This window comes from Oncorhynchus tshawytscha, linkage group LG29 (genome assembly GCF_018296145.1).
Source record: "Oncorhynchus tshawytscha isolate Ot180627B linkage group LG29, Otsh_v2.0, whole genome shotgun sequence".
Taxonomy (NCBI): domain Eukaryota; kingdom Metazoa; phylum Chordata; class Actinopteri; order Salmoniformes; family Salmonidae; genus Oncorhynchus; species Oncorhynchus tshawytscha.
The window spans coordinates 2,403,995-2,476,083 of NC_056457.1; the positions used below are offsets into that span (position 1 = coordinate 2,403,995).

A 72,089-nucleotide genomic window follows, 5' to 3' on the forward strand; every position below is an offset into this window, starting at 1 on the left:
ATCAAACATGATTTAGAGCTTGTTTATGGAAAAGTGCTTATTTCTGTATTTCAATGTTGCAACTTGCTGAAAACTGTCCACAATGTTAATTTCATCTCAAATAGACAGCACAGCAAAAAATGGACATCCAGAGTGCATCAAACATGATTTAGAGCTTGTTTATGGAAAAAGTGCTTATTTCTGTATTTCAATGTTGCAACTTGCTGAAAACTGTCCACAATGTTAATTTCATCTCAAATAGACAGCACAGCAAAAATGGACATCCAGAGTGCATCAAACATGATTTAGAGCTTGTTTATGGAAAAAGTGTTATTTCTGTATTTCAATGTTGCAACTTGCTGAAAACTGTCCACAATGTTAATTTCATCTCAAATAGACAGCACAGCAAAAAATGGACATCCAGAGTGCATCAAACATGATTTAGAGCTTGTTTATGGAAAAGTGTTATTTCTGTATTTCAATGTTGCAACTTGCTGAAAACTGTCCACAATGTTAATTTCATCTCAAATAGACAGCACAGCAAAAATTGGACATCCAGAGTGCATCAAACATGATTTAGAGCTTGTTTATGGAAAAAAGTGCTTATTTCTGTATTTCAATGTTGCAACTTGCTGAAAACTGTCCACAATGTTAATTTCATCTCAAATAGACAGCACAGCAAAAATGGACATCCAGAGTGCATCAAACATGATTTAGAGCTTGTTTATGGAAAAAGTGTTATTTCTGTATTTCAATGTTGCAACTTGCTGAAAACTGTCCACAATGTTAATTTCATCTCAAATAGACAGCACAGCAAAAATGGACATCCAGAGTGCATCAAACATGATTTAGAGCTTGTTTATGGAAAAAGTGTTATTTCTGTATTTCAATGTTGCAACTTGCTGAAAACTGTCCACAATGTTAATTTCATCTCAAATAGACAGCACAGCAAAAAATGGACATCCAGAGTGCATCAAACATGATTTAGAGCTTGTTTATGGAAAAAAGTGCTTATTTCTGTATTTCAATGTTGCAACTTGCTGAAAACTGTCCACAATTAATTTCATCTCAAATAGACAGCACAGCAAAAATGGACATCCAGAGTGCATCAAACATGATTTAGAGCTTGTTTATGGAAAAAGAGTTTTTTCTGCATTTCAATGTTGCAAGTTGCTGAAAACTGTCCACAATGTTAATTTCATCTCAAATAGACATCACAGCACAAATTGGACATCCAGAGTGCATCAAACATGATTTAGAGCTTGTTTATGGAAAAACAGTTTTTTCTGCATTTCAATGTTGCAACTTGCTGAAAACTGTCCACAATGTTAATTTCATCTCAAATAAGACAGCACAGCAAAAAATGGACATCCCAGAGTGCATCAAACATGATTTAGAGCTTGTTTATGGAAAAATTTCTGTATTTCAATGTTGCAACTTGCTGAAAACTGTCCACAATGTTAAGTTAATCTCAAATAGATAGCACAGCACAAATTGGACATCCAGAGTGCATCAAACATGATTTAGAGCTTGTTTATGGGAAAAAAGCTCTGTATTTCAATGTTGCAACTTGCTGAAAACCCTCCACAATGTTAATTTCATCTCAAATAGAAAGCACAGCACAAATTGGCCATCCAGAGTGCATCAAACATGATTTAGAGCTTGTTTATGGAAAAAAGTGCTTATTTCTGTATTTCAATGTTGCAACTTGCTGAAAACTGTCCACAATGTTAATTTCATCTCAAATAGACAGCACAGCAAAAAATGGACATCCAGAGTGCATCAAACATGATTTAGAGCTTGTTTATGGAAAAAGTTATTTCTGTATTTCAATGTTGCAACTTGCTGAAAACTGTCCACAATGTTAATTTCATCTCAAATAGATAGCACAGCAAAAATTGGACATCCAGAGTGCATCAAACATGATTTAGAGCTTGTTTATGGAAAAAAGTGTTATTTCTGTATTTCAATGTTGCAACTTGCTGAAAACTGTCCACAATGTTAATTTCATCTCAAATAGATAGCACAGCACAAATTGGACATCCAGAGTGCATCAAACATGATTTAGAGCTTGTTTATGGAAAAACAGTTTTTTTTGTTCATTTCAATGTTGCAAGTTGCTGAAAACTGTCCACAATGTTAATTTCATCTCAAATAGACAGCACAGCAAAAAGTGGACATCCAGAGTGCATCAAACATGATTTAGAGCTTGTTTATGGAAAAAGTTCTGTATTTCAATGTTGCAACTTGCTGAAAACTGTCCACAATGTTAATTTCATCTCAAATAGATAGCACAGCACAAATTGGACATCCAGAGTGCATCAAACATGATTTAGAGCTTGTTTATGGAAAAACATTTTTTTCTGCATTTCAATGTTGCTCTCGCTGAAAACTGTCCACAATGTTAATTTCATCTCAAATTAGATAGCACAGCACAAATTGGACATCCAGAGTGCATCAAACATGATTTAGAGCTTGTTTATTGAAAACGTTCTGTATTTCAATGTTGTAACTTGCTGAAAACTATCCACAATGTTAATTTCATCTCAAATAGACAGCACAGCAAAAAAAATGGACATCCAGAGTGCATCAAACATGATTTAGAGCTTGTTTATGGAAAAGTGTTATTTCTGTATTTCAATGTTGCAACTTGCTGAAAACTGTCCACAATGTTAATTTCATCTCAAATAGACAGCACAGCAAAAATGGACATCCAGAGTGCATCAAACATGATTTAGAGCTTGTTTATGGAAAAGTGCTTATTTCTGTATTTCAATGTTGCAACTTGCTGAAAACTGTCCACAATGTTAATTTCATCTCAAATAGACAGCACAGCAAAAAATGGACATCCAGAGTGCATCAAACATGATTTAGAGCTTGTTTATGGAAAAAAGTTATTTCTGTATTTCAATGTTGCAACTTGCTGAAAACTGTCCACAATGTTAATTTCATCTCAAATAGACAGCACAGCAAAAAATGGACATCCAGAGTGCATCAAACATGATTTAGAGCTTGTTTATGGAAAAAAGTGTTATTTCTGTATTTCAATGTTGCAACTTGCTGAAAACTGTCCACAATGTTAATTTCATCTCAAATAGACAGCACAGCAAAAAATGGACATCCAGAGTGCATCAAACATGATTTAGAGCTTGTTTATGGAAAAAAGTGCTTATTTCTGTATTTCAATGTTGCAACTTGCTGAAAACTGTCCACAATGTTAATTTCATCTCAAATAGACAGCACAGCAAAAAATGGACATCCAGAGTGCATCAAACATGATTTAGAGCTTGTTTATGGAAAAAGTGCTTATTTCTGTATTTCAATGTTGCAACTTGCTGAAAACTGTCCACAATGTTAATTTCATCTCAAATAGACAGCACAGCAAAAAATGGACATCCAGAGTGCATCAAACATGATTTAGAGCTTGTTTATGGAAAAAAAAAATTTTTCTGTATTTCAATGTTGCAACTTGCTGAAAACTGTCCACAATGTTAATTTCATCTCAAATAGACAGCACAGCAAAAATGGACATCCAGAGTGCATCAAACATGATTTAGAGCTTGTTTATGGAAAAGTGTTATTTCTGTATTTCAATGTTGCAACTTGCTGAAAACTGTCCACAATGTTCATTTCATCTCAAATAGACAGCACAGCAAAAAATTGGACATCCAGAGTGCATCAAACATGATTTAGAGCTTGTTTATGGAAAAAAACGTTTTCTGTATTTCAATGTTGCAACTTGCTGAAAACTGTCCACAATGTTAATTTCATCTCAAATAGACAGCACAGCAAAAAATTGGACATCCAGAGTGCATCAAACATGATTTAGAGCTTGTTTATGGAAAAAAAAGTTGTTTCTGTATTTCAATGTTGCAACTTGCTGAAAACTGTCCACAATGTTAATTTCATCTCAAATAAGACAGCACAGCAAAAAATGGACATCCCAGAGTGCATCAAACATGATTTAGAGCTTGTTTATGGAAAAAGTTATGTATTTCAATGTTGCAACTTGCTGAAAACTGTCCACAATGTTAATTTCATCTCAAATAGACAGCACAGCAAAAATTTGACATCCAGAGTGCATCAAACATGATTTAGAGCTTGTTTATGGAAAAAGTTCTGTATTTCAATGTTGCAACTTGCTGAAAACTGTCCACAATGTTAATTTCATCTCAAATAGACAGCACAGCACAAATTGGACATCCAGAGTGCATCAAACATGATTTAGAGCTTGTTTATGGAAAAGTGCTTATTTCTGTATTTCCATGTTGCAACTTGCTGAAAACTGTCCACAATGTTAATTTCATCTCAAATAGACAGCACAGCAAAAAATGGACATCCCAGAGTGCATCAAACATGATTTAGAGCTTGTTTATGGAAAAAGTTATGTATTTCAATGTTGCAACTTGCTGAAAACTGTCCACAATGTTAATTTCATCTCAAATAGACAGCACAGCAAAAATGTGACATCCAGAGTGCATCAAACATGATTTAGAGCTTGTTTATGGAAAAGTGTTTTCTTCTTTTCAATGTTGCAACTTGCTGAAAACTGTCCACAATGTTAATTTCATCTCAAATAGACAGCACAGCAAAAATGGACATCCAGAGTGCATCAAACATGATTTAGAGCTTGTTTATGGAAAAGTGTTATTTCTGTATTTCAATGTTGCAACTTGCTGAAAACTGTCCACAATGTTAATTTCATCTCAAATAGACAGCACAGCAAAAAATGGACATCCAGAGTGCATCAAACATGATTTAGAGCTTGTTTATGGAAAAAAGTTTTATTTCTGTATTTCAATGTTGCAACTTGCTGAAAACTGTCCACAATGTTAATTTCATCTCAAATAGACAGCACAGCACAAATTGGACATCCAGAGTGCATCAAACATGATTTAGAGCTTGTTTATGGAAAAAAGTTTTTTTCTGTATTTCAATGTTGCAACTTGCTGAAAACTGTCCACAATGTTAATTTCATCTCAAATAGATAGCACAGCAAAAATTGGACATCCAGAGTGCATCAAACATGATTTAGAGCTTGTTTATGGAAAAACAGTTTTTTCTGCATTTCAATGTTGCAAGTTGCTGAAAACTGTCCACAATGTTAATTTCATCTCAAATAGACAGCACAGCACAAATTGGACATCCAGAGTGCATCAAACATGATTTAGAGCTTGTTTATGGAAAAAAAGTTTTTTCTGCATTTCAATGTTGCAAGTTGCTGAAAACTGTCCACAATGTTAATTTCATCTCAAATAGATAGCACAGCACAAATTGGACATCCAGAGTGCATCAAACATGATTTAGAGCTTGTTTATGGAAAATAGTTTTTTCTGTATTTCAATGTTGCAACTTGCTGAAAACTGTCCACAATGTTAATTTCATCTCAAATAGACAGCACAGCAAAAATGGACATCCAGAGTGCATCAAACATGATTTAGAGCTTGTTTATGGAAAAGTGTTATTTCTGTATTTCAATGTTGCAACTTGCTGAAAACTGTCCACAATGTTCAATTTCATCTCAAATAGACAGCACAGCAAAAATTGGACATCCAGAGTGCATCAAACATGATTTAGAGCTTGTTTATGGAAAAGTGCTTATTTCTGTATTTCCATGTTGCAACTTGCTGAAAACTGTCCACAATGTTAATTTCATCTCAAATAGACAGCACAGCAATAAATGGACATCCAGAGTGCATCAAACATTGATTTAGAGCTTATTTATGGAAAACAAGTTATTTCTGTATTTTCAATGTTGGAACTTGCTGAAAACTGTCCACAATGTTCATTTCATCTCAAATAGACAGCACAGCAACAAATGGACATCCAGAGTGCATCAAACATGATTTTAGAGCTTGTTTATGGAAAAAAAAGTTATTTCTGTATTTCAATGTTGCAACTTGCTGAAAACTGTCCACAATGTTAATTTCATCTCAAATAGACAGCACAGCAAAAATGGACATCCAGAGTGCATCAAACATGATTTAGAGCTTGTTTATGGAAAAAGTTTATTTCTGTATTTCAATGTTGCAACTTGCTGAAAACTGTCCACAATGTTAATTTCATCTCAAATAGACAGCACAGCAAAAATGGACATCCAGAGTGCATCAAACATGATTTAGAGCTTGTTTATGGAAAAAAGTTATTTCTGTATTTCAATGTTGCAAGTTGCTGAAAACTGTCCACAAATGTTAATTTCATCTCAAATAGACAGCACAGCAAAAAAATGGACATCCAGAGTGCATCAAACATGATTTAGAGCTTGTTTATGGAAAAAAAAGTTATTTCTGTATTTCAATGTTGCAACTTGCTGAAAACTGTCCACAATGTTAATTTCATCTCAAATAGACAGCACAGCAAAAAATGGACATCCAGAGTGCATCAAACATGATTTAGAGCTTGTTTATGGAAAAGTGTTATTTCTGTATTTCAATGTTGCAACTTGCTGAAAACTGTCCACAATGTTAATTTCATCTCAAATAGACAGCACAGCAAAAAATGGACATCCAGAGTGCATCAAACATGATTTAGAGCTTGTTTATGGAAAAAAAGTTATTTCTGTATTTCAATGTTGCAACTTGCTGAAAACTGTCCACAATGTTAATTTCATCTCAAATAGACAGCACAGCAAAAATGGACATCCAGAGTGCATCAAACATGATTTTAGAGCTTGTTTATGGAAAAGTGTTACTTCTGTATTTCAATGTTGCAACTTGCTGAAAACTGTCCACAATGTTCAATTTCATCTCAAATAGACAGCACAGCAAAAAATTGGACATCCAGAGTGCATCAAACATGATTTAGAGCTTGTTTATGGAAAAAAGGTTACTTCTGTATTTCAATGATGCAAGTTGCTGAAAACTGTCCACACAATGTTTATTTCATCTCAAATAGACAGCACAGCAAAAACTGGACATCCAGAGTACATCAAACATTGATTTAGAGCTTATTTATGGAAAAAAAGGGTTTTCTGTAATTTAATGTTGCAACATGTTGCAATGTTGCAACTGTCCACAATGTTCATTTCATCTCAAAAAGATAGCACAGCAACAATTGGACATCCAGAGTGCATCAAACATGATTTTAGAGCTTGTCTATGAAAAAAGAGTTACTTCTGTATTTCAATGTTGGAACTTGCTGAAAACTGTCCACAATGTTAATTTCATCTCAAATAGACAGCACAGCAAAAATGGACATCCAGAGTGCATCAAACATGATTTTAGAGCTTGTCTATGGAAAAAAAAAGTTATTTCTGTGTTTCAGTGTTGCAACTTGCTGAAAACTGTCCACAATGTTCATTTCATCTCAAATAGACAGCACAGCAAAAATTGGACATCCAGAGTGCATCAAACACGATTTAGAGCTTGTTTATGGAAAAAAAGGGTTTTCTGTAATTTAATGTTGCAACTTGCTGAAAACTGTCCACAATGTTCATTTCATCTCAAAAAGTCAGCACAGCAACAATTGGACATCCAGAGTGCATCAAACATAATTTAGAGCTTGTTTATGGAAAAAAGGTTACTTCTGTATTTCAATGTTGCAAGTTCCTGAAAACTGTCCACACAATGTTAATTGCATCTCAAATAGACAGCACAGCAACAAATGGACTTCCCGAGTGCATCAAACATGATTTTAGAGCTTGTCTATGGAAAAAAAAAAAGTTATTTCTGTGTTTCAGTGTTGCAACTTGCTGAAAACTGTCCACAATGTTCAATTTTATCTCAAATAGACAGCACAGCAAAAATTGGACATCCAGAGTGCATCAAACACGATATAGAGCTTGTTTATGGAAAAAAGGGTTTTCTGTAATTAAATGTTGCAAGTTGCTGAAAACTGTCCACAACGTTAATTTCATCTCAAAAAGACAGCACAGCAACAACTGGACATCCAGAGTGCATCAAACATGATTTTAGAGCTTGTTTATGGAAAAAAGTTACTTCTGTATTTCAATGTTGGAACTTGCTGAAAACTGTCCACAATGTTTATTTCATCTCAAATAGACAGCACAGCAAAAAAATTGACATCCAGAGTGCAACAAACATGATTTTAGAGCTCGTTTAATGGAACATCAGAAAGGTGTTCACAAGGTCAGTGACACACTCAGAGGAAAAGGCTCAAAAGTCACAATTTTCTCAGTCCCATCCTCAAGGTTCCACAAGAACAAAGCAGCCCACATCACAAAGGTCTAAGCCAATTTGCTACAGATATGGGGGAGATAATCATCAGCACAGTGAATGTCGATTCCAAAATGAAAAGTGCCACAATTGTGTAAAGGCTGGACATTTACAGAGAGTGTGTATAGCTCCAAACCGCACAGCAAGAGCGCAACATGGTGTCAGACGTAGCAGAAGAAGACGAAGGTAAAACTGAAACCGTATTGAAGCTGTTCAGCGTACACAGCTCAACAACAAAAGGATGGAATCCATCTCAGCATGGAGTTAGCAGGGAAACCAGTAAAAATGCTAAGAGAATCTACAAATCTACAAAGAAAAACTGAAAGATTAGTGCCCTCTTCAGCCAGCGTCCATCCGCCTTTCTTCATACAGTGGTGACACTACTTTCGCAAGGCATTGAATCTTATATTCTTGGCATGAGTAGCAGGAAGTTGAAATTGGCTATTTATCCAAAAGTGAAAATGCTGCCCCCTATACCTTAAGAAGTTAACTTGGCTTTCAAAGACCTTAGAAGGGCAGGGTAGAATAGATATAGGTCTCTAACATTTTGGGTCGAGAATGTCTCTCCCTTTGAAGAGGGGGATGACCGTGGCAGCTTTCCAATCTATGGAAATCTCAGACGATACGAAGAGAGTTTGAACAGGCTAGTAATAGGGGCTAGTAATCAGGACCCCATGATTGAATTTCTGCAAAGAAACCACTACTAAAGGACACCAATTAGAAGAGACTTGATTGGGCCAACAAAACACGAGCAATGGACATTAAGACCAGTGGAAATCTGTCCTCTTTGTGAGACGCAGAGCAGGTGAACGGATGATCTCTGCATGTGTCGTTCCCACCGTGAAGCTTGTGGGAGGATGGTGTGGGGGTGCTTTGCTGGTGACACTGTCTGTGATTTATTTAGAATTCAAGGCACACTTAATTAACCAGCATGGCTACCGCAGCATTCTGCAGCAATATGCCATCCCATCACACACTGGGGTACATACACACACACACATGTAATTTTAGAAGTTTTATTTTCTGTTTTAATTAAACACGTGAATTATTTTGATAAAGGAATGTTCTGGGTTGTATGACTTTTAACCCCTATCATGGGGAGGGCCATTTTGATAATGATTTTAAGGTAATTTGTAATACTGATGTTAAGGTAATTTGTGTCATTCATGATTATGATGGAGTTTATAGTTCTTTGACATATTTGTAATTTGAACCAATGAGAAGGGCATAACCTTTGACTAAGCGTAGACTTCCTTAAGTCTCTCCTATGGCCATAAGGGTACAATAATTTCCGTGGAGGGTTGCAGAGTAGTGATTTTGATCTGATTCTGTTATTTGAAACTTTGTTTTACCTTTTGACCAGTAGTAGTATTTTTTTTACAATACTCTCACGGAGAATTATGGGTTAAAAATGGGGCAAAGGTGGGATTATAACAAACTCTCACTATTTTGTCTTAAGCAATGTTTAGTAATCTTGCAAAATTGTATTTTGCCATAGGTGATTACCTAAGCTGTTGTTGTATGCAGTGTAAGAAATGCAACACAAGGCTGTGAAATTGATACAATAGAAAAGGCAGACAGAGAAGGGCTCCCCCGCCCTATGCTGGGCCCTATAAGGTGACCTTGATGGTTTGGGAGTATAAGGAGGAGGAGGGGGGGGGGGCAGGAAGTGAGCAAGATAGAGAGCAGAAGGAATTTGAGGAGAATGGCAGGGAGAGACTAGGAGTGAATCTCATAAACCAGGATTGAGAGAAGACTGAAGTGACACAGAATAGTTAGATGACGATGAGAAGATACCCCAATTCCCACTCATAACCTACCCAACCTCATAGCTGGGAACGGAACATAACCAGACACAGAAGTCTATAGGGCATGGACACAGAGGGTTGTAAGCAAGGGAATTAGAAGAGTCGCACACCCTAAAACAGGAATAGAGGGAACAGAAGAGATTTGGTACAAGATTTGCCCATACTACCTAAAGTCATTGTTTAGATATGCAGCAATATTGATACATGGGCAGAGCCATGTATCAACTGTGGGGATGGTGGAAATAATAAGAATGCACTTTGTAGCATACGGGATCACAAATTACTTTAAAAGAAAGTGTTCCAGATGTGTTATTTGTGCACAGAATTAATCACCAGGGTAGACATAAAGCAAGCTTAGAAAAACACACGAGTACAGGAAAAAATTGGATACAGTGCTTACCTATTGTGTTAATGACTATAAGAATAAGCTTTTTGGTAGACCCTTCGGAATGCCAGAATTAGGACGATTTTGGAACAAGCAGATATAGAAGTAGAGAATAGTATGGTTGAACACATTGGTCATTAACCAAACCTGTATGTCAAAGATTGTATGCCCAACAGGAGAACTACAGGCAGGAGACTGGGTCTGGGTCCAATCACTAAAGAAAAAGGACTGGAAGCAGCCACAGTGGGAGGGGCCATACCAAGTGCTCCTAGTGACAGCCTTTCGCAGTGAGAATAGCTGAAAGAGCTACCTGGGTTCATATCACACAACATTGAGGGAGGGTAAAGACATACTGACACTGTCGAACAATCAGAGTTAGGAGAAAGAACCGAATACCAATGAGGTTCAGAGGTTACCTCTCTAACGAATATTCCCTAACCCGCCCTATCCTCCCTGTGTGCGTTCATAGAAGTGAAAGTATGGGTTGGCCTCTAGCTTATGATATGTTCTCCGGGAAGGGGTGGGGCTTTACATGGGTGCTGTTCGGTCTGAGCTGTCTGATTATGGGAGCCATATTCCTAATACACCATGACCCACCCGAGAAGGCAGAAGGTGGTAACTTGACCCATAGTGTAGAAGATGAGGATTTTGTAATACCAAAGTACAAAAGGTCACTTAATCTGGGAAAAAATGGAAGTGAGAGTAGAGCAAAGGAAGGATGTCTCAGTTGAGTTCTATAGACCAAATGTGGTCTCTGACCCCTTGGCAGTCTAGAACTATGAGCCTTTATGGAAGATATCTGTGCAGGTCCCTGTGTAATTCATGGAATCAGGTCATAGCTCACACAGAGAGAGAAGGCTATGTAAATCCACACACCCAATATGGAAACAGATGGAGTATAGTAAAAGTGAGGGTTTTTGACTGTAATCCGGAGCAAGGGAAGTAGCATAAAGGTACGAATTACCATTAAAAACGTTAAAAAAAAGGATCTCGGGTTATGGTATGTTGGTTTTGACCATGTTTCAGTTGACACTATGGTACCATTCCGGATAAAAGAGGTTTAGAGCCGGTGATAGAGCTACGGCCAGTCAGAGTCCAAGCAGTTCCCCTGACAAAACAGATATTACCAGTGTAGTCATCCAGAGCCAAGGACCGGTGCGGATAGTTTAGATGAAAGATCCTGGAAGTGATTGAGGTGGAGACTGGGTTTGGGGATTCCAATTTATGGTTGGAATGGATTCAGCATAGAGCTAGATCAGTAGCTAAAGAAGAATGTTATGCCTGCGCCACACCTCAGTTGACAACCATCCCCATTCCACTCGATGGAATTAATTCACCCTGGGGAATGGTAAAAGCTGTTCATGAAGGCAGCGAAGCCAGACAATGACAGTTGCACTGAACTGCATTATCTGTATCCCCATTATACATCCAGACTTCCCCCTTTCACAGTTGTGCAGGAGGAAACTATTATTGTATGGCTCGATACAACACACGGACGGGACGTAGGGGAAGTAAGAACATGCAATAGGACAGAGAATGTTTACAACCAATGAGACAATAAGGGACTGGGTGTATGGGGTTGACTTGACTCACAGAGAGACAGGAAACACAGGGATAAGGGATAAATACACTGGGGAAAATTAGTGGCACCTGGAGAGGGTGGAAGACAATCACAGAAACAGGTGAAAGAGGTCATGGCGTGACAAATAGATGACAAATTGCAAGAACAGATCGCTCTTTAGTCAGATGTGTAATTTATCCTATTATTAATCACAAAATAATGTTTCACCAAATATTGTGTCACAAAATGTTTGGCAGAGGTTTGCAAATGTTTGCCACTCTTGGTGAATTCCAAGACCGGCAAATTTTGGACGCTATGCGCTTCAGCACTCGGCAGTCCCGTTCTGTGAGCTTGTGTGGCTTAGCAATTTGGGTCTGAGCCGTTGTTGCTAGATGTTTCCATTTCACAATAACAAATACAACAAAGTTGACCAGGGCAGCTCAAGCTGGGCAGAAATGTGATGAACTGACATGTTGGAAAGGTTGCATCCTATGACGGTGCCACATTGAAAGTCTCTGAGCTCTTCGGTATGGGCCATACCACTGCCAATGTTTGTCTATAGAGACTGCATGGCGGTGTGCTCAATTTTATACCCATCAGCAACGGTGTGGCTGAAATAGCCGAATCCACTAATTTGAAGGGGTCCACATACTTTTGTATATATAGTGTAACACTCTCTCTAGAACATTAATTCCATCTCAAGTAAAACCCTATGTGGGCTTGGTGTGAGCTATTTGTTACTGTTACTATGAATAACAATGAGACTACGCAATGGAAGCAACATGCTTCCTGATCATAAGCAAATGGAGCTCTGATGCTATCTAAGAAGTGTTCATACACAAAACTACCTTATGATGACAGAGACAGATATGACAGATCGTTATGTAACAGAAGCATTTGAACATGCTGAATGGATGCCCCCCTATGTAGTGGTTGAAGGCAGAGTTGTAATTGAAGTAGTGTGCAAACTTTATCATAGCAATTTGCAATTTTTTTTACGTTTTCAAGAGTGCGAACTAGTACAGTATCGACATGAGTTCGTGTGTATGAGCTGACTGACTGCTCTGTGATGATTTTTGGACAGATTATTATTAATCTAAAACATGATCACAGATAAAAAGAGGTACAAATTAAAACTTCCCCCCTCCTCCCACTCCCCCAATATTCACTCATAGAAAGAGAGACACCAACTGTTTTATCTAGCTCTTCATATGGTCAAGAATACATTGTCATAAAGTCGTATAAACGTGATTAAAACACGTGTTGGCTTTTCATTTCATTCAGGTTAATGATATGACATTTTATTCAACTAACATGACAGAAATAAGTAGTTTATGAGACAAAGTCTGAAGAAAATTAACAAAATGCTATATTGAAATTAATGTGTGTACAAAAGAGCACTGGTCATCTCATTGGATATACTTACACTGGACAAAAATTTGAACGCAGCATGTAAGGTATTGGTTTCATGAGCTGAAATAAAAGATTCCGTAATTTTTCGTTGGCACAATACGTTTTTTCTCTCAAATATGGTGCACAAATTTGTTTACATTTTACTGTTAGCGAGCATTTCTCCGTTGCCAAGATAATCTATCCAATCGGACAGGTGTGTCATATCAAGAAGCTAATTAATCAGCATGATCATTACACAGGTGCACCTTGTGCTGGGGACAATAAAAGGCCACTCTAAAATGTGCAGTTTTGTGACACAACACAATTCCACAGATGTCTCAAGTTTTGAGGGAGCGCGCAGTTGGCATGCTGACTGCAGGAATGTCCACCAGAGCTGTTGCCCAATAATTTGATGTTAATTTTCCTATTATAAGCCACCTTCAACATTAATTTAGAGAATTTGGCAGTACGTCCAACCGGCCTCACAACCGCAGACCACGTGTACGGCGTTGTGTGGACGAATTATTGTGTGGACGAATTGAATGCAGAGATACCGTGACGAGATCCTGTCTCGTCGTGCCATTCATCTGCAGCAAATCACCTCATGTTTCAGCATGATAACGCACGGCCCCATGTCGCAAGGATCTGTACACAATTCTGCTGAAAATGTCCAACTCCTTCCATGGCCTGCATGTTCACCAGATATGTCACCCATTCAGCATGTTTGGGATGCTTTGGATCGACGTGTACAACAGCGTATTCCAGTTCCCACCAACATCCAGCAACTTCGCACATCATTGAAGGGGTAGGACAACATTCCAAGGGCCACAATTGACAGTCTGATCATCTCTATATGTGAAGGAGATGTGTCGCTCTTTATGAGGATAATGGTGGTCACACCAGATACGGCTTGGTTTTCTGATCCACGCCCCCCTACCTTTTTTAAGGTATCTGTGACCAACAGATGCATATCTGTATTCCCAGTCATGTGAAATCATAGATAAGGGTCAAATGAATTTATTTAAATTGACTTATTTCTTTATTGTAAACTCAGTTAAAATCTTTGAAATAGTTGCAAGTATTTTTATTCACTATGAAAGAAAACTGCATACCCAACAGGTAAAGAACAATGATCACACAAATAAAGTTACAAAATAATCAGTCATGTACATGGTGTAACTTGCATAGCAATTCTCAAAATCACTTCTCATATTCCTTAGGAACAAACACAAATAAGTTCATTTTAAGAACTTCACGTTTAAAACAATATAATTGTACAAAAATATAAAAACCACACATACACGGTCAGAAATCATAGTTTTCATATTGACACAAAATAATAGAATGATGTCTCAATCACAAGACCCATTCAGATGCATTTCTTTAAGAAACAAACTTGTATAAGATGCTTATTCAGTATATCATGTATCTACAGAACATCCCACAAGATGTCACTGATTCCACTGTTATAGCCAGTGAAACACAGTGTTACTGAGTAACACATCTCTTACAATCCAATGAGCCGCTGCATTGTTGAGAGATGGCAAATTAAGGCAGCTACAGAAACCACTCTTCAGACATTTCATTACACGAGTCCAGCGCCATTGAAGTGCAGGCTATTTACTGTCTCTATCCAATTTTCTGTCCTTCTGGGTGTCTCTTTCCAAAAGCATCAGTCACACCTTCACCATTGAGTCTTCATGAGTCCCGAACTCAACTTCTTGAGAGTCTGTGACCTAACAGTTCACCAGTACCAAGGCTAGGTGAAAGGTAACAGTTATCTCTGATATCTTTACCTCTGAAGGAAATGTATTTCCTTTAGGTTAGGCTCAGGGTTAGCCATACTCTGTGGCAGGGGGACCTCTCACTAGATTATAGTATCTAGCCATTCCCCCCAAGTCGATGTACAGGGATCCCTTTCTCCTCAGGTGGGCAGACTCCTCAGGCTCAGAGTACAATGAGGATTCTGTGAAGAGAAAGAAGAATAGTTGTTGTATTAATAGGTGCCCTCATATGCAAATTTGTGAGTGTGTACTCTGTCATTTGAATATCAGAGAAACATGCACTTTAAAACATATCAGATGTTATTAGCATATCCCTAAAAGTCCCTACCCTGTGAGGAACAGTATATAAAACAGTTTATTTTAGGGAACAACAATGATAGAGAACAGTAAAATATACAGTGCCTTTGCGAAAGTATTCGGCCCCCTTGAACTTTGCGACCTTTTGCCACATTTCAGGCTTCAAACATAAAGATATAAAACTGTATTTTTTTGTGAAGAATCAACAACAAGTGGGACACAATCATGAAGTGGAACGACATTTATCGGATATTTCAAACTTTTTTAACAAATCAAAAACTGAACAATTGGGCGTGCAAAATTATTCAGTCCCCTTAAGTTAATACTTTGTAGCGCCACCTTTTGCTGCGATTATAGCTGTAAGTCGCTTGGGGTATGTCTCTATCAGTTTTGCACATCGAGAGACTGAAATATTTTCCCATTCCTCCTTGCAAACAGCTTGAGCTCAGTGAGGTTGGATGGAGAGCATTTGTGAACAGCAGTTTTCAGTTCTTTCCACAGATTCTCGATTGGATTCAGGTCTGGACTTTGACTTGGCCATTCTAACACCTGGATATGTTTATTTTTGAACCATTCCATTGTAGGTTTTGCTTTATGTTTTGGTCTTGTTGGAAGACAAATCTCCGTCCCAGTCTCAGGTCTTTTGCCAGACTCCATCAGGTTCATTCTTCCAGAATGGTCCTGTATTTGGCTCCATCCATCTTCCCATCAATTTTAACCATCTTCCCTGTCCCTGCTGAAGAAAAGCAGGCCCAAACCATGATGCTGCCACCACCAGTGGGGATGGTGTGTTCAGGGTGATGAGCTGTGTTGCTTTTACGCCAAACATAACGTTTTGCATTGTTGCCAAAAAGTTCAATTTTGGTTTCATCTGACCAGAGCACCTTCTTCCACATGTTTGGTGTCTCCCCCAGGTGGCTTGTGGCAAACTTTAAACAACACTTTTTATGGATATCTTTAATAAATGGCTTTCTTCTTGCCACTCTTCCAAAAAGGCCAGATTTGTGCAATATACGACTGATTGTTGTCCTATGGACAGAGTCTCCCACCTCAGCTGTAGATCTCTGCAGTTCATCCAGAGTGATCATGGGCCTCTTGGCTGCATCTCTGATCAGTCTTCTCCATGTATGAGCTGAAAGTTTAGAGGGACGGCCAGGTTTTGGTAGATTTGCAGTGGTTTGATACTCCTTCCATTTCAATATTATCGCTTGCACAGTGCTCCTTGGGATGTTTAAAGCTTGGGAAATCTTTTTGTATCCAAATCCGGCTTTAAACTTCTTCACAACAGTATCTCGGACTTGCCTGGTGTGTTCCTTGTTCTTCATGATGCTCTCTGCGCTTTTAACGGACCTCTGAGACCAACACAGTGCAGGTGCATTTATAAGGAGACTTGATTACACACACGTGGATTGTATTTATCATCATTAGTCATTTAGGTCAACATTGGATCATTCAGAGATCCTCACTGAACTTCTGGAGAGAGTTTGCTGCACTGAAAGTAAAGGGGCTGAATAATTTTGCACGCCCCATTTTTCAGTTTTTGATTTGTTAAAAAAGTTTGAAATATCCAATAAATGTCGTTCCACTTCATGATCGTGTCCCACTTGTTGTTGATTCTTCACAAAAAAATGCAGTTTTATATCTTTATGTTTGAAGCCTGAAATGTGGCAAAAGGTCGCAAAGTTCAAGGGGGCTGAATACTTTCGCAAGGCACTGTAGAAGTCCCTACCCTGTGTGGTGTCAGGCTGCTGGCCATGCTGCCTCAGTAGAGGGTGGGAAGCCTCCACCAGGGCTGAGTCCAGGCTCCAGCAGCGTGGCTGTTCCTCTCTGGGAGGGTTGATGGCCTCGTCCCTCAGGAGCTTGGCTGCAGAGCTGCGCTTGGCAGGGTTCCTCTCCAGGGCGGTCTCTAGGAAGGACCGCATGACACCACTGCAGTCCTCCGCTATGTCCTCCAGGGGAGGGGCCTGCTTGTGGATCTGAGGGGAGAGAGGAGGCTATGGTCAGAGGTCTGAAGTAATACCTCCAGGTAAGGTGAGTTTAGATGGATGGGCGTTTGCACTTTTGGGACTATTCCATTGCACCAGGCAAGTTCAATCAAGCACAGCTAAAGTATTTGAAGAAAAAACAACTGATCGAATCTACTCCTCGATGCTTTCTTCCAATCTTGTTAAATACAGTTTCTGGTAGGGTGAAACTAAAAGTTATCCTGCATTGAATCTGCACCTCTATGCTATCTGACGGCTCCATCTATTGAGTGTAATATCTTGTAAAATAAGTTTGGTGTACAAGAAAGGGCATCCCTATGACAATGGAGAATGAGGAAGTAAGTCCTTCCTTAAAGCAGAGATGAATAACGCTTCAAAAAGAGAAACAGGAACATGTTCAAATCAGGAACATGATCATGGAAAAACACTGTTAAAAGTACAAAGAGACCGAGGGAGTAAACTACTAACGTTTCATAAGACAGAGGCTGCCTCCCAAATGGCAACTCATTCCCAACATAGTGCACTACTTTGACCAGGGCCCATAAGGCTTTGGTGAAAGGTAGTGCACTATAATAGGGAATAGGGTGCATTTAGGATGAAGACAAAGTCACGTTAAGGGACCTGCCTCTCGTGACATTTGAGAAAAAAAATAATGTTGCAAGAATCTAGGTCTATGACGTGGAAATCTGTACAGGGTCATGGAAAAATGTGACTTTTGGGTGGGTGCAGCAAAACAGGTGTTAATGACATTCTACTAGGTATAGTCCACTTTGCCTCTGACCTACCTCTATCATAAACAGTTTGTTTGATCTTCAGTGAATGTTAAGTCAAACTGCATTTGTCTGTTTCAAGGAATAACTGGCCACAAACAGGCGAGGGGTTTACCCTCCGGCCCTGTCAGTGAAGCAAGAGGAAGGCCTGTAGTAAGTTCACCATTCACACGTCTATACACTTCATCCATCCACTTTTCGTTAATACTTGGTGGAGTTGTCACTGATTATGTCCCATGCAAAAACAGCTTCAGCTACACAGCTCCATATGTGTTCTGTCAATTTCTATGCATCTATTGGAAGTGTACAGAAGTCATTTGTGAACTGTCAGGATATGCTTACTATGTAGAGGTAGGATGGGTAGGGAGGGAGATAGGTAGGGTGGTACTTACTATGTAGAGGTAGGATGAGTAGGGAGGGAGATAGGTAGGGTGGTACTTACTATGTAGAGGTAGGATGAGTAGGGAGGGAGATAGGTAGGGTGGTACTTACTATGTAGAGGTAGGATGGGTAGGGAGGGAGATAGGTAGGGTGGTACTTACTATGTAGAGGTAGGATGGGTAGGGAGGGAGATAGGTAGGGTGGTACTTACTATGTAGAGGTAGGATGGGTAGGGAGGGAGATAGGTAGGGTGGTACTTACTATGTAGAGGTAGGATGAGTAGGGAGGGAGATAGGTAGGGTGGTACTTACTATGTAGAGGTAGGATGGGTAGGCGGTGCGTGGGTATCTCCTGACCCAGGGTGGGCTGCCAGTCTGCATATGGATGATGGTGGTGCCCAGGCTGTAGATATCTGTCTTGGTGTTGTGTCCTCGACAAAGAACCACCTCCGGGCTCATATACATCTGGGGAAGAAAACACAAAACAACTGTTGCTCACAGGGTCAACGGCATAATCCCAATTGTAGAAGAAGAAAATAAGTGTTTGGAAAATACACAATATTTTTCTTTATCAAATGTCATTTTTTTGTTATGTCGTCATGAAGCCAGTGATAATAATAACAATCACAACATGAAAAAAGCAAAGAGAAGAGTTTTCTCTGATAATGCAGTGTCTCTATGACTATGTAATAATACAGGAACCCTAAGAGCAGCTGGGCTTATGTTAGGCTCTGTACTGTATAGCTAATATGGTACTTGTGGTATGGTCTGTCAATTGGAATTTCCAGCAGCCTCAGCAGCTCCACTCATTTGGCTAGCTGTCTGTTTGGTAGCCCTTTCCCTCCCTGTTATTAATGCTGTGCTGGGTGTCTAGATCTCTGCTCTGGGACTTTCCCACTCTGTCACCAAGGGTATAGGTGGGTAGTGGAGTGAATTGGGAAAATATAGATGAGGCAATCACTGTGATCTTTCTTAAGACCCTCCCTCTCCTGATCCTTCTGTTCCTCCTAATCCTAACTACATTTGAATCTGAAAGTGCTACTGTTCAAAGGCATTCAACATTAAACAGTGTACATTTTGTAGCCTATGCAGCCTTTTGTAGCCTATGTAAAACTCTGTAGCCCATACATTACACACAAAAACCAATAGTCCACCGTACAAGATCTCTGTCACGTCCTGACCTTAGTTCCTTTTTTGGGAGGAAATAGACAGGTGGGCGGTCGACCCAGAGAGAGTGCCGGAGCCCGCCTGGGATTCGCTGGAGCAGTGCGAAGAGGGTTATAGGAGAATGGAGTTGAAGAGACAAGCACGACGGCGCGGAAGGAAGCCCGAGAGTCAGCCCCAAAAATGAATTGGGGGGGGGCTCAGGGAGAGTGTGGCAGAGTCAGGGTTCAGACCTGAGCCAACTCCCCCTGTTTACCATATGTTATCGGAGCTATCGGCGAAGCTGAGGGCTGAGTCTGAGAGGGTCGAGGAATTATTGGACAGAATGGAGGAGAGTGAACGGATGGGAGATGAGGAGACACTCGAGGAGGTGTTAATAGAATTGGGGGAGAATGAAGAGAGAGAGCAGTTGATTTGGCGTAGTATGCAAGATATTCGCCAGACGGAGCGTGTCGGGGATTTGATGGCACCTGGGGTCAGCGCTCCATACTCATCCTGAGGTGTGTGTTAGTCGGCTGGTGAAGATTGTGCCAGCCTCACGCACTAGGCCTCCTGTGCACCTCCCTAGCCTTGCACGTCCTGTGCCAGCCCTGCTCTCAGGCTCTCCAGTACACCTTCACGGTCCGGTCCATCCCTGTGCTACCTTCACACACCAGTCCTCCGGTGGCAGCTCCCCGCACCAGGCTTCCTGTGCGTGTCCTCGGCCCAGTACCACCAGTGCCAGCACCACGCACCGGGCCTTCAGTGCGCCTCGCCTGTTCAGCGCTGCCAGAGCCTTTCTCCTCTCCAGCGCTGTCGGAGTCTCCCGCCTGTTTAGCGCTGTCGGAGTCTCCCGCCTGTCTAGCGCTTTCAGAGCCTTCCTTCTCTCCAGCGCTGCCGGAATCTCCCGCCGGTTCAGCGCTGACAGAGCCTTTCTCCTCTCCAGCGCTGTCGGAGTCTCCCGCCTGTTTAGCGCTGTCGGAGTCTCCCGCCTGTCTAGCGCTTTCAGAGCCTTCCTTCTCTCCAGCGCTGCCGGAGTCTGCATGGAGCAGCCAGAGCTGCCAGTCTGCATGGAGCAGCCGGAGCTGCCAGTCTGCATGGAGCAGCCGGAGCTGCCAGTCTGCATGGAGCAGCCAGAGCTGCCAGTCTGCATGGAGCAGCCGGAGCTTCCAGTCTGCATGGAGCAGCCGGAGCTGCCAGTCTGCATGGAGCAGCCAGAGCCGGCAGTCAGCCAGGATCCGCCAGTCAGCCATGATCTTCCAGAACCGCCAGTCAGCCAGGATCTGCCAGAACCACCAGCTAGCCAGGATCTGCCAGAGCCAACTACCTGCCTGAGCTTCCTCTCAGTACTGGGCTTCCTCTCAGTACTGGGCTTCCTCTCGGTACTAGGCATCCTCTTAGTACTGGGCTTCCTCTCAGTACTGAGCTACCCCTCAGTGCCGAGCTACCCCTCAGTCCCGAGCTTCCCCTCAGTCCCGAGCTTTCCCTCATTAAAGATGTATCGTATTAACCACGCTGCATTTTGGTCCGACTCTCTTTCATCCGAAGAAAACCGTAACATCGGGTCAATTCCATTTCAATTCCGAAACCTGAAATTCCAATTAAAAAAATGTTGATTGACTGAATTGAAAACGAATTGACCCCAAACCTCTAGGTCATGGCATAGACCCGAGGGTGTTGAAGAGAAAAAAAACAGCAGAATCACTCACCTCTGTGCCTCGTAGATCCCTAGGGGTGTATACTTTCTCTGTCATCTGTACCGTCAGGCCAAAATCTACCAGAACCGCTTTGTCTGACATCAGGACGATGTTGCTGGCTGAAGAGCGAGGAGGAGGGAGGGAGAGTGAGATTCACCATAAAAGCTGCTTAGTTCAGCCATGTCGTACATAGCTAAAGAACCTTGTTGCAAGATACAGTATAGTCTCAGAACCCAGAACCAAATATAGTGTGGACTAACTAGCTACAGTGCTATGTTATTAGTCAATCTACTTTCAAAGGTCAATACTTATTCTATAATATTCTATGTGATGAGAACTGTACATACATTCAAAGGAAATGAGAAGTACATTATAGAGGGAGCTCCGAGGTTTCTTAAGGTGTCAGCGGCTGAGTTTCCTATGAAGCCGTTTCTTTAAGCTGCAGTCTGCTTCTAAAGCCCTTTCCTGGATACATTTGTAAAGTAGATGATGTAAAGTGTAAACATGTAAAGTGGCTGATGACAGTCACAGGCCCCAAACACACTAGCGTGTGTGCATGTGTAGACATACCTGGGTTCCATTTCTGCTGTATTTGGGGCTAGAATTTGAGAAACCCTAGGTTTTTAACCCTGGTAAAAGTAGAGGCTGTATGCCTATTACTCTTCTTCTCCCTCTTACGCGTACTCTTACGCTAGTCTCTGTCTACTAATGTGTGTTTTTCAACATTTGTTTTGGGCTCTTACTCACGTTTGATGTCGTGGTGGATGACATTGTGAGAGTGTAGGTACTCCAAGCCCCGGAGGACTTGCTTGGTGACCCAGATTATCTCAAACTCCCTCATGGGGCCACAGCTGTCCAGTTTCTCCAGAACCGACCCTCCCTCGCCGGCTTCCATGAATAGGTGGATGTTTTGGTCCCAGAGGAGAGCACCATAGAGCTCTGCAATGTTCTCATGACGGAACCGTGCCTGGATCTCCACATCGGCTGGTTTGAAGTGTTCCATGGGGATCTAAGGAGCATGGATATAACCATTAAGGCACCAAGTCTTTAGTATGTGAACTTTCCAATGACTATTGAATAACCAGACCAGGAAGCCACTCTCATCATGTGTAACTATTTGTGGGCTGACATAATATCAATGCTATCCTCACCCCAGGTGAATACCAGCAGGCCTAATCATTAAGCTCAAAATGAAAATATGGATATCAAATGAGAACTTTAGCGGGGAAAACATTTGGTAATGGTGATATTCTATAATGCCGTTTGATTCTTTCCCACTGCATTTGTTATTGTCTAAAACCTGAGCTGTTACCGTGGGGGGTTTCTGTTGAGTTTCCTGTGGGGTAGGCAGCCAAATACTTTCAGTTTCCATCCATATGCAATGATGTCTTTTTTTGTGTCACAGTGAAAACCATGATCTTCTTGCATAGTGTTGTTGCAAGTTTCAAAGTGTCTGTGTTGCAAAGGCCTGACTGACTTGACAATGCGACATGATGCTTTGACATGGGTTTTTGTCCTAACGAACTGGTTGCTTCGAGAAATGTATTCTGCAAAAACATGCCAGACATTCCAGCACGGGGCTCATTGACTCACCAGTTTGCATGCCATTCTCTTCCTGGTTATGGTATCCTGGGCCAAGTGGACTTTCCCAAAAGAGCCCTTTGGAACATGGCCGCCGGAGCCAGGAGTCTTATAGGTCCACTTCCATGGAAACAGAAACACATCTGAATCGATGCGATAGTGACCCTTCTTCAGCCCCATGTGTTTCTGCACAGAAGTAGTGAAATACAGTGTGAGAGGTGCTTCTGACCCAGTAAAGGCAGTTAACCCTGTACAAAGAAGTATACTCTTCTTAACTCTACCCATGAACAGACAAACACAGACAGAGACACACACATGCAGTGTCATTTCTAACACTAGGAGTCCCTTTGTGAGCAGAATCCATCAACATAGTCAATGTCCTGAAGTCTCACCTTGTTCAGTAACACACCCATCTCCTCCGGCAGGTGCTGCAATACTTCTGGCTGCATGTTAGAGATCTGGTTGACGAAAGAGAGCAAGTCCGACACCGTCCCGTACCTTACCCTGCCACCACTGTTCCCCTGCTGTGTCCCCTGGGACCCTCCTGTCACTTCGCCCCACGAATCATCCACTGTCTCCTCGTTCTCGTCCATCTCCTCCTGAGAAAGACCCTCCGCAAACGACGCCCCGGCCTCTTTTTCCTCTTCCTTGGTGTGGTAGAGATGTTCCACCACGTCGATTATGTACTCTATGTTCATGTGAGCCAGCAGGAGTTCTATTCCAGCATTGTCATATTTGTAATCCATCTTGTTTGATTCACTGCTCCAAAATGGTTTCTGGGGGAGATTAGTTTATCAGGATTAGTTTATAAAAGCATAATATCAAATGATTACCTGAGTCTTTGTAATAACTTAGGGTCAGGTCTGACTGTGCTCACTCCATTCTTGCGTCTGTTTGCAGTCAACTCTATTGCTCATTGAAGCCTACGGACCCTCACCAGTGAGGAAGTTGTCAACAGAGGAAGTCCATATCAGTCTCCGTGTGCAGGTGTAGTGCTGTATTAATGAAAAACTATGCGAATGCTATGTGTTACAGTCATAGGGTTCCTTTGTAGTTCCGTTTTTCTTTTTCATTTTCCTTAATTTCCCCGTAATATTTGTTTTCCATAGGCGAACGTATCTGAATACGAAGGAAGCTCAGAGAAAGACTTGCCGTTCATCAGATACAATAGAATAGTTCGGTATATTCCAATAGTGTGAAACTGCAGCCAGCAATTCGGGGCGTTCCTGCTGCATGTCGGCAGTCTTTCATCATACTCCAGCTGGTTAAGCTAGCACCCAGTGTCCTTCGCTCCCGACTACTAAAAAGCTTCCTTTGCCGTCGTTAACAGAATTGGGGGAAACCAGTGCCCAACAAGCGGGACGAAAGGACACTGTCTAACTTACTGGTGTAAGGCTAGCTATCTACCGTTTGCGCCCCGGCGAGGTTAAATCCGTTGCTGGCATCCAACATGATTGTGCATTAATTTCCACATACAGGAACGCAATTGAACCCTTCTACGATTTTTCAACCCTTGCGCTCTTATGTGCGTCAATAACAATACTGTGTTTCGCAATGTCTCGTGTTGTTGAAGTTCAATAACAGTTATATGAGAAATTACTTAAGTGATAGAAGTGTAATGAAACTAAACGCAGGTGATTGCATTACAGAGAGCAAACAAAGTCATTTCAATTACAAACAATTAAATTGATCAGTTTGGTATTGCACATGAGTAAAAACCCAATATTAATATTACAGCTGACTGAGCCTTCTTTGTTCTGTTTGAACCGTCTCTGAACAGGGGGAACACGCATATGCGCTTAAATGCCACTCTCAGGTCATCAATGGCGTCCTCCTTTGGCGTGTAGGTTATGTATGAGAGGAAGCGGTAGCCTCTCAAAACGCTTCCAATAACTAGATTCATGCTTTCAAAGAAAGATCGGAACTAGTACTGCTGCTAGGAAGACCAATGTACTCAAAAAGAAACATGAAATCGGTAGGTTTTTCATCCAACGATAGGGACGCATCCTGTAAGTAACATGAGCTAGCCATTCATTGTAGGTAACGTTAGCTAGCTAGCTGGCAGTTGCCCCAACACTACTGCAGTTCAAGCTCCCTGCCACTTGTTAATTTATGTAGTTTAGCTGATCATGCTCAACATTAAAGGCATAATAGGGGTCACAAAGTTGTGGCAAGTAGCTCGCAAAAACACCATACTAGCATGGCATATGTGTAGTTAGCGAGATGGATTAGGCCTACATTTCCTTTAGAACCAAAGGAGGGAGACAAATATTTTTACACATTACAAGAAGAGAGGATAGAGCAGGCAGAGAGATCTGTCCTAATCAGCCGCCCTGCTAAAACCAACAACAAAAAGTTACTGAAGTATTTATCCAGACATGGAAATATCAACACATTTTATATAATATGTAAGTATTTCAGTTGTGCTAAGATATGAATCTACAAATCAACACGAATGTATGGAAACAAAAGCAATGCTGTTTGTATGTAACTACGGTATGATGGAAAATAGCATATCCAAAAATAACTGAACATAATTCAATTAATTGAAAATATTGTATTGTTAAGGGAGTAATTTATAAGGAGGTCTATCTTTTCTCCTACACAATGTGGGAATTTACCACCCCCTCTCAATACTAAACTGTGACCTAATTATATTGTTTAAAGTCAACAAAAAATACTAGAACGCTTTATAAGCACCCCGGTTTACCCTGATCAGGTTGGCTTTTTCCAACACCGGTACGGCGCTGATGGCAAACAAATAAAAGTATATAAAATGGGCTATGAGGACCTGCCAAACCCCTGCCATAGCTCTGTCCCTAGATGCTGAGAATGCATTTGATAGGGTGGAGTGGGGTTTCCTTTTTAAAGGCCTGGAGTCCGATGGATTTCGCCCCCACTTTATATGATGGATCAAAACCCTGTATTCCGGGGGCCAGTGCCACATTTACCGCCAATGGAACTATTTCTAAGCAATTCAGACTCCATAAAGCCCCACAGTGCAGGTGTCATAATACCCATAAAACCTAGCGGTCAAACGGAAATGGTTCCAATCGTTTTCACACCATCTATCAAATAAAACTCCTGGAGTCTATAGAGTGAACCTTGGAGTAATATCATCTGACTCCAGGCCGTGAAGAGAATATGGGAAATAGACTTGGACTGCGATATCACCAATGCAGAATGGAATGAGGTTTTCGGCAGATGTCTCTAAAGCTAACGCAATCGAAAACGATACACCTTTACCATTCGACTCCTATTAAGCTTCACAGGTTCGGTCTGAAGCCCACAGACGCCCTGCTGCTGGAGATGTTCATCTGAAGAGGGGACTTATCTACATATGGGATTGTGAAAAAAATCGGGAGGTTTTGGACTGAACAGCCACAAAAACAAGTGTAACCCCGGTCCTAGCAGTTGCCAAAATGTCCCTATAGAAAATGTGTTTGACGTAGTGTGGGAAAAGCCCCGTAGGAAGCCCACTGAGCCTGAGGTCCTTATCAGTCTCTCTCTCTCTCTCTCTCTCTCCGGGTAAAACAACAGGCTGATAAAAAAAGAGGTGAGAGATGCATGCAGTGCTACAAATCACAACTTCCTCTTCTGTAGACAAGGCTGTTCAGTAGAAATGTAAGACCCTCATGTATGAAGAGCGCTTGCAGAGCTTGTCAAAGTTGTATCTTTTCTATGTGAATGTTTTGAGTGTCACTCTGACTTCCAAAAATGTACTCAAAGGCCTAGGAGATTAAAAGATGCAGGGTTATGCACTTTCGTGTATTTTCGTGTATACGCCGTCGGCATATCTTTTTCAGCCTTTGGCCCACCATCTTCACTCGCATACTCACTGTGATCCTATGCATTTAGAGCCAATGTTTCCGTAATTAAAAATGCTGTTCAATAAATGGTCTTGTCCCATCTGCCCGGCCAAAAGCAGGTACCAGACAAAGAGGTCTGCGTCTGAGCGGCGGCGACCCAGAGTATCCTGTCTGTGATTGGGGAGTGTGTAGACCAGTTTGGGACCCGGCTGTGTCGGGGTGCAGAAGATCCTCAACGCTCGCTGTCCCCTGGTCCGCTTTACCCACCGACCATTAAGGGTTCCAGTGTGACCTCACAGCCAACAATAGGTAAGACAAAGACACACATATGGACTTGTTTCCACAGATACACACATGCTGACAGACACGCACGCATGCATGATAGCACGCAGACACACACACACACACACACACACACACATTGAAGAGTCACTGAGCAAACTCCTTTATTGGTGTAATCCGTCTCAAATGCATCATCAGTATGATTAAATCAGAAAGCCTTCTATAAAGCTTGTCCTGTTCCTGTTAAACAATTGTGAATCATTAAAGCCTACAAACATACTTCTGCCTGCCTAGTTCTACTTCTATATAAGTGACCAATTTGTTAGGATTTTGAATTGTTGAAGTTGTTTAAAGTTCACCTGTCCACATAACTAATAGTCACCGTTTAAATGTCAGTTGCAGTTTGTCATTTTGCTCTAATGCTTCATAGAAACTCTGTTGCCTTTCAAAACCTACTGGTGTTGCACAAAGCAAACTGAAACTCAAGTTGCGTAGAAGGAGAGAGAGAGGGAGAGAGGGCAGAAGATCGATGGGTCATGTGTTTCACTTCTTCTTTCCTTGGGACTAAGGGTTTCTGTGGTTAGCCTGAGTTAGCCTGAGAGTGAAGCAGCCAGATACACACACCTGCTAATGATTAGAAACAAACACATCCACGCCTCAGTTTGTAATGAAATCGAGTAGGGTAGAGTGGAGACACCCTGACTGTGTGTTTATGTTAAAAACATTGAAGAGTATGGTTATACACAGTTTGTCATCCTTGCAAAACAGAGGGATATTTAGGAAGTGAGAATTACGATGTCCAGCTAAATGTTGCCCCCTGGTGGATAGTGTGTGCCACTGACTTTTTCATTTTCTCTGCTTCTAGAATGTTATAAATGTTGTTCAATTCAAAAGTCCCAGACAGTATCAAGTCTCTCAGATAATGAGGGTATTCTGCTTTAATATCTTATCATATTAAATGCTTAGGAATGGTGATAGAAATGAATGTGTCAGAAAGATCAATTCAAAAATCCCAGATAGTATCAAGTGTTTCAGCTACAGTGAATGCGTACTGCACTGTGTGTCTTGACTGTCATTCTGTATGTGTCCGCAGGGTGGCGATGAATAGCTCTGAGTTTCTGTACCTGTATGGGCGGCTGGATCGGCGGGTGCGTTGCTTGGTGTTCAGTGTTCAGTGCTGGGCCTGCCTGGGCCCACAGTATCACCAGCTCTATGCCTGGATCACCAATTTCTCTCTCACGCAAAGGAGGACTGTTCCTATACTTCTCACCCTGGACCACCTCAAGGAACTAGCAGGTAGACACAGACCCACACACCCACACCCACAAGCAAGCCCAAACTGCCCACCATGGACTGCCTCAAAGCAGTTAGTGAAAAATGGAGCACTGAGCAGCAACTTCTTTTAACAAAAATCTATACTATCAGTATCATCTCAAAGAGCTGGCAGGTAGTAGTCTTGCATTGCTACACTTCCTAGTTTTATTCAGAAATTTGGAAATTGATGTTCAGCCGGTAGCCATGGACCACTGAGCGAGTGGCAATTGGGTTGCTGATCCTAATTGGCAACAAAAATATCTGTGTTGGTGTAGTCCAGTCATGCTTCTCTTCCCACCGCTCGTACTCCTGCTTCCCTTGTCACCTTGGCTCTCAAATAATTGCATTCCAAAAGCAATCTATCCCCCCTCCCTCCATCTTAGCCCAGACAGAGACACTATCCCAGGCATCATAGGGCCTTCATCACAATAAAGGCCCTATCACTCTGGCAGAGGGCTTTGACCCTCCTAGCACTATTTAACCTTGTGCACACACACACATACACACACACACAACCAATCTCTTCTACTACCCTCGGCTGACATGGTCAAGGATTCTGTTCAGGACTCTCACTTTTTCTCTCTCTCTCTCGCTCTCTTTTCCTCATGATGAACTGTATTGGCTCCCTCTATTAGAGCTGGGACGATAAGCTGAAAATGATCCAGAGTGATCACTTATCGCAAGAATTTTGCTGATATTGTTCATTTTTGAGAAGTAGTCTATACTACAAAAATGTGTTTGAAATGCCTGCGATAAGTTTGACATGAAATAAGTTTGTTAATATGGGCGATTCGTAATGGCACAATTGATGGCTACAACCATCAAACTAAACTCAGCAAAAAAAGAAACGTCCCTTTTTCAGCACCCTGTCTTTCAAAGATATTTCGTAAAAATCCAAATAACGTCATAGATCTTCATTGTAACGTCTTTAAACACTGTTTCCCATGCTTGTTCAATGAACCATAAACAATTAATGAACATGCACCTGTGGAACGGTCGTTAAGACACTAACAGCTTACAGACGGTAGGCAATTAAGGTCACAGTTATGAAAACTTATGACACTAAAGAGGCCTTTCTACTGACTCTGAAAAACACCAAAAGAAAGATGCCCAGGGTTCCTGCTCATCTGCGTGAAGGAGGCATGGACTGCAGATTTGGCCAGGGCAATAAATTGCAATGTCCATACTGTGAGACGCCTAAGACAGCGCTACAGGGAGACAGGACGGACCACTGCGATCGTCCTCGCAGTGGCAGACCACGTATAACAACACCTGCACAGGATCGGTATATCCGAACATCACACCTTCGGGACAGGTACAGAATGGCAACAACAACTGCCCGAGTTACACCAGGAATGCACAATCCGTCCATGAGTGCTCAGACTGTCCGCAATAGGCTGAGAGAGGCTGTACTGGGGACTTGTAGGCCTGTTGTAAGGCAGGTCCTCACCAGACATCACCGGCAACAACGTAGCCTATGGGCACAAACCCACCATCGCTGGACCAGACAGGACTGGCAAAAAGTGCTCTTCACTGACGAGTCTCGGTTTTTCTCACCAGGGGTGATGGGCGGATTCGCATTTATCGTCGAAGGAATGAGCGTTTACACTGAGGCCTGTACTCTGGAGCGGGATCAATTTAGAGGTGGAGGGTCCGCCATGGTCTGGGGCGGTATGTCACAGCCTCATCGGACTGAGCTTGTTGTCATTGCAGGCAATCTCAATGCTGTGCGTTACAGGGAAGTCATCCTCCTCCCTCATGTGGTACCCTTCCTGCAGGCTCATCCTGACATGGCCCTCCAGCATGACATTGCCACCAGCCATACTGCTCGTTCTGTGCGTGATTTCCTGCAAAACAGGAATGTCAGTGTTCTGCCATGGCCAGCGAAGAGCCCGGATCTCAATCCCATTGAGTACGTCTGGGACCTGTTGGATCGGAATGGGGAGGGCTAGGGCCGTTCCCCCCAGAAATGTCCGGGAACTTGCGGGTGCCTTGGTGGAAGAGTTTGGTAACATCTCACAGCAAGAACTGGCAAATCCTGTGCAGTCCATGAGGAGGAGCTGCACTGCAGTACTTAATGCAGCTGGTGGCCACACCAGATGCTGACTGTTACTTTTGATTTTGACCCCCACCTTTGTTCAGGGACACATTATTCAATTTCTGTTAGTCACATGTCTGTGGAACTTGTTCAGTTTATGTCTCAGTTGTTGAATCTTATGTTCATACAAATATTTACACGTTAAGTTTGCTGAAAATAAACGCAGTTGACAGCGAGAGGATGTTTCTTTTTTTGCTGAGTTTAGTAGTAGCAGTTTAATTAGGGATAGGGGGCAGCATTTTCACTTTGGATGAATTGCGTGCCCAGTGAACTGCATCCTACTCTGTCCTAGATGCTAATATATATGCATATTATTATTACTATTGGATAGAAATCACTCTGAAGTTTCTAAAATGGTTTGAATTATGTCTGTGAGTATAACAGAACTCATAGGGCAGGCAAATTTCCAAACAGGAAGTGGAAATTCTGGGGCTGGTTGAATTTCAAGTCATTGCCTATTCACATCCAAACAAGATATGGATAGGTTCGCATTTCCTACTCCTTCCACTAGATGCCAACAGTCAGTAGAACGTGGAATGAAGCCTCTAGTGTGATGTATGACCGGATGGGAGGGGATTGAGTCAGTGGTCTGTCAGAATGCTAGTTCCTGGTTGCGCACATTACTGTTGATATCGCCTGCGTTCCATGACTCTGTAGACAAAAAGGAATGCTCCGGTTGGAACGTTATTGCATATATATGACAATAACATCCTGAAGATTGATTCTCTACTTAGTTTGACCAGTTTATTCGACCTGGAATATAACTTTTTGAAGTTTTCGTCCAAGTTCGCCTGGAACAGCACCAGCTTTTGGACATGTGAACTAACAGTGCTAGCAAAAGCAGCTAATTGGACACTAGTAATGGACATTATGGAACAAAACAACGATTTATTGTGGAACTAGGACTCCTTGCACTGCATTCTGATGAAAGATCATCAAAGGTAAGGGAATATTTATGATGTAATTTCGTATTTCTGTTGACTCCAACATGGCGGAGAAATATAATTATGTTTTAGCGCCGTTTTAGATTATTGCATGGTATGCTTTTTTCATAACGTTTTAAAAAAATCTGACACAGCAGTTGCATTAAGAAACAGTGTATCTTGATGAACAAATAAGGTTTTATATGTAAGATGGCTAAATAAAGAGCAAAATTATTGATTATGAATATATTATTATTTGTTCCCTGGTCCTATAAGAGCTCTTTGTCACTTCCCACGAGCCGGGTCGTGACCACAACTCACACTCATTCTTATGTTTAATAAATATATTGTATGTGTGTGTGTGTGGCAGGCTTACAATGATGGCAAAAAACAACATTTGAGAGTGCGCTGACCCTGGTGCTAGAGGGGGTACCAGCTGGAGGTTGAATATTTGAAGGGGTATGGGCCCATAAAAAGGTTGGGAACCACTGCCATTGAAGACCATGGTATGCAGACATTACAATTCATTCACACATGGAGCAAGAAGGTGCTATATCGGCCTCTTGAGGTCTGATGATTGAAATGCAGGGGGGGGGGGGACTACCCCCTGTCCCTTAACCAGAGCATACATACTAATATTTTGTATACATTTTATTTCCACATTCAAACAGGTTTATTGATCATTATAATTGTGGTATTTGTTATCATACTCTTTGGGATTCCTTTCAGAGCAACTGCTGCAGGAGTTCTTTGAGTTCTACGGAACCTTCACATTCGGCCGCATGTCCATGCACAACAGAAAGGTAACAGGCACACACAGCCCATTCTGATTGAATTAGTACCAAGTCATTCTATGTTGATTGGACACAAGATGAGGGTGCTGCACTGAGAGCTTTAAACAGAAATAGCCTTCTCTGGAACCCTTTTAGCTGTAAACTGCCAATCCTTTCAGAAGGGATTCCAGCAGCACTTTCACCCCTGTGCATAATTGCCATTGTTTCATGGTCGTAGTTTATAATTGGCGGGGGAAAAAGGACTGCAGATACTATCAGAACCAGATTGGAGAGATAGCTAATGGCGTTTGAGATCTTTCATTGGCTAGCTCTCCCTAGTCGCAGGGCTGAGAGCCAAGAGGGGAAGCTGTTGGTAATAAAGTGGGTTTTTGGTGGATCAAACACCCACACACACACACCAGCATTGCACGAATGTCTCTCCGTGCCAGCTAAGACTACAGCTGTCAGAGGACTGTGTGATTGATAGTTGCTCCTCCCCTCTACCCATCTCCAATGAACACAATCAGCAGTTCATCACACTCGATAAGAAAACATAATCAACACGTTTATTCAATCTTAGACACATACGTGTTCATTTAGTTACAGTTCACCCAGTTTGTTTTTCATTTAATTCCTTTGCAGGCCAAGGTTGTCCCAAATGGCACCCTATTCTCTGTATAGTAGGGATGTGCATCTTTCCCTTTCAAGACGATTCAATACGTATCTAGATAGATGGGTTCCGATATGATACAGGAACGATACATTTTAGTTTGAAATGATTCCGTGCGATTCTCTTTGATTAGAGAATGAATCGATACAATATGATTCGATGCACTAACATTTGTTGCATAAACACACTCATTTTCCATTCAAATATAAGTCTGATGCTGATGGAGCTCATGAGCTAAGCCTCTGAGCTGGATTGGTCTGAGCTGACTTGTGTGTGTAAATTATGTTTGTCTATGGTGTATACTATGTATGCACCTGATCTGACCCATAGGGGGAGACAAGGCATCTACCACCCCATTATCAGATTAAGGGGGACTATGTAGCCTTTGGTTCTGAAATCACCATCACCCACTAATTAACTTGTACATTTAGCAGATAGTGTTTGAGCTAGAAATGTATCAATATTCATCATTTACAAATGAACTATGACATAACCAATATATAGCACAATTTTGGATTTCACCCCATCTCAAAATCGAAGGGTTTTGACCGTTTTGGAAGATTTTGGTGAACTTTTTTTCTCCACATTCAAGCACAAAGATGAGCTTTCCCAAGACGGTTCCTGACAGTTTGTGCAGAAATTATTTGTTTGTGCAAACCCACAGTTTCGCCAGCTGTCCGGGCTTCTGGTCCCAGATGATCCCGCCGGTGAAGAAGCCAGGTGTGGAAATCCTGGGCTGGCGTGGTTACACGTGGTCTGCAGTTGTGAGGCACTGCCAAATTCTCTTAAACAATTCTCAATTCTCTTGCAACAGCTCTAGTGGACATTCCTGCAGTCAGCATGCCAATTGCACTTGAGACATCTGTGGCATTGTGTGACAAAACTGCACATTTTAGAGTGGCCTTCTATTGTCCCCAGCACAAGGAGCACCTATGTAATGAGCACGCTGTTTAATCAGCTTCTTGATATGCCACACCTGTCAAATGGATGGATTATTTTGGCAAAAGGAGAAATGCTCACGAACAGGGTTGTAAACATGTTTAGAGAAATAAGCTTTTTGTTTGTATAAAACATTTCCGGGATTTTTTATTTCAGCTGGTGAAATATGGGACCAACACTTTACAGGTTGCGTTTATATTTTTGTTCAGTATAAATCAATGACTGTCAACAGTTGCATGCTTTTAGTTTGACACTGAAGGATAAGACGCATCAGTTATCACAAAGGATTAGTTGTTGTCTCAAGGTCGAAAGAAAGTAATATGAGCAAAACATGTTAGTTTATCGGCGATTCATGTTTGAAAAATAATCTGGGGTCTGTGGACCAATGCAGTGTTATCTTAAACATTTGAATCGCAGGCTGATGTGTAATCGTTACATCCCTACTATATAGTGAGCTACTTTTGACCAGGGCCCATAGGGAATCGTGTGCCATTTAGGATGCAGGCCTCTGTTGTACATCATCTCCTCATGGTTCCTGAGAGTAAAAATATTGTAAGGACGTTAACCCAGGGTGGGGTGTGTGTGTGTGTGTGTGTGTGTGTGTGTGTGTGTGTGTGTGTGAGAGAGAACCCAGGGTCATGTGTGTGTGTGTGTGAGAACCCAGGGTCAGGACTGAAGTATTAAAGGAAGGCCTGTAGGAAGACTTGTGGTCATGGCCTCTGCATATAATCTTTCACCAGTAGAGAAACCACCATTAATCATCTTTACTGTGTACTGCGTCTCTCCTGTCTCCCTCCTCTCCCACACTCTCCTATTCCCTGTCTTCTGTGTCCTACCATTTTACATTGTAGTCATTTAGCAGGTTGCTCTTATCCAGAACGTCTTAGTTAGTGCATTCATCTTAAGATAGCTAGGTGGGACAACCACATGTCATGGTAAGTACATTTTTCCTCAGAGTAGCTATCAGCAGTCAGAGCTGGCCCTCTCCTGTCCTCCTCCCTCTCTACCTCCCTCTCCCTGGCAGTCTTACCCTCTCGCTCTCCTCTCGCTCTCCTGCTCCCTTACCCTTTCCCTCTCTCTTTCCTTCTCCTGTCCCTCTCCCTCCCTCTCTCTCCCTGGCCCTCTCGCTCTCCTGCCCTCTTACCCTCTCTCTTTCCCTCTCCTGCCCTTTCTCCCTCCCTCTCCCTGGCCCTCTCTCCTCTCTCTACCCCTTTCCCTCTCTCGCCCTGGCACTCTCCCTCTGCCCTGACTGATGGCTTTATGGTCCATGGTCATCTCTCCATCCCATGGAGCTGGAGGCTCCATCTCTGTTTCTCCATCCATTCAGCCTTTTTACAACCACCGGCTTAGGGGATAGAGTATTTAGGTATTGCATGCCATGCATGCCCTGGATTCAAATAGTGTTTGATTTATTTCAAATACTTTGAGGGGTACAATTGAGCTTGCCTGGGGTGTTAGATTTGAGGCGTTTACACCTTTGGGACTATTCCATTGTTTCCATTGTGTCAGGCAATGTCAATCAGGCGCAGCTAAAGCGTTTAAAAAAAAAAATGCTATTTGAACCCAGGTGCATCTGTTGTTTGCATGGAACCTTGGAGGGCTCTGGAGATAGATCTTTTACCAAGGTTTTTATTGTCTGTGTGACAGTTACAGAATAGTACAGAGTCACAAATGGAACCCAATTCCATATAGTGCACTACTTTTCCAAAGCAGCAATGGTCTAGCCTAGGACACTGGAATTGCCAAAGAGTTAGCAAGATGGCAGAAACAGATCTTGGACCAGGCTAGTGATGTTGTGGTATGATTGATGATTGAACCTGTGTCTACCCTGCTGGTGCTGCCCCCAGGCCCGTTCATCACAGCTAGGTTGACACTATTTGCGTCCCAAATGGCACCCTATTCCCTACACACTGCACTACTTTTGACCAGAGCCCTATGGAGCCTGATTTAAAAGTAGTAGGGAATAGGGTGCCATTTGGGACAGAGCCTGCTAGCGAATGATGAGATGTAACAGCCAGACCCTTTATAACTGGGTCCAGGTGGCCTACATAACAGCAACAACACCTAAGATAGATGGACCATTTATAAAGCCAGTGTGTTTTTATGTTTTGTCACCCCTCTCTTTCTCACTCCCACCGTCTTTTAATCTCTTACGTTCTCCCCCACTCTTCTCTTTGCTCGCTCTCACACAGGACAGAGAGCAGAACAAACCTGAGGTCTCTCCCTTCACATCCAGAACCCCTTCAAGCCAGCGCTGAACGTCAGTAAGCACGTTAACAGAACACAGCCGGAGCACTTTGTGGCGTTGAGTCGGGAGAGCGCCTGGATGATGCAGCAGCGGGAGTTCAAAGTACCGCACAGCAGTGGCAGTAACGGGACCGGTACCGGGAACAATGCTCCCTGGGGCTTGGCTGTGCTCCTCATGCCCTCCGTCTCCCAGGCGGCCAGCAAGAGGCTCGAGATCCTGCTGGAGTCTCTAAAGAACAGGGAGGAGAAGAAGATGGGCAACAGTATCAACACCACGAGGAAAAAGAGCTAGAGGAGAAGATTCATTGTGTTTGTGGGTATCAGTCTGAGCCCAGGCGAGATGCAGAATCACTTATCTCGATCAGTAGTCATTTGGGATGCAAAATGATTTGTAGGTCACTCATACTGTGCACTCTGCACACGGTTTTGCAGACCATCACCACTAGATGGCACTGGTGAGGTATAAGTCCAAGGGCAACACGCACTTAAAGTCCTACCCTTAAAGACACCACATTAGTGGACTTATGAGCCGAGCCGAGCCAAGCTGTACTGAGCTGGCCTGTTTAGACATCCGCTATGGTAGCTGGAACTGTCCTGACGAAAATATAGAAGCTGGCGCAGTATGGTTTGGATTGGCATGATTGTGTGAAATGGGGTATAAATGTTTCCGTGACCAGATGCTCTTGATAAGAAAGGACTTATTTACTCTCCATGCCAACCTTTGCAAATAATGTACTTAAAGAAGATATTAACTTCTAGCATCTGACTATACATCTTTTTGTTTGTTTACGTTACATCAAATGTTTTCAGATGTTTTTTGTTAAATCAGTGTCACAAAATTGACTTTTATACCAAAATGAAAACAGTATTTTGAAATGTGTGGTGGATAAGGAACAGTCTGACATTTGTTATTTCAAGATTCAACTTTTACCGTCAACTGTCCAAAAACAACGATGCATCCTTGCTAGTCAGTCCATATTTAAACAGTCCATACCGTTACTCATCAAGTCAGTTGTCTGGAGGAGAGAGGAGCCAGCGGCGTGGTTAGTCTGTAAAATGGATGGACCTCTTCCCGGCTACTCGTTGAGCTAACATGTCAAATATTTGGATAGAGAGTAGGCACATTCCATTTTAAACACAAGTCTTTAGTTTTCTCGGTGGAGACTGAAAGAAAGAGACAGGGCCTTAACTTTGTTTCCAGATCTGCTCATAATCCTTTATTGCCAATTTGGAAGTAGGCATTTCCAACCCAAACCTTAATGATAAGTTCAGTGAACGGAGTACACAAGGCCAAGATAATGTAAGTTATTTTTTTAATCAAAACTTCTTGCCACCTTAGCACTCTCTTTGAATGAACCCTACCACTGAATAGTTTGCCGTTAGGGAGAAGGAATGAGTGCCTTTTCCACTTACGGTAAGTTTCTGCCTCCTTTGCAGTTCTTCAAACCATAAAGGTACTACTGTAGGTCTTTCCATTTGTGCTTGTATGTTTGAGGGGGCAAAAGTTTGGGTATATTTGAGAGAGTGAGCGAGTGTTTGTGTTTGAGAGAGTGACAGAATATGCGTGTGTGAGTGGCTTTAGCAACGAGCGTCCCAGGAGAAGGTGGTTCAGGAGCAGGAGTGTGTGGTGGCCCCACAGCTGTTATTCCACTCTGTGCAGCATGAGGTCAGGGGGTGAAGGGATCCAGTTTGAAAAGTTCCTCCTCTGCCATGGGGGCACAGCGACGGGAAGGAGAGGAGCGCCCGCTGCCGCCTCAAAAACATACGTTACATTATAGGATGGCTTTGAATTTTTCTTCTCTACCCCTTCCCTCTTGAGTAACTAGGTTAAGAGAGCGCTTGTGTGTCAGAGGTTGGTTCAGGAGGGTGCAACTGTACCAAACACTAAAATAAATGAATTATGTAGAACAGAACTGATCTGATTCTGTCCTGTACCTAAATATGGCTATGGTTTACTATTAGGCATTTATTCATGCAAGGGAACAATGATTTAACATGACAAACTCTACTCTTGTATTTATCACTAGGTAGGTACTGTAGGTATTCATGTGTAATACAATCCTAGGTTTTGACCGTTTGTGGATATGAACCAAGACTTCCTGTACAGAGAGGTGGCAAGGTCAGGGTCAAAGTAATGTTATACCTTCTCTAAATGTCTACCTATGTTATTATGTAACTGACTAGTTCTTCCGTACCAGAGATGAGTATCTAGCCCACCCGAGTGTCTCTGTCTCAAATGGCCGCCTATTCCCTTTACAGTGCACTGCTTTTGACCCTATGGGCCATTTGGGACACATCCTCGCTCTCTGCTGAGGGGTACTCCTTCTGAAGTGGGTCTAGCACCTCTCCAGGGGTGTGTTTGGCTAACCTGCTTGCGTTGACCCCCATTCTCAGTGTCTCCGGGCAGCAAACCATAGGTTCTGATTTATGAGCCAACACTCAGAGGAATTCTGGCGGTTTTAGAGACAAAGGCGCTGTGGACCTTGTCAGACCTGGGTTCAAATAAAGTTGAACTCTTTCAAGTGCTTTCAGCATTTGCTTTAGTGACAGCTAGGAGGGGGTTTCAGTTTTTTGACTATTATTTTGGTTCTATTGCGCCAGGCAAGCTCAATCAAGCCCAGCTAGCGTATTTGGATTGATTTCATATAGTTGAACCAAGGTCTGATCATAGTTTATGTTGCTGGGGCTTTTCCTTGGCTCCAAGCCTCTCCCCCTTCAGAGCCTTGAAAGAATTTACAAAGGTGGCTTGAGGGGTTTATAAAATGGGAGGGATTGTATAAAAAAGAAACTAAGGATAAAGAAGATATAAAAATGGTCTTGGTCTTGGATTTGGAATTCTACTTTTACACCTCTGCACTTTAGCGTTTTAAAACTTGCAGTGAAATAGTGGACCGAGGAAGGCCATTTTTATTGTAATTCTATTTTGCTAGAAGAAAACATTCCAGCGTTCCAAGTCGTGTCCGCCAAATGTAATCCTATCCCCAATATAGTGCACCAGCACTACCTTTCAAAAGCAGTGCACTATATAGGGAATAGGGTGCCATTTAGGTTACATACCTATATTTCAAATCAAATTTTATTTGTCACATGCGCTGAATACAACAGGTGGACCTTACCATGAAATGCTTACTTATAAGCCCTTAACTCTATTTATTGAACTGCATTGTTGATTAAGAAAATATTTACTAATTAAACTAAAGTAAAAAATAAAATAAAACACAAAATAACAATAACGAGGCTATATACAGGGGGTCCCGGTACCGAGTCAATGTTAGTCAAGGTAATTTGTACATGTAGGTAGGGGTAAAGTGACTACGCATAGTTAATAAACAGCAGGTCGCAGGGGGTGGGGGTCAATGTAAATTGTTCAGGGGCCACTTGTTTAATTGTTCAGCAGTCTTATGGCTTGGGGGAAGAAGTTGTTAAGGAGCCTTTTGAACCTAGACTTGGCGCTCCGGTACCACTTGCTGTACGGTAGCAGAGAGAACAGTCTATGACTTGGGTGGCTGGAGTCCTTGAGAATTTTTGACACCGCCTAGTATATAGGTCCTGGATGGCAGGAAGCTTGGCCCCAGTGATGTACTGGGCCGTAGGCACTACCCTCTGTAGCGCCTTACGGTCGGATGCCGAGCAGTTACCATACCAGCCGGTGATGCAACTGGTCAGGATGCTCTCAATGGTGCAGCTGTATAATCTTTTGAGGATCTGGGGACCCCTGCCAAATATTTTCTCCTGAGGGGGAAAAGGTGTTGTCCTGCCCTCTTCATGACTGTCTTGGTGTGTTTGGACCATGATAGTTTGTTGAACAGTGAACATGGAGTACAGGAGGGGACTAAGCACGCACCCCTGAGGGGCCCCAGTTTTGTGGATCAGCGTGGCAGATGTGTTGTTGCCTACCGTTACCATCTGGGGGCAGCCCATCAGGAAGCCCAGGATCCAGTTGCAGAGGGAGGTGTTTAGTTCCAGTGTCCTTAGCTTAGCGATGAGCTTTGTCGGCACTATGGTGTTGAACGCTGAGCTGTAGTCAATGTACATAGGTGTTCCTTTTGTCCAGGTGGGAAAGGGCAGTGTGGAGTGCGATTGAGATTACGTCATCTGTGGTGACTGAGGTGGTATATTCCTCAATGCCATTGAATGAATCGCGGAACACATTCCAGTCTATGCTAGCAAAACAGTTCTGTTGCGTAGCATCCGCGTTCATCTGACCATTTCCGTATTGAGCGAGTCACTGGTACTTCCTGCTTTAGTTTTTACTTGTAAGCAGGAATGAGGAGGATAGAATTATGGTCAGATTTGACAAAGGGAGGGGAGGGAGAGCTTTGCATGTGCCTCGGTGTGTGGAGTAAAGATGTTCTAGAGTTGTTTTTCCTCTGGTTGCACATGTGACATGCTGGTAGAAATGAGGTAAAACGGATTTAAGTTTTTCTGCAGTTAAGTCCCCGGCCACTAGGAGCGCCACTTCTGGATGAACAATTTCTTGTTTGCTTATGTTCTGTCTCGTTGAGTGCGGTCTTTCCAAGGGGCCTTATCTCTCAGACCACTTTTACATGCTCTTTTAGCAAACCATCTGATCCATGCTACTAGCACGTACCTCCCCAGGCTCCACACACATGGTATGTTCCAAATGACACCCTATCCCCAATATAGTACACTACTTTTGACCAGGGCCCATAGGTCTCTGGTTAAAAGTAGGAGTAGGGCGCCATTTAGGACCAGTGCATAAGTGGGGAAAGTAATCTCCAATCACTTCCCCTCCCAATTCCATGAATTGTCCTGACAACATTGTGAGAGGTTATAACACCATGCAGCTTCCGTAGGTTTAGGGACAACTATCCCAGGCAGTGTATCAGTGTAGTTCCCCCAATCTCACTACAACCCTTTACCCGTCAACATAAGCAGAGTTGACCCACTCCCAACACCCTCTCTATCTCTCCCTCTCCCTTTTCCCCTCTTTCTATATGTGCCTCTCTCCCCTCTATCTCTCTCGCTCTTTCACGTGGGAGTAGTGTAGTTGGAGCAGGAATGATCCTGACACATGCTCAGGTCCCTTGAGATTATCAGTGTGTGTATCTCTCTCCTCTAGAGTTATCCTACATTCACTGTAGTTACAGTGGCACGTCAGGCTTCCACTTTCAGTCACTGAAATCTGCCAGGTCTGACAAAAACAAGCTATCACAGTTTACATATCGGAAACCCCCAAAGAAAGCAGAATGGGGAAGCAACTGGCCCAATAACGTAAGCAGTGTGTGGAGTAAGGGGAAGTCTCAGTGTCACTGTACTGTACCAGAATATCCATTGTTTCAGGTCAGGGTTCAGGGTGCTCTGCTGCCTAATTGGTGCCTGGCACAGGGTTGGTGATTCAATTGAATGTTGGCACTATGGTGGTTTGCACATCCTTTATATCCGTTATAGCACACCTAGGATGGATGACTGAGAATGCCCCCATTTCAGTAGGCTATGGGCCATGGATGCAAGCCTCTATTGATATATCTGTATGGCTTTAATTAATAAAACAACTGGATGCGGTCCTACGCCATGCACAGACATACCCAGTTCCATTGTACCATATACCCTCCAACCCCACCGGAATGAAGGACAAGGGGTGAGTCCTTCCCATGGTAACACACCTTTCAGAAAACTTGGTTTGCATCACAAATGGCACCCTATTGCCTATATAGTCCACTTCTTTTTGCAAGGATCTTGATCAAATGTAATGCACTATAAAGGGGATAGGGTGCCATTTGGGACGCATCCTCAATGTCCATTCCTCCCTCCAGTCGTCTCTTTTCCATGGCTGGGAGGCTGGCCTGGGGATGGGCTTCTTATACTGTAGGGGTCAGCTGCTCACTTGAAAAGGATGAGATGGCAACGTTTGTACAACGTTGTTACTGTACATCCTGTCTGGTTAAATCCAGCACTGTTTGGGATGAGGACTGGGACTGGTAGGCTACTGCACTGTCCATGTGGATGCCCTATTAAGGCCAACTGTTTGGTCCCCCCTGGATGGTCTCAAAGCAAAGCTCTGTGTGGCCAGTATGGGCCTTTATGTGGTTGGCGCTGGACACTCAGGATCCATGATGCATCCAGGGGGTCTGGAGCAGTCTGTCCCTGGGCTGAGGGAAGGTAGATGGAGACTGATGGAGTATGGCTCTATGCCAAAAAGATGATCAGCACCACCCAAAATCCTTCCTCTCTTTTGTTAGCAGCCAGAACTAGCCATATCAGCTGTGAGAGAGCCTAACTCCTGGCTCCCCTACACACACACACCCCATTTCCACCTCCCATTGCCCTACCATGCTTTAAGACCATCTGACTGCCACAATCAGGAGACATAATTACCACCACACCAAATATAGCCTTTCTGGGAACTATTCATCCTGTTAATCTAATTTCTGTTGTACCATATCACTTCAATTAGCCAAACACAGCCTTTTTCTCAACTCCTCTTTAGACCAGCAAAATGAGGGTAGAGAGTTATAGTACTTTGAATAACAAGGGGCTGTTAACTAGCTGCTCTGCAATACCATGTGGTAGAGTGCATTGGCGGCACATGAGTTTCTAGTTTAAGGAAGCTAAACTCTCCCCATAAAAATTCACCATTATAATAAGGCATTCCATGCATCATTGCATTTGCCTTCAGTGCCTTGCAAAACCTACAGTGCCTTGCAAAAGTATTCATCCCCCTTGGCATTTTTCCTATTTTGTTGCATTACAACCTGTAATTTAAATGGATTTTTATTTGAATTTCATGTAATGTACATACACAAAATAGTCCAAATTGGTGATGTGAAATGGAAAAAAATGTAATGTTTTGAAAAATTCGACAACAAAAAAAATAGAAAAGTGGTGCGTGCATGTGTATTCACCCCCTTGCTATAAAGCCCCTAAATAAGATCTGGTGCAACCAATTACCATCGAAAGTCACATAATTAGTTAGATTGCACACAGGTGGACTTTATTTAAGTGTCACATGATCTGTCACACGATCTCAGTATATATATACCTGTTCTGAAAGGCTCTAGAGTCTGCAACACCACTAAGCAAGGGGAACCACCAAACAAGCGGCACCATGAAGACCAAGGAGCTCTCCAAACAGGTCAGGGACAAAGTTGTGGAGAAGTATAGATCAGGGTTGGGTTATAAAAAATATCTGAAACTTTGAACATCCCACAGAGTACCATTAAATCCATTATTAATATGGCACCACAACAAACCTGCCCACCAAAATTCACGGACCAGACAAGGAGGGCATTAATCAGAGAGGCAACAAAGAGACCAAAGATAACCCTGAAGGAGCTGCAAAACTCAACTGTGGAAATTGGAGTATCTGTCCATAGGACAACTTTAAGCTGTACACTTCACAGAGCTGAGCTTTTACGGAAGGGTGGCCAGAAAAAAGCCATTGCTTAAAGAAAAAAATAAGCAAACACATTTGGTGTTCGCCAAAAGGCATGTGGGAGAATCCCCAAACATATGGAAGAAGGTACTCTGGTCAGATGAGACTAAAATTGAGCTTTTTGGCCATCAAGGAAAACACTATGTCTGGTGCAAACCCAACACCTCTCATCACCCCGAGAATACCATCCCCACAGTGAAGAATGGGTGGCAGCATCATGCTGTGGGGATGTTTTTCGTCGGCAGGGACTGGGAAACTGGTCAGAATTGAAGGAATGATGGATGGCGCTAAATACAGGGAAATTCTTGAGGACTGGGATGGAGGTTCGCCTTTCAGCAAGACAATGACCCTAAGCATACTGCTAAAGCAACACTCGAGTGGTTTAAGGGGAAACATTTAAATGTCTTGGAATGGCCTAGTCAAAGCCCAGACCTCAATCCAATTGAGAATCTGCGGTATGGCTTAAAGATTGCTGTACACCAGCAGAACCCATCCAACTTAAAGGAGCTGGACCAGTTTTGCCTTGAAGAATGGGCAAAAATCCCAGTGGCTAGATGTGCCAAGCTTATAGAGACATACCCTAAGAGACTTGCAGATGTAATTTCTGCAAAAGGTGGCTCTACAAAGTATTGACTTTAGGGGGTTGAATAGTTATACACACAAGTTTTCTGTTTTCTTGTATTATTTCTTGTTTGTTTCGCAATAAAACATATTTTGCATCTTCAAAGTGGTAGACGTGTTGTGTAAATCAAATGATTCAACCCCCCAAAAAAAAAAAAAAAAGAATCCATGTTAATTCCAGGTTGTAAGGCAATAAAATAGGAAAAATGTCAAGGTGGGTGAATACTACTTTCATAATGTGATAAGTAGATTGGATAGTCATAATTTAGGCTAGTAATATAACTCAATTACTTTTTGCAAAAAAAGTCTGTTCAATGCATGGCTGAGCGTGTATAGCATAGAGTAGGCCTAGGCAATAAGCCAGGAATCCCTAACTGGCGAATTTGGCCTGGGGGTGATTTTATTTGACCCACAAAGTTTTCTGAGCAAAACAAATGACAAAAATATATATTTTGTAGCATTTTCATTGTTGCACAAAAAATAAGACTAAAAACACCAGGAAATCAGCTCCAAGTGATTTTAATTTAAGAAATGTAAGAAATGTATTCCCAAGTTTTCCCACACTTAGTAGAGAGACACATGATATAAGCAAGGTTTAATTATGTTTTAGTCAAACATGTCTGAGCTTCTATCGGTCAATTTGCAGTCTACAAATGATTTGGAATGTTGTTCCGGCCCTCCGCTCAAGACAAAATTGTCCCACGTCTAGTTCTTCTGGCTGTGTGCATTAAGAGCTGTGAGTGTGTGTTTGTGTCTGTCTGTGTGTGCATCAGCACACAAGAGGCCCTGTCTGAAGCTGTTTTCACAGCCTTTGTCAGTAGTAGGGTGGCTTTTCTGTCTGGGAGACATAACTATTGTCAGCTGTGCATTGTCTCAGTGAGCAATCAGTGGTGTAGATACAGTAATTGATCATTGGTCACTCCCCCACAGTGTAATATGTTTCGTGTCCACTCTACAAGACCTGATTGGCTGACCGAACTGAGAGTAAGAAAAGACAAAGTAAATGACTGTTAAATGATGTTCACAAGTCATTCTCCTCTTTCCCCAGATACATCCTTGTTCTTCTTCTTTACCTCCACGTCTAATATCCTCTAGATCAGCGACACGCTGATACTTTTGTCTTGCCCATTTACACTCTGAATGGCCCACATACACAATATATGTCTCAAGGCTTAAACATCCTTCTTTGACCTATCCCCTCCCCATTCATCTACACGGATTGAAGTGGATTTAACAAGTGACATCAATAAGGGATCATAGCCTTCACCTGGATTCACCTGGTCAGTCTATGTCATGGAAAGAGGAGGTGTTCTTAATGTTATAGTATACTCAGTGTAATCTTATTTATTATGATCTGAAAGGTGAAACTGATTGTAGATCAGCACTCCTTAAAGATGTTAGTGGCTCATTAAATGGGCATCTGTGGCAGCAGCCCAGTCCCAGTGACAAGACTGATTGGGCTTCAAGCGTGACAGGCTGTGCTGGAGAATCAGGTCTGTGATCCTGTGATGTCCCAGGTGGAGCTAGCTACTGTGGTAGCCCACAGCTACTGCTTTGAAAAGTTGTGCTAAGACTTTATGTGGCCAGACAGAAGATTTTGGAGACCCATACAAACAGTCCATCCTATCCCAACCATCAGCTGCAGGGCTTCAGCTGCTCACAATGCAGCTCCTGTTACCAAGTATTTGGATTCTGGAATTCGCAATGTGGCCCAGGGCTGAGCCAGGAAAACAACATCAACATCATGCTGATTCTTTGCATAGCCTACTCTCCTCTTCCTCTACTACTATACGCAGACAGAGCTATCGTGTTACCTTAATGAACCCTATTAGGAAGAGTAATCTCTATTGGTCCTCCGGTGGAGCTGCTCTGTGCTCTCCATCCTTCCCCCATCCCCTCCCTCCATCCCTCCATCTGAGCTGTCCCATGCTCCCATAGCTCCATTGGCTGGCTGGGTTGCTGGGTCACATTACTGTCCGTCTGTCTGTCTGACAGCCTAATGAACCCCACCCCAGAGGAGTGAAAACACAGACGCAGACCGTCTTTCTCTAGAGCGCCAGACGGGAAGAAGGACAGTGACGCGGGATGGTCTGCTTCGGGCTGGGGGGTGATAGACAGGCTAATTTAAATGGCATTAGTGATATGGTCCATAATAAACAACAGGCTGTGTGTGTAACCATGGGTTACTGCATGCCACGCGACCTTGAGGATGTTGACCCCATGACCTGGCTGACCTTGTGACTCTGGGGAAGGTTGGCCATTATACCATGTTTATTCAATTAACCTTGTCAGGAGATGTCCTTATTCTTATACCTGACAACACAACAACATAGCTTTCAGCAACATAACTTAGTAGGGCTTTCTTTGCACAACTTTCCAAAGAGGTAGCCTTAGTGTTGTACTACTACAGAGTAATGGGCCTGTCCTTACACCTAACAATTTAAGCTCTTGAAGTTCTTACTCTGCCTAAATCTGACGCAACTTATCAGAATTTGTTGTTTCAAACATGTAACTTGATAAAACACCTTTTATTTTTTAGTTAATTTCCTTCCAGGTGATATGTGTATCTATGGTAAGCCATTCATCCCCAGTGCTGGGTCTGGGTGTGTCTCTTCCTTCCTCAGTGTGTTTAGGTAACAGGAGCGGGGGCCTGAAGACACAGACCAGGCCAGAAGCATGACTCCATGGTTGCATCCCAAATGGCACCCTATTCCCTATTTAGTACACTACTTTTATGTGAGCTCTGGTCAAAAGTAGTCCACTATATAGGTAATAGGGTGCCGTTTCAGAAGCAGCCTGAGTCTCCATACCTAAACCTCAGACAGCAGGTTATAATTCTGCGGCTCAGCCAATATGGGCAGGTTGATTTACCCAATATTTGAATGTGGCCAGGTTTATTTTCTTTTGATTAAATAGGCATTTGGAGCATTTGGTGCAGCCAGGCTTTAGACAAACTCTTTAATGCCTTTATTCAGCTCCTAGACCCTAACAGGGGAGCAGGGAGCTGAGGGGGGTAGGAGGTTGGGGTGTGAAGGAGGAGGATGGTGGAGAAGGGGGAGGAGGTTGAGAAGGAAGTGGAGCAGGGGATGAGGTGGGTTGAGAAGGAGGTGGGGGAGGAGGAGCACATGTGTTTTGTATCGTGGTAGTGTAACAGCACCCCACTTCTCTTCCCTCTCCCCGTTCTCTTTACTCTTTCTGCTCCTCTTCCTCTCTACCTGTCAGAGCTCTGGCACAACATTCCACACGCCTTTCATTTGGAGAGAAAGGAGCCCTAGAGTGAAGTTATCTTACTGCTCTGGAATGTTCCACCCCTCGCCTACCTCCACTGTTAACTCAGATGCAATTAGAGTGAAGGGGGGGTAGATGGGGTGGGGATATTGGTAGAGGGGTGCCTAACTAACGATTGTGTGTGGAATAAATGGACCTCTTTCAAAAATCTGTCCCATTCGTTTGTCTGTCACTCTGTCTATTTGTTCTAGCCTGTCCGAATTGAATGGTGTGAGAGTGAACGGATGGGCAGATAACATTGGAAAGGTTATTATAACAAGACAGTTTTATGTTTTTGTTTGTTATGGTGTTCGGCAGGTTTTTTTTCTGGCTGTTCGCACGCACACGTTTGTTTCGTGAGGCAACTCGAAGTTCGGAGCTGAAATTTACGCCCATTTGTTGGTCATTGATCAACAGTACTACCACAGATAGAACAATGAGCCAGATATTTCACCGGATGTATAAATGTTCAGCATCCCGTTGGCGTATCCAGTCACAACCAAATTTGGTGATGAGAGGAGCCCAGTGGCCGGCAGTGGGAGAAGATAGACCAAAATGGATTTTGGCCTACACTTTGCTAATTTTGTCAACTATGAAACAATTGACCTCAATACAGTTTTCTGTTTCCAAAACGAGAAACTTTTACGAACAGAGTGGACTAAGTTTGGTAGACTTTACCCTTTGCCAAAGTTTTAAGACATTGCGCTCTTTAGAATGAGTGCAAGGTCGAATGTAGTTATTGCGCACGTGCACTACACAGACTAACGGACATATGCAAATACATGCTAGAACGCACCAATAGGATCTTGCTAGCTCGTGCTTGGCCTGCCCACCTCCTTGCTTGTTCTGCGCACTATGATTAATTTGCTTCCATTGGAAACGACAAGCTGTGGTCTATCATGGGTAAGTTATACAAATATTTGGTACTACTCCTAGTAGGAGTGGGAACAATGGACAAGATTTTACTTTGGGCATGCTTTTCATCCGGACGTGAAAATACTGCCCCCTAGCCTGAAGAGGTTTTAAGCAATGGCTTTTTTTCTGGTCACTCTTCCGTAAAGCCCAGCTCTGTGGAGTGTACCGTCTTAAAGTAGTCCTATGGACAGATACTCCACTCTCCACTGTGGAGCTTTGCAGCTCCTTCAGGGTTATCCTTGGTCTCTTTGTTGCCTCTCTGATCAATGCCCTCCTTGCCTGGTCCATGAGTTTTGGTGGGCGGCCCTCTCTTGGCAGGTTTGCTGTGGTCATAATAAAGACAATGACCCTAAGCATACTGCTAAAGCAACACTCGAGTGGTTTAAGGAAAACATTTAAATGTCTTGGAATGGCCTAGTCAAAGACCAGACCTCAATCCAATTGAGAATCTGTGGTATGGCTTAAAGATTGCTGTACACCAGCGGAACCCATCCAACTTGAAGGAGCTGGAACAGTTTTGCCTTGAATAATGGGCAGAAATCCTAGTGGCTAGATGTGCCAAGCTTATAGCGACATACCCCAAGAGACTTACAGCTATAATTGTTGCAAAAGGTGGCTCTACAAAGTATTGATTTGGGGAGGGGGTGAATAGTTATGCATGCTCAAGTTATGTTTTTTTGTTTTATCTCATGTTTGTTTCACAATTTAAAATATTTTACATCTTCAAAGTGGTAGATGTGTTGTGTAAATCAAATGATACAAATCCCCCCAAAAACATTTTAATTCCAGGTTGTAAGGCAACAAAATAGGAAAAATGCCAAGGTCGGTGAGTACTTTCGCAAGCCACTATATGTTGTTGCTACGGCGTCTAAAGAGGGACAAACATATAATCTTCAAGTGAAGGTCTTTTAAGGGATTATGCGAGGCACAGACGTTTGCTTCGCCTAGCCGAGTTCTGTGAGGAGCAAATTGAACCTACTATGTGGGCGCCTTTACTGTATCCAGAATTCCAGATCCTCCCCATCTGTACAGTACACAACTCAGCAGACACACAAGACAGACACAGAGCACTGCAGAAGAGTAAGAGGAGGAAATCAATACTACAGTTTGGAGCTTTCTTGTTTTTTTGCCAGGATCGTCCACTCGGTAACAATTGCCACTGTTTTCCAGGGAGTCCTTGGTTAGTTCTGATGAAGAATGTTTGCTGGAGTTGATTGACTTTCTTCTCCTTGCCTCGTTAGATGTTTCTCCTTCGGCTATGACTGGGGTAGGATACTCTCTCTATTTCTTCCCACTGTGCTTTGAACGGAATCCACAATGAGTCCTGGGTAATAGACCCTGCTCAAATGAGTTCTGATGGTGATGTTTCAGTCAGTGAATAAGTCTGACATTATTTCCTCCTATTCTATTCTTCAAGCCCACAATATCGTTATTTTACCCATCATCCATCTCTCTCTTCTTCTGTTTGTTTGTTTGTGAACCTGATTACTGCATCATATGTCACATTATCGCCTTAGTGAGTCCCAAATGACCTCCTATTTCCTACATAGTGCACTACTTTTGACCAGAGGGTAAATGCATCTTTTGTGATGCGTCTAACAGATCTGTTAGCTCAGTGTTCCACCACATCAGTGGTATAAAGTACTTAAGTAAAAAAAATACTTGACCGTACTAATTAAGTAGTTTGAGGGTATCTGTACTCTACTATTTATATTATTGACAACTTTTACTTCACTACATTCCTAAAGAAAATGTACTTTTTACTCCATAATTTTTTTCCTGACACCCAAAAGTTTGAATGCTTAGCAGGGCAGGAAAATAGTGTAATTCACACATTTATCAAGAGAACATCCCTGGTCATTGTGTCTGATCTGGCTCACCAAACCCATGCTTCTTTTATAAATATTGTCTGAGTGTTGGAGTGTGCCCCTGGATATATATATTTTTTTTAAAGAATAACTGTGCCATCTGGTTTACTTAATATAAGGAATTTGAAATTCGTTGTTTCGAGTTGCCTCACGAAACAAATATTTAAATTTTGATACTTAAGTATATTTTAGCAATTACATTTAGTTGATACTTAAGTATATTTAAAACCAAATACTATTAGACCTTTAATCAGGTAAGATTTTACTGGGGTGACCTTTCCTTTTAGTTGACCCATTTTCTGTTAAGGTATCTTTATTTTGACTTAAGTATGAAAATTCAGTACTTATTCCACCACATAATCTGCTACTCTTGCACGCTGGCCTCGTCTATAATGGTACCCTATTCACTCTATAGTGCACTACTTTTGACCAGGGCCAATATAGAGAATATGGTGCCATTTTGGATGCATACTCTGTCTTCTTGTCCTTGGTTTGATTTCTTTCTGCTCCCCTTTTGTTTAACGGAGACGAAAAGCTGGGTTAAATAATATTACAGACTTTGAAGTTCTAGAGAATAACTTGTGTGGAGGAGAGGAGGAGATTGGGGAAATGGTTGAGTCCCTTGAAATACTTGAAATAGTAATTACAAAAAAACACTTTGATATTTTGGTTACTGGAGGCACACAGTCGGTAGGGTAAACCCTAGTATTCACACTGCGGTAATAGAAGTTGTGTCCCAAATGGCACCCTATTCCCTTTATAGTGCACTACTTTTGACCAAAGCAACTGGTCAAAAGTAGTGCACTATAAAGGGAATAGTTGTGCCGCCATTTGGAACAGAGAATTTCCTGTTCCTCTCTAATAACCACACTGATCTTTGAGATAGATTTCCATCTTTCCAATTCAAATTACCGTAAAAGACAGAAAGTGGATGGATTTAAAGGAGGCTTTTCTTTTCATTTTGTTTGTGTTCAGAAACGGGGTGAGATTTGAAAGCGCTAACTAATATCTTTAATGACAGACCTTTTCATGACATGAATGTACAGTAAAACAAAAAAAAACTCACCAGAAGCGGGCGAGTGGAGCAAGCAGAGCGATGCAGGTGGAAAGAATGGGACAGGCAGAGCACTGACTGTATGCAAGTAGGATAGTCCATATCTCCAATTTTATCTTTGCTGATAGCAATGTTGTGTTTCCATAAGTGGATGAAATAGTCTAATTTAGCATGCATGGTAAACCCCTTAACCCTTAGCTACCTCTTCCAATTCAAATGCGAATAAAAAGTGAATAATGACAACAGTTGTATTGTTCTGTGTGACTACAGGGTCAGCAATAAAACGCAAAAATAGAGACACGTTCTAATTGAGCGAGGCATCAAAGTCGACAACCCGCCCGCCTGGCTTCGTTTGGGTCATTATCATTTAAAACAATGCATTCTAAAATAAATCACACAGACAGCTCCATAACTACAGATGAGATATTTATGATTTTATAATATAAGTAGCAATGTTCTGTACATTTATTTATACCATTAGTGTATTGATGGCATTACCAATACTGTGTTGATGGCATTACTATATTGTAGTGGAGGCTTGTGACTTTAATAATTGAGGAGGATGAAATACCCATGGTATAGCTGCGGACCGAACAACAAAGAACATTTAAAAAATCAAAGACAAATTATTTGAACCTAAAACATTTAATAAAGACATTTAAGTAAAGTTCAAAGGCTTTACTTCAGTGCAGGACAAGGTTCATCATGGATGGATGGATGGATGGTGTTGGAGAAGAGCCCAACTCCTCCACTAAGGGCAGGACAGGATTTGACTGGGAAGACAAAAAACAATAACACACGGTTAGACAAAAGCGCTAAGAATGAGTTAGTCCAAGCAAGGAGTAAAATCACATTGATGTGTAATAATGTGATCGTGTATGTGATTGACTCTACATAATAATGAAAGAAAATGTATAGGGTTACTCGCAGTGCTTGGACAGGAAACATTCAATGTGCCAGTGGATGAAAGAGCATATGGGAAATAACCAGGGGATTCAGTTCTTCAGAGGGGCACAGACTTTTCAGTTCTTCAAAGGGGTTAATGGCTTTTCCGATCTCCAGAGGGCACAGGTCTGTTTAGTTCTTCAGAGGGCCATGGGTGGAGCATGGGGGAATTACTGTTGAAAACAAAATTTAAATGAATATCAATTCAAAATTGGTAACATAATTTCATTAACAATTAAACTAATGTAAACGTCATTATAATGGGGGAAAACATGTGAAAGCCTTACTTTAAAGATGAAGTCCTTCTCATAGTCTGGTTGACAAACTGTTCGATGGCCTTCTCGTACTAGTGAGGATTTTTATGCAGTGATTTAAGAATTCTCTATGGATAGTAGAGGTAAAACTGTATGCGTATTCATATTGAACTGTTCGGTACAGGGTCCACGGTTAGGTACGCACTGTGAACCGAACAATACATTAATCATATATTATAGCTAGAAAATATCTGTATATTTAATTGTAAAACAAAATATTATTGCATAAACCAACGGCGTATAAATTAACGTGGGGAAAAAAATCCACGTAGTAATAAAGTCTTTAAAAAAAAAAGTTGTTTAGTCATTAGTTATTTCACTCCAGCGAGAACAGAGCTGAGAGACCATCGTAGCAGCAATTAGCTTATGAAGGAATTAGCTAAATGCAAAGGAGCAACATGGCAAGCATTCCCGAGCCAGAACTAGAAGACGCCCCAGTATCATTCAGGTCTGTCGTCTGGGAACATTTCGGTTTCCCTGTAAACTATAACAAGGGTTGCCAACGAGTGTTGGATAAAACTTTTAAAACATGTAGGCTCTGTTTATTGCAGATAGCCTATTCGAGTGACATGACTACTCATTTGCGCCGACATCACCCCAAAGGGCCAATCGGTATGACTAGGCGAAAAAATGAAACAACCCCACAGCCTTCAACGCAGCGATAGCAAAATTCATAGCGGCAGATATGAGACCCTCCTCTGTGGTAGAGAATTCAGAATTGTGGTAGAGGTTCAGAAATATGTTTAAAGTGGTCGGGCCTTCACTATTCCTTCCCATACACATTTTGCCCAGACATTAATACCTGCCTTACTAAAAAACTAAAGAACACCTTGAGAGCGAGTTGTCAGAAACACGGTCTGTTGCTCTAACAACGGACAGTTGGACGTCTATAGAGCTACCTTATTGTAACGGCTCATTTCATTACGGCAGAGTGGGAGATATAAAGCCATGTTTTTCAAACACGTCCCGTTAAGAGGAGTCACACCAGTGTAAAGTTGGTGGAAGAGCTAAGGGAAGTAGTTGCAGTGTGGAAGTTGGAGAGGGATAATGTAACGATTCCTGTGACCACTGACAACGTTAGAAATATTTTAAATGCAGTTGCACTAGCTAGATTGGGGTCACAGATAGGATGCTTTGCTCACGTTATTAATCTAGCATCTCAAAAAGCAATGTCAGTGAATCCAATCTCTCACCTCCTAGCAAAGATCAGGAAGGTGGTATCCTTTCAAAAGCACAACTGCTGCAGATGTTTTTGTTTTCAAGACAAAACAGGAGATGCTGGAGCTGCCAAACCACAAACTAATCCAACATGTCCCTGCTAGATGGAATTAAAGCCATGACATGGTTGAGAGATACCTTGATCAGAAAGTTGCGGTGTTTTCTACACTGACTGATCAAGCTGTGTGGAGGAATGTCAAAGATATTGTGACTGACTGAAAATGACAAGACTAGCAGAGGAAGTTAGTGTGCAAACCTCTCAAAACAGTCACAACACTGATATGCACTGAGAGCATTCCATCAGTTTCCATGGTCCTGCCTATGAAAACAATGATCCTGAAATCAATGGTGACATCTGATGAAGATGAACCTGCAATAAGGGCTGTCAAGACTGCTATCAGAGTTAACCTGGAGCCTAGATATGCTGACCCTGGTGTCCAAGACTTCTTACACAAGAGCACTGCTCTGGATCCCCGGTTCAAGACCCTACTGCACCTGGATGCTGCTGCTCGTCTGAGAGTCTACGATGAACTCACAGCAGAGATTGTGACCAATATACAACAGGTATTGCATTTATTTTGTTAATGTGACATTTATTATTTTATTAATTAGTGATTTAACAATTACTTATAAGTAATAATTGTAATAGTGTTTGATATATATTTCTAACAAATCATATTTTTAAAGCCACTTCCGAGATAGTAATTTTCATCTAATTGAATTCTGCCGGGTCAAGCCACAGATACCACAGGAGCCAACCCCTCTCCAGAGATGGCAGACAACAGGGGTTCTCCTCCAGAAAAGAAGCCTGCCATGGCTGAGCTTTTTGGGGAGTTGTTCACGACCCAGGAGCAGGGAACCAAGTCAAATGTCAAGGTCATTGAGGAGGAGGTGAAGTGGACTGTATTCCCCTGGATGTTGATCCACTTACATGGTGGAAGACCAAAGAGTTAATATATCCTCATGTTGCCATGTTAGCAAGGCGCTACCTGGCTGTGCCTGGGACCTCTGTCCCTAGCAAGAGGGTATTTCTACACAGCGGCTGATATTGTCACAGCAAGCCGATCTATGCTCACTGCAGATAATGTGGACAGACTAATCTTCTTGAAGACAAATGTGAAAATCTGATTTTAAAAAATTAAAAACTTCAAGTAACCAGTCTCAAGTGGTCCTGTTTTGTTTAAGACACTGCTGTGACTTAATTTTCATATATGCTGCGGGACTATGAACTCTTGCTGAAGTTGTTTTAAATGACTATTTTATTTAATGTTGTAAGGCAGGCACTGCTGTTTGTTGTCCCCTTGTTTCCATATGTTCCTGTGAATTCAAGCTACCCATGATAACTATTATAATAAATGGAAAATGTAAATACAAATTGCATATTTCTCAGGCATTTATTTTGTCGATGTATCGAACCCGTACCGAACCGTGACACCACTGTACCATATCGTACCGAACCGTGAGTTTTGTGAGCCGTTTCACCCCTAATGGATTGCAAGGTTCCTCAGTCTCTTGTCCCATAGTGTTCCAAGAGTAGCTCTTCAGCCTCTTGAGGCAGGAGAAGCTATGCTCCACCCCAGCTGATGTTGCGCCCATAGTAGCAACAAGGCACATGAGCCTGTACAGCTCAGGCGTCGCTTCATCAAGTCCACTGCTCTTATAGTGCAGGATTGTGTCACTCAGCTTTGCAATGTTCCCTTGAATCTCCTCGTCGCAGTAAAACACTTGCAGCTCTGTTTTTCAGTATTTCCTGATCAAAGAAATTGCCATAGGTCTGCAATAGGCTTGTCAGAGCATCATCTGGGAATTCTCTTGAATTAACCAAATTTACTACCATCTAACAACTCCAGGAATCACATGCTGTCCAGGCTTTTGTAACTCTGTGCTCTCTGAGACTTGCAGTTATCATGAATTGAGTCATACAGTGCCTTAAATCATGAGTGCCCTGCCGGCACTTCCTCCTGTGCATGATCTCTGGATCCTCTGTCATGCTTGCTGCCTTCTCATATGTGGCACTGAATGCTACATCAGACTTGTGCTCCTCCATTCTGCTTATCAGATTCTCTATTCTTCTCTTATTAAATTAGGCCTCACACATGGCTTTCTGCTGCACTATGGTCAAACAACATCTGTGTGAGCAAATATCTACTAAAAAGTTATTTAAATCAAAATGGAACCCATCTGCACATGACACAGTATCATCATCCATGGTAGGGTGCTCTATGATGTGTGAAGGTGTCCTTCAGTGATTTTCCAACGTGTTGGTGCGTTTTTTGGCAAGCCTGCACATCTATCCTGTTCAAGCACCATCACCCTCTTGGTCGACTTGCAAAAAAAAAAGTGTTGAAGCCGCCCAGTGTCGCAAAGAAAACCTTAACTTTGGGAATGAACTTGGTGCTCTGACTCAAAACTAAATTGAGCCGGTGTGCATAGCAATGCACAAAAAGTGGCACGCTGAGCTACTTTTTACTTTTGCCTGCAGGCCATTTTAAGGCAGAAGATTACAGCAGCACCATCATAGGTTTGGGCAACACGTTTCTCCATGAAGTTCAACTCAGACATCTCAGAATTCACAAAGTCAAACAGACTACGCATCTCGCCCACTTCACACATCAAAGTAGCCCAAGACACGCTCCGGAAAAAGCCCTGATCAGCCACACAACTGGTGATGTCTGTGGTTTCATCTATTTGCCACGCGAAAAACGGCGCCGCATTCCACCTCTTTTAATCTCACTTTTAATGGATGATGCGAGTGGAAGCTATCAAATCATTCTGAATTGATTTCGAAGTACCAGAAAAGACAGTAGAAAGTTCAGCAAGTAACACACAACGCGCTATTACCTCTGCAAGCTCCTTGTAGTTGCGGAACTTTCCCTCTGGTCGTGTCCTCTAAAAACTAATAGAGAGATACTCTCAATGATCGGCTATGAAAAGCCAACTGACATTTACTCCTGAGGTGCTGACTTGTTGCACCCTCGACAACTACTGTGATTATTATTATTTGACCATGCTGGTCATTTCTGAACATTTGAACATCTTGGCCATGTTCTGTTATAATCTCCAGCCGGCACAGCCAGAAGAGGACTGGCCACCCCTCATAGCCGGGTTCCTCTCTAGGTTTCTTCCTAGGTTTTGGCCTTTCTAGGGAGTTTTTCCTAGCCACCGTGCTTCTACACCTGCATTGCTTGCTGTTTGGGGTTTTAGGATGGGTTTCTGTACAGCACTTTGATATATCAGCTGATGTAAGAAGGGCTTTATAATCAATTTGATTTGAATTCTTGCATTCCCAAAAATGCAGTGGTGTAGATAATCCGCTTGAGTACATCCCTTTTATTTTCTTACTTTCTTGTTGTGTTGTGCAATTTGAATACGCAGCCCGTCGTCCATTACATGATCGATGTGGCTTTTTCCCAGAAGCTTGAATCGGATGTGGGCGTTTATATGCTCCCTGCTTTTGTGATGCCATTTACCTGAATGATTGATCTTCTTCAGGTCACAGCATTTTCTTTGTTTGTTTATTCATGTATGTATCCTTTATTTAACTAGGCAAGTCAGTTAAGAACACATTCTAATTTACAATGATGGCCTATCAGGCCGAACAACAGATTTTAAAGTTGTCAGCTTTGGGATTCGATCCAACAACCTTTCATTTACTGGCCCAACACACTAACCCCTAGGCTACCTGCTGCCCCCCTTTCCCCTCAAGGCTCAGCCTTTCCAAAGAGCAAGCAAGGCCAGCAATACAGATGGCTTGATGAAAGGCTCCCTGTTGACCAGCTATACTTTTGATACCAATTGGTATTGAACGCCTTCACCTTTTCATCCTTCATGAAACTAATCTCAGGCAGAGGTTGACCCTCGGTTTTAATTCGCACCTTTTCCGTGTATCCCAGAGAATGAACAAAATGTCCACAACATTATCAGTTAGTCATTCTGGCGGAGAAAACTGCTCCCTCACGCTGCTAGCTAATGCTACTTCAATAAATTGCACTAACTGGACACAAAAATAAAGTTCTAAAACCAAGAAAGCAATTTATAATATACGGCCTCAGTCTCCTGTATTTGAAAAAACGAATTTGAATTTAATATCTAAAAAATGCTCAGCTATCATCCTTCACTCTTAATGGTGGTCTTAATCCAACAATGTCACCAAGCTTCTCAACACATAGGACCCCCATAATGCTCTGTGGCACAATCCCAATACAACACACTAGGTTAATTCTCTGATCCTAATTCTATGATTGGATAGACAACATGTCAGTTCATACTACACAAGCTTTGATTGGTTGGAGGACGTCCTCCGGAAGGGGTCATAATTACCATGTATGTCTATGGAAGCGGGTGAGGCCTACGAGCCTCATAGGTTTTGTATTGAAGTCGATGTACCCAGAGGAGGACGGAAGCTAGCTGTCCTTTGGGTACACCATGGTGCTACCCCAGACAGAGCTGTTGAAGTTACTGTAGACCTTCATTGTAAAACAGTTTATTTTAATACATTATTTGGTGACATATGAATATATTTAGTATAGCTTTATCTAAAAAGGATAACTTTAATGTTTCACTATTTCTATTTTTATGACATTTCACTGAGGAGGATGGTCCTCCCCTTCCTCCTCTGAGGAGTTTACATTGCTGTATTACTGGTGGCAGTCTAAATGTCCTTCTGATGTTAAAGTATGACTGTGTTGCAGTGAGCTATAAGCCAGATGTGAATGGGAATAACTTGCACAAGTTTCGGTAACATGTAAATCACCTCTCTGCAGCCTGTCCCAGTCACACTCTCTCCAGCTTCCATTCCACTGGCCAGCAAATTAAAACATGGATGTGTGCTGAAGAAAGGAAGGAAGAAATAGAGGGAGAGTTTTTTTCTTCTTATCTGGCTGCTGAGGATTTCCAGAGCACCAAAAACCTCCCAGTCCTCTGTTCCTGCCCTACAAATCTGGTTTTATTACAGAGAGGGGGGGGGGTGATAGAGAGTGAGAAGATAGAGAGTGAGGAGAGCGAGAGAAGGGGATGGGGAAAAGAGAAAGAGGGGGAGGAAGAAAAGGGGAGAGAGAGGGAAGATAAAGTGAAAGAAAGTGTCTAGTTCCTCAGAGACCCCTACACTTTGAGAGATAAGAGTTGAGAAGTAAGTGAGCAGTATAATACAGTGGGTTGATTTGAGGAGTGAGCAGCTGGTTCATTATCTATGTCCGCTCACTGAACTCAGACTATAGTTTCATCCCAAATGGCACCCCATTCCCTATATAGTGCACTACCTTCGACCAGAACCCTTATGGGCCCTGGTCAAAAGCATTGCACTATTTATAGAAATAGAGTGCCATTTGGGACATAACCCGTGATGAGGTGACTGTTTACTCTTGCTTCTCCATACTATATTTTATTTCATATATTCATACTTATTCATATACTCATATTCATACTATATTTTATTACATCAGACATTACTGGATACAGAAGAGATACAGTGCGTCGTAGTGCGTGCGTACATGTAGACAGTATACAGTGCATTTGGAAAGTTCAGACCCCTTGACTTTCACATTTTCTTACGTTACAGCCTCTTTCTAAAAGTGATTAAATTGTTTTCCCCCTCAATCTACACACAATAACCCCACTAACAAAGCAAAAGCAGGTTTATAGAAATGTTAAAAAATGTATTCAAAAAACAAACAACTTAAATATCACATTTACATAAGTATTCAGACCATTTAATCAGTACTTTGTTGAAACACCTTTGGCAGTGATTACAGCCTCAGGTCTTCTTGGGTTTGACGCTACAAGCTTGGCACACCTGTATTTGGGGAGTTTGTCCCATTCTTTTCTGCAGATCCTCTCAGGTTGGATGGGGAGCGTCGCTGCGCAGCTTTCTCCAGACATGTTCGATTGGGGTCAAGTCCGGGCTCTGGCTGGGCCACACAAGGACATTCAGAGACTTGTCTCGAAGTCACTCCTGCGTTGTCTTGGCTGTGTGCATAGGGTTGTTGTTGCATTGGAATGTGAACCTTCGTCCCAGTCTGAGGTCCTGAGTGCTCTACAGCAGTTCAAACTTAGTTTCATCAGACCAGAGAATCTTGTTTCTCATGGTTTAAGAGTCTTTAGGTACCTTTTGGCAAACTCCAAGCGGGCTGTTATGTGCCTTTTACTGAGGAGTGGCTTCCATCTGGCCAGAACCCAGTCTCCACTATAAAGTCCTGATTGGTAGAGTGCTGCAGTGATAGTTTTCCTTCTGGAAGGTTCTCCCATCTCCACAGAGGAACTCTGGAGCTCTGTCAAAGTGACCATTGGGTTCTTGGCCACGTCCCTGACCAAGTCTTTTCTCCCCCGATTGCACAGTTCTTACCAGGTGGCCAGCTCTAGGAAGAGTCTTGGTGGTTCCAAACTTCTTCCAATTAAGAATGATGGAGGCTACTGTGCTCTTGGGGACCTTCAATGCTGCAGGAATGTTTTGGTACCCTTCCCCCGATCTGTGCCCTCGTCACAATCCTGTCTCGGAGCTCTACGTACAATTTCTTCGACCTCATGGCTTGGTTTTTGCACTGACATGCACTGTCAACTGTGGGACCTTATATAGACAGGTGTGTGCCTTTCCAAATCCTGTCCAATCAATTGAATTTACCATAGGTGGACTCTAAACAAGTTGTAGAAACATCAATGGAACACCAGAGTTCAATTTCGAGTCTCAAAGCAAGCTCTGTCATTATGGGGTATTGTGTGTAGATTGATGAGGGGAAAAAAATAACAATCCATTTTAGAATAAGGGTGCCATTTGGGATTAATGGTATGTGTACATTCACACATACAGTCTCACAAACATAACAAAATGTGGAAAAATGGAACGGGTCTGAATACTTTCCGATAGCACTGTATGCCTGTGTTTGTGAGTCTGTATGTGTTTGTGTGAATGTACACATACCATTACCTGCCTAGTCACATATTTTAAATCGCACACTTTAATGCTGGTGCTCTGCATATAGCAGCATACATATATAATCATGTGCATACAATTGTGGTCTTTTAAATCTATGATGTGTGGTTTGGGTTTGAGGTCCAGCCTTCTGCCAATGAGCTTGATTTGAGATCTGAGCTGCAGCTCTCCGTTTATTTTCCTTATCGGCTGCAGACTAAATAAGACTAAAATCTCTTTTAATTACTACTTCAAACACGACTTATACAAAGACACCCACCATATTTTCTCATTAAAAAGTACCCGTTTGTTTGTTTTGTTGGTTCGTAAAGCTCAGATTAGTGTAATGTGTGTCATTGCTCAAGCACACAAACAAGTGACCCTGTTCGCCCCAGAGTTAGTATTGTGAGGCCTGGGGATTCTCTGAGCAATGACCCATGAGTGACCACCCTGTCCCCGAGATTATACCCTGACCCCTTGGGGGGTGACATAAATATGTGTGTGCGGGCGTGTGTGACACTACAGACCCTTTCAGATTGTCTATTTTTGTCACTAGCTGACTATAGGCTTCATACGGGCCCCGAAACGCTTCTGAAATTGTTTTCAGACTAAGCATGCTTCTCAAATGGTATCCTGTTCCCTTATGTAGTGCACTACTTTTGACCAGGACTGATAGCCCTATGGATGCCTGGATGCCATTTGGGATGTAGCCTAACAGTGAGTGAATGAACGCATGAGCTGAAGTTTCAGACATGAATCAGGGCTGTTTGTCCCTTAGCAATGCATTACTCCTGCAGTACATGCTCTACCTCTGGGACAACTTCACTCATTTCCAACTTATCAGAGGCCAAAATCACAACCTTGATCTGATTGTCCACCCAAATAAGGAGCACAACATTGTTTGTTATGGATGGCTGGATGGCTTGTTTTTGGAGGAGATAGAGGGTTAAGGGGTCGAGGTGATGGGGAGGCTGGTGGAGAGTGGAACAGAACAGTGATTAGGGTAACTTGCCTTTGACTGTGTCCCAAATGGCACCCTATTCCCTATATAGTGCACTACTTTTGGCCAGCGGCCCTATAGGGCCTGCAGAAGTGCACTAAATAGGCAATAGGGTGCCATTTGGGATGCACTTTTTGTCATCATCACATGGTTGAAGGTTCATTGTCCGGCTGAGATGGTGTTTAACTGAGGGCTCAGAAGCACTTTGCATGAACTCTCCTAGTCATCAGTCATATTTAAATGAGTAATGTTGTGGAGGAGGTGTGCTCTTCTAAGAACAGTAATTACTGTATCAGACTGTCCTACAACCCAGCATTACTCCTACAGTCTCTCAAACCTCATAGGAGTGAGTTGAACCAAATAGAATGTCTGTGCTGTCGCAAGTTAAGTGAAAGAGGAAGTTTGAGAATGACCTACGCTCCTCAAAGAGGAAAATGGCTTAAGTCAGTAAGTCAAAGTCACAAGTCAACTAGGTTTAAAAAGTGAATTACATATAGCATTCAATTATCGTCAGGAAAAATGTGATTGACAGACTGGTTTGCAGAACAGAGGATGCTTATCTCTGTCTGTCTTGAGCTCTAGCATTTATAGTATTTTGTTATCACCACTCTGTTTGTAGTGGTGGTATCACAAGGCTCAGATAGGACTCTTTTCCCCATTACTTTATCTTTGGGAATGTGGCTTGGGATCGCTGCTGGCTCCGCTCCCACAGGGAGGGAATGGGTGTATCTGGTCGTAGATTGTGTGTATGTGTGGTTGTAGATTCTGTCCAGTGTGAGGGAGGTGGGGATACACAGTTAAAAGTCACAGTTTAACTGTAATGAAGAGTAGTTGTTGACAACAACCTGTGGAGACCCTAATTAATAGAGAGAGAGGATGCGAGAGGGGGGGAGAATGAGAGTGAGAGAGAGCACTTGCTTTGTTAAGCTAATTTGGATACTTCAATGGCATCCTTGTCTTTGGCCATTTCTTTGCCTTTTTATTGACCTGCAACATTGTGCTTGGCGCATCACCCACATAAGAGACAAGATGAAGTTCAATTAAATTTCATTTGACCATACAATCAAAACATTGATTTGGTGTAAGTTTCAACGTTTTCAAAGGTCTTTTACACTGTTTGCCACAGACGTAAGAAGCCCAGTAAACCACCGGACAGAAAACCCTGTAGTTCTCAGTAAATGGGGGAGTATAAACCACTAAACTGGACTACAAAGGAAGGCCAAGCACTATGTTGGTGGTCCTGCTTGGCTCAGATTTGATGATACAGTCTAGTCAGAGTTTTCCAAAGGCAGATTGAAGTGGTACAGGGCTGTTATGCCCCACTGGCATCTGGGTGGGAAAACCCCAACTGTGGGTGTGTGTTCACAAACCCATGGCTGCATTGGATGGATGGGAGCTGGACTTAGCTAAGCAAAAGTCCAATGAGATGTAGCTGTGTGTTTGTGACCTTTCATTGAGTTGTGTCGTCAGCTTTATTTCATATGCTGATGGAGAGATACCTTTAGTCATGTACTGTTTGTGGACGCCTGCTCATTGAACAGCTCATTCCAAAATCAAGTGCATTAATATGGTGTTGGTCCCCTTTTTGCAGCTATAACAACCTCCACTCTTCTGGGAAGGCTTTCCACTAGATGTTAGAACAATACATTGCTGCAGGGATTGCAGCCAAAAGAGCATTAGTGAGGTCGAACGCTGATGTTGGGCGATTAGGCCTGGCTCGCAGTCTGCGTTCCAATTCATCTCAAAGGTGTTCAATGGGGTTGAGGTCAGGGTTCTGAGCAGGCCAGTCAAGTTTTTCCACACCGATCTCAACAAACAATTTCTGTATGGACCTCGCTTTGTGCACAGTGGCATTGTCATGCTGAAACAGGAAAGGGCCTTCCCCAAACTGTTGCCACAAAGTTGCAAGCACAGAATTGTCTAGAATGTCATTGTAGGCTGTAGCATTAAGATTTCCCATGTATGAACCATGAAAAATAGCCCCAGACCCCTATTCCTACTTCACCAAATTTTACAGTTGGCACTATGCATTGGGACAGGTAGCGTTCTCCTGGCACCCACCAAACCCAGATTCGTCCATCAGACTGCCAGATGGTGAAGCGCGATTCATCACTCCAGAGAACGCATTTCCACTGCTCAAGAGTCCAATGGCAACAACCTTTATACCACTCCAGCCAGCGCTTGGCATTATTGAATGGTGATCTTAGGCTTGTGTGCAGCTGCTCGGCAATGGAAACCCATTTCATGAATCTCCCTACGAGCAGTTGTTGTGCTGACGTTGCTTCCAGAGGCAGTTTGGAACTCTGTAGTGAGTGTTGCAACAGAGGACAGACGATTTTCACACGCTACGCGCTTCAGCACTCGGTGGGACCGTTCTATGAGCTTGGCCTACTACTTCATGGCTGAGCCGTTGTTGCTCCTAGATGTTTCCACTTCACCATAACAGCACTTAGTTGACTGGGGCAGCTCTAGCAGGGCAGAATGTTACGAACTGATTTGTTGGAAAAGTGGCATCCTATGAGGGTGCCACGTTGAAAGTCACTGAGATCTTCAATAAGGCCATTCTACTGTCAATGTATGTCTATGGAGATTGCATGCCGGTGTGCTCGATTTTATACACATGTCAGCAACAGGTGAGGCTGAAATAGCCAAATACATTTATTTGAAGGGGTGTCCACATACTTTTGTATATATAGTGTATGTGGTTGAATTTGCATGTAGGCATGTTGGTATCCACATGGGTCAAACATTTAAAGATACATAGAAAGTGAGATATAGGAGGGAAAGATGGGGCAACATAACATTAGGAGGGAGACAAAGGAGAGAAGAAGGAGAAAAGGGAGAGAAGAGGGAGCTAACTGATGTTTAAAATGATGTTTGTGCTGTGAGTGATGTCACCCCTGTCCTAGTTGGTACTAGGCACAGCCCCCGATCCCCAGGCCCTAACCAGGGTGGAGGGTGGTGAGCTGGTGAAGCCCAGCCTTTCAGCCCCACAGTGTACTAAGGCACCACTGACATGTGATGAGAGAACTCAATACAGCACTGACTAGGGCAACACAACATAAGCGAGTCAATTCTATTGTGGTAAATGCCCCCTCACTCCAACACCCAACAGGGTGGACAGATGAAGACCATTTAATGGTGAAGGCTCACTAACATAATAATTACAGCAATCACTACCATAATACTCAACAACAGTCAGACATAAATCAACTCACATGGACTTAAAGCAGCAATAGGTAACTTTTTGGGCAACCCAACAAAATTCACATAGAAATATGTGTTATAGATCTGTCATTGTCAAAGCAAGTCGAAGAAGCGGTAGAACTGTTCTATGTGCACTATTTCTATGCCACCCATTCATACGTTACATTTTTGCGTATTTTACTTCTGCTTTTGTACACAAGCTTTAAACAGCTGAAAATACAATAGTTTGCTTATGGAAAATATACTCTTACTGTAATGGTTCTCTTTTGGTGAAGGAGAGTCGGACCAAAATGCGGCGTGTAGATTGCGATCCATGTTTAATCAACAAACGTAAAACACGAATCAATACAAAAACAACAAACGTGGAAACGTAACGAAAACCGAAACAGCCCCATCTGGTGAAACCACAGAGACAGGAACAAAGACACTAAGGACAATCACCCACGACAAACTCAAAGAATATGGCTGCCTAAATATGGTTCCCAATCAGAGACAACGATAAACACCTGCCTCTGATTGAGAACCACTCCAGACAGCCATAGACTTTGCTAGATCACCCCACTAGCTACAATCCCAATATATACACACCGCATACAAAAACCCATGCCACACCCTGGCCTGACCCAATACATGAAGATAAACACAAACTACTTCGACCAGGGCGTGACACTTACAGCGGTTTAGATGGCCCATGACTCTCTACACTTGCTTGTTTTGTCACATAAACTGAAATTAGGCAAAAATATATATTTTAACGACCAGGAAATGGCGGACCGATTTCTGCATAGTGCATCTTTAATGGACAATATCCAATAATAGCCTGTACCATGCTGAGAGAGAAAAAAGAAACATTTAAACATTTTAAGGAAATCTCTAAGGGTTAGAGGGTGGAATTTATAGTATTTTTTATTTTTAAAAATGTATTTCACCTTTATTTAACCAGGTAGGCCAGTTGAGAATAAGTTCTCATTTACAACTGCGACCAGGTCAAGATAAAGCAAAAGCAGTGCGACACAAACAACAACACAGAGTTACACATGGAATAAACAAACGTACAATCAATACAACAATAGGGGAAAAAAGTCTATATGCAGTGTGTGCAAATGGCGTGAGGAGGTAAGGCAATAAATAGGCCATAGTAGCGAAGTAATGACAATTTAGCAAATTAACACTGGAGTGATAGATGTGCAGATGGTGATGTGCAAGTAGAATACTGGTGTGCAAAAGATTTTAAAAAGTAAATAAAAACAATATGGGGATAAGGTAGGTAGATTGGATGGGCTACTTACAGATGGGCTGTGTACAGCTTCAGCGATCGGTTAGCTGCTCAGATAGCTGATGTTTGAAGTTAGTGAAGGAAATATAAGTCTCCAACTTCAGCGATTTTTGCAATTCGTTCCAGTCATTGGCAGCATAGAACTGGAAGGAAAGGCGGCCAAAGTAGGTGTAAGTGGTGCATATCGAAGCTGGGGTAAAATTCCAGAAACAACTTGAAGTTGTGGTTTAAGCCATTTGTTGATGTTGAAACCTTCCACCTTCCACCTTTCCAGCCTACCAGGCATTCATTAATTTACAACTGACCATTAATAATACTAATGATCCCCTATAAATAGGGTGAGCACATTCAAAATACCCAAATGTGGGACAAAGGGATGATTTTGCGGGACATTCACGGGACAGTGTAGTCTCCATGAAAACATTTTGTTCAGATCTCAACAATGATTGGAGAAGTGTTTAACATCACCAGTATCATATCCTTATATCATACCCTTTGTTGTGGGACAAAGGGCCAAATGCGGGACTGTACTGCACAATCTGGGACATGTGGTCACCCAACATATATAGTGTTGCTAGACAGAGCCCAGGTGGTCTCCCCATAGACCCTTCCTCCCTTCACTCACAGGGTGTGGCCAAAATGGCACCTTATTCCCTTTACAGTGCACTACTTTTAACTAGGGCCCATAGCTCTGGTCAAAAGTAGTTAGGGGCATTGCATTGTTCACACCGTATGGGCTGACAAAAAGCACACGTACAGTAGATTGATGACCCACATGGGTTAGAGCCAAGGTACAGTACACATGAGACATGGTTGGGATTCCTCCCTCTGTCCGTTTTCTCCCTATCTTTTACCATGTCTGTGTCCCAAATGGCACCCTATTAGTGCACTACTTTTGACCAGAGCCATATTGCTAGTGGTACACTATGTAGGGAATAGGGTTCCATTTGGGACACAATCCATGTTTTCCTTTGATAGAAGGAGGGAGACACTCTGTCCGCCTGGCCTCTTAGGAACTCTTAGGACTCTCCCAGGTCGCTATTTGCTTTTCCCAGTATCCTTGGGGTGACTAATTATAGTGTCAGCCTATCTGCACCCCCCCGGCCAGTCTAGACCAGTGAGTCCTTGTCCTCCCTCTACATGCCAGATGTGGAGGTTTATAACTGGGAGTAGTAGTTTGGCTCTGTACTCTCTGCAGCAGCAGGCCTGGGTTCAAATACTTTTTTTGTATCTTTCAAACAACTTACAACGTTTAATTGAGCATGCCTGGAGTGCCATATCAGGTAGGGTTTGCGACATGCAAACTCAATCACACACATCTGAAGTATTTGAAAGAAAACAAATACTATTTGAACACAGGTGATGCTCTGCAATAATGGAAGCTTGTCATTTAACACACAGGGGCTATCGCTTAGCATGAAATGGACTTCCATTGTGGCCCCCACAACACTCACAGTATCTTGCAGGTCAAGTGTACCACAAAGCCTCAATTTATTTCACAACACCATGACCTGCAGGAATCAGATAGAGGGAGAGGTATGAGTTAAGGGAGCGAGTGGGAGACGTGCTGTGTGAGAATAGAAAAACAAAAGCCCACCAGGGTTTTCAGGCTCAATTGAACATTAAATCACTTTTCGGGAGGAAAATATGACAATGTTATTTTTTGTTGAGCTACAATTAATGCATGTGCTTAGGTTTGCAAAGGTAAAGACAGAGGCCATAGAAGCCAAGCCAAAATGTCTAAAAGAGTTTATTGTTTTTCTCTATGCTGATCCTGATGGAATCTAACTTCTCCAAACATGGATGTTGTTTTGCTCTGGGGAAGGACTGAAGGAGCACCGTTCCAGAGTTGTGATATAGGTCTGTAGGGGGGCTGTGGTGAAGAGAAGAACACCTCAACAGTGAAATTCACTGGGTAGCCATGTCATGGGCATTAGCCATGTCGAAATGAGTCGAATTGCAGGAAATTTGCATAAAACGGCAACATTTTCTCTCAGCTTTATAATGTAGAATAAATATTTTTAAGATGTGTATTTTATCTAAATTAATGTTCCTAAGCATTATATTCCCCCTGACTGATGATTGTATCATAAGGATCAATAAGGCATGTGCTTGGTTAATATGGGGTTCCAATAGGAAGGTAACAAAGCAAGATATTATTTTTTAGAGTAAAGAATTAGGAGGCTTCGATGCAGTGAACGTAGGTTGGAAGTTAAACATTTTACTTTGTAATATTTTGGCAAGTGCTATTGCTAGAAATGTCCTTTGGTTGACCTGCAGGGGTGGGAAATCAAGAAAAAATGTCCCTCATCACACGTTGTGCTATAGTGACTTTACTGACAACTTTCAACATTTGAATATGAACTGGAATAGATTCAAACAAAACGATCTATAAAATTGATATCTGATGAAATGTACGGTGGTGAAGTTGCATACCGCAACTTGACCCCAGCAGAAACTAAAGAACTTATAAAACATTTACTCAGTACACAACTGTCAGAAAATGTCAGAGATACTGATTTCTGTATAACGTTTCCCAAGAAAGTATTTTACTGTGTTTTTGATACTCCCATGGATGACAATACTAAAGATCTATGGTGGACCATAATATACAATAATATACACTTCCGTTCAAAAGTTTGGGGTCACGTAGAAATGTTCATGTTTTCCATGAAAACATACATGAAATGAGATGAAAAATGTATAGAAAATATAGTCAAGATGTTGACAAGGTTATAATGATTTTTAATTGAAATAATAATTGTCCTCTTCAAAGAATCCTCCATTTGCAGCAATTACAGCCTTGCAGACCTTTGGCATTCTAATCCTCAATGTGCTGGGGTAATCTAAAGAGATTTCACCCCATGCTTCCTGAAGCACCTCCCACAAATTGGATAGGCTTGATGGGCACTTCTTGCGTACCATACAATCAAGCTGCTCCCACAACAGCTCAATAGGGTTGAGATCCAAGGACTGTGCTGGCCACTCCATTATAGACAGAATACCAGCTGACTGCTTCTTCCCTAAATAGGTATTGCATAGTTTGGAGCTGTGCTTTGGGTCCTTTTCCTGTTGTAGGAGGAAATTGGCTCTAATTAAGCACCAGCCACAGGGTATGGCATGGCATTGCAAAATGGAGTGATATCCCTTTTACTCAGTACAAATCTCCCACTTTACCACCACCAAAGCTCCCCCGGACCATCGCATTGCCTCTACCATGCTTGACAGGTGGAGTCAAGCACTCCTCCAGCATATTTTATTTTTTTTATGCATCTCACGAATGTTCTTCTTTGAGATCCGAACACCTCAAACTTAGTTGTCTGTCCATAACACTTTTTTTTCCCCAATCTTCCTCTGTCCAGTGTCTGTGTTCTTTTGCCCATCTTAATCTTTTCTTTTTATTGGCCAGTCTGAGATATGGCTTTTTCCTTGCAACTCTGCCTAGAAGGCCAGCATCCCGGAGTCGCCTCTTCACTGTTGACGTTGAGACTGGTGTTTTGCGGGTACTATGTAATGAAACTGCCAGTTGAGGACTTGTGAGGCGTCTGTTTCTCAAACTAGACACTCTAATGTACTTGTCCTCTTGCTCAGTTGTGCACCGGGGACTCGCACTCCTCTTTCTATTCTGGTTAGCGCCAGTTTGCGCTGTTCTGTGAAGGGAGTAATAATTAGCGTTGTATGAGATCTTCAGTTTCTAGGCAATTCTTCGCATAGAATAGCCTTCATTTCTCAGAACAAGAATAGACTGACGGGTTTCAGAAGAAGGTCCTTTGTTTTTGGCCATTTTGAGCCTATAATCGAACCCACAAATGCTGATGCTTCAGATACTCAACTAGTCTAACAAGGGTGAGTTTTATTGCTTCTTTAATTAGAACAAAATAACTTTTTGTCCCCTCTAACATTATTTTTAAACAAATGAAAACAGAATTAAAAAGAAGGAAGCTGGACTCAAAAAAACAAGTTGATCTACAAAAACTTCCATGGACACTTAAATATGTAAATCCTGGTCAGTAGCCTAATGATGAACCCATGTATTAATGTAAAAACAGATTTGTACAGTATTTATATGAATTAATCTATTATGTTTGCAAAATGTGGGATTTTTAAAATTTTAAACCAAATCAAAAAGAGCAAAATGTATAGAATTGCCAGAAATTGCGTTAAAACTGCAAACTTTTTTTTCAGCTCCATGGCAAAATTTGTAGATTAGCAGAAAAATCTGAAAAATAATCTTCTCTCCACTGCCATGATGAGGGCCTCAAATTTTTGTACTCAGGGCCTACAGAATTCAGCCCATTGCCACACCCCCTGCCACGCCCAGCACCTAAACCTGTTTTTAATCCAGAAAAACTCCTGCATTGTTATAATTTTATCATTGTACAGTCCATTTGACGACATTGTTCACAAGAGCCCATACTTCAATCCAGGGACGCAACTTTAGTTTATAATTTTTTAAACTTAAACATTCCAAACAGCCTACCCGATGCTCGGAGGCGTCCGCATGGTCCTAAAGCACACCGATGCCCCATTTTATATCACATGCCAATTATAAAACTGAGGGGGGGGGGGGACAAAAATGCAATTTCAGAATGTGAAGCCCCCAGTGAAAGTTGCACCCCTGCTTAAATCTATATTCAGTTAAATGTTTTGAAGGGTATTATTAATCTGTGTTTGATTTTGTCTTTCGTCTGTGTTTTTTTTCACCGCTCAACCCTTATGGTGGGTCACGACTCAAAAGACACCTCAACATGTGGGTCACGAATCAAAAAATTTGGGGAACCCCTGCATCATCTCTCCTTCAATATCAGAGATGTGTAGTTCCTAATCTGCATATTGTTATTATAGAGCCCACCGGGAAAATGAATTCGATTCACCATTAACTGATTACAACATTAACATACTGTAACACCTGACTTAATTATTTTTGTTTCCACTTGGCCCTAAACCTGTTACTTACATGATAATTTGTTACAGTACATAGTTGGAATGCAATGTGCATGTTTATGGAACCAGATCAATGTGAAAATGGGCCCATGTTGCCTCCTTGGCATGGCCCCTGTAGAATTACAGGAAGGGCTGCGTGTTCTTTCATGTAACACCAAGGTGATACTTGGAGCATGAAACTGTGCAAACAGGCCACTCGGACGTTAAAACATACATAGTGATTCATGCAGCTTTCTAACTAGTTCTTGAAGAGAGCTGTTTGTGTTTTTAAAGGGATGACACATTGCATTTCACTCATGGTGGAAAGGCCTCATCTTTATCAATGTAAATCAACTGAAATGTGTTGTTGTGCAGCATCTTTAGTCCAAAATCTTTGTCCCATGTCTCATGTTAACTGCAACTGCACGGGACCAACATGACATCAATTCACTGCATTGTCACATAGTGATTCCCCTAGCTGCCTGGGCTCCCTCTCTTCTCTGTGAAGTGCTCTGTCTGATGTCATCTCTAGCACAGGAGGTATTGAATTAGCTATGCCTCACTCACACACACACACATGCACGCACACACGCACACACACAGAGAGAGACAATTAGCCATGCTGTCTAGGCAAAGACACATTCAGACAGATGACTCAAATATCACACGCTAGAGGTCACATCTGATGCGAAGCCATGAAAGTAGTAAAAGTAGCAAAAGAAAGCACTGCAGAAAAAAACAGTCCATGTCTTTACTTTAACATCTTTATTAACTTCACATAATAAGTTATTGAGACTTTCACATAAAGTCTGTCCCAAATGGCATCTTATTCCCTATATAGTGCACTGTTTGACCAGGGCCTACACTATATGACCAAAAGTATGTGGACACCTGCTCATCAAAGATCGCATTCCAAAATTATGGGAATTAATATGCTATAACAGCCTCCACTCTTCTGGGAAGTCTTTCCACTAGATGTTGGAAGATTGCTGTGGTGACTTCCATTCAGCCACAAGAGCATTAGTGAGGTTGGGCACTGATGTTGGGCGATTAGGCCTGGCTCGCAGTTGGCGTTCTAATTCATCCCAAAGGTGTTAGAGGTCAGGGCTCTGTGCAGGCCAGTCAAGTTATTCCACAGCGATCTCAACAAAACATTTCTGTATGGACCTCGCTTTGTGCATTGGCAAGCT

At 42.3% G+C, this 72,089-nt stretch overlaps 1 protein-coding gene and 1 pseudogene across 2 annotated transcripts; one reads left to right on the forward strand and one right to left on the reverse strand.

Moving 5' to 3' along the window:
- Positions 1–14,302: 14,302 nt before the first annotated feature.
- On the reverse strand, positions 14,303–24,522 carry LOC112228040 (mitogen-activated protein kinase kinase kinase 8). 2 transcript variants are annotated; one of them, XM_024393178.2, is made up of 8 exons: positions 23,874–24,522; positions 23,329–23,712; positions 22,949–23,122; positions 22,103–22,364; positions 21,368–21,474; positions 18,828–18,980; positions 17,110–17,356; positions 14,303–15,265 (listed from the first exon to the last, which is right to left on the reverse strand). In XM_024393178.2, exons 2-8 carry the CDS (start codon positions 23,680–23,682, stop codon positions 15,135–15,137), a joined length of 1,428 nt encoding a protein of 475 aa, XP_024248946.1. In that variant the 5' UTR covers positions 23,683–23,712; positions 23,874–24,522; the 3' UTR covers positions 14,303–15,134. The 2 variants fall into 2 exon arrangements, with proteins under 2 accessions (XP_024248946.1, XP_024248945.1); XM_024393177.2 differs by having other exon boundaries at positions 23,814–24,522.
- A 265-nt stretch (positions 24,523–24,787) lies between these two features.
- Positions 24,788–37,904, forward strand: LOC112227596 (annotated as a pseudogene).
- Positions 37,905–72,089: the final 34,185 nt, after the last annotated feature.

What these genes read in the sequence shown, in the direction of transcription:
- LOC112228040 (XM_024393178.2), bottom strand. Translation starts at nt 23,682, where the DNA reads ATGGATTACAAATATGACAATGCTGGAATAGAACTCCTGCTGGCTCAC. An exon ending in GGGATCTACGAGGCACAGAG is followed by an intron (nt 18,981 to 21,367) that starts GTGAGTGATTCT and finishes TTTCTTCCCCAG; the next exon opens with ATGTATATGAGCCCGGAGGT. An exon ending in GCAGCCTGACACCACACAGG is followed by an intron (nt 15,266 to 17,109) that starts GTAGGGACTTCT and finishes TTCTCTTCACAG; the next exon opens with AATCCTCATTGTACTCTGAG.